At 45.6% G+C, this 71799-nt stretch overlaps 2 protein-coding genes across 2 annotated transcripts in view; both read right to left on the reverse strand.

Moving 5' to 3' along the window:
- Positions 1–1538: 1538 nt before the first annotated feature.
- Positions 1539–31635, reverse strand: MTURN (maturin, neural progenitor differentiation regulator homolog). Its single transcript, XM_069088629.1, has 3 exons — positions 30918–31635; positions 12593–12715; positions 1539–4309 (listed from the first exon to the last, which is right to left on the reverse strand). Exons 1-3 carry the CDS (start codon positions 31077–31079, stop codon positions 4199–4201), a joined length of 396 nt encoding a protein of 131 aa, XP_068944730.1. The 5' UTR covers positions 31080–31635; the 3' UTR covers positions 1539–4198.
- Positions 31636–59585: 27950 nt separating this feature from the next.
- Positions 59586–71799, reverse strand: part of PLEKHA8 (pleckstrin homology domain containing A8) — a 45678-nt gene continuing 33464 nt past the window's right edge. Inside the window, exons 12-14 of the mRNA XM_069088630.1 lie at positions 71303–71373; positions 67763–67824; positions 59586–65064 (exon numbers count right to left, since the gene is read on the reverse strand). Coding sequence (XP_068944731.1) covers positions 64867–65064; positions 67763–67824; positions 71303–71373 — 331 coding nt within the window. The 3' untranslated portion in view covers positions 59586–64866. The remainder of the gene's footprint in view (positions 65065–67762; positions 67825–71302; positions 71374–71799) is intronic.

A 71799-nucleotide genomic window follows, 5' to 3' on the forward strand; every position in this document is an offset into this window, starting at 1 on the left:
GCCCCTTATAGTCTTGTAGAGTTGCTTAAAAAACCAAAAGGTCAAGTGACTTGCCCAGGGTCACACAGCTAGTATGTGGCAGATGCATGATTCAGCTCAATTCTCCTTGGCTCCAAAGTGAGCTCTGATCCATTATATCATACCACACACACACACACACACACACACACACACACATCAGGGATGTATAATTTCAACAGGGACAAAGAGCACAGGACTTGACATTGAGATGGTCTTTGAGAATGGCTGTGACCTTTTCTAGGCCAGTGCCTGGAGAACAGACACATGGTTCCTCCCAAGGTCCAAGCTTGAAGCTGGTCCAGCCCGGCAGGTCCTGCCAGGACTCATGATCTGCCGGCATGGTTTCCCCAAAAGCCAGGCTCCCCCCACGCCATGATGGAGCATCAGAGGGAGATCCCAATAACCAATAACAAAATAAATGACAGAGAGCAAGGAAGAAGAGCCAAAGTATTTTTCTTGAATTAGTTTCCCTCAACTCTAATGGGGCAGCTAGATGGTGCAGTGCAGAGAGCGCTGGCCTTGGAACCGTATTCATCCTTTTGTGTTCAAATCCGGTCTCAGACACTTACTAGCTGTGTGACTCTGGGCAAGTCACTTCACCCTGTTTACCTCAGTTTCCTCATCTGTAAAATGAACCAGAGAAAAAAATGGCAAACCACTCCAGTGTCTTTGCCAAGAAAATCCCAAATGGGGCCATGAAGAGTCAGACGCGACTGAACAGCAACAGCTCAACTCTAAGCCCTTCTAATTCTCCACCCCAGGTACATAAATAAACGACTCTAGGGCCAGCACCTTCTGTATGCCTTGTAGGCAAAGATGCCTATCTTCATGTGCAGCAGCTGTGAAGATGGAGCTGTTTGCTTTGATTGAGTACATGAGGACATTGCTGGGGAACCTTGTGCAAACAGGACAGAATCCAGCACATGGCAGGTGTCTCATGAACCAAGGGCTGGGGCAGTTACTGATTGATGTACAAGGACATCTCATACCTGGGCCCCAGGACAGCAGGACGGTCATGCTCCTGTATCCTTCCATCATATTCCTCTTAGTGTCCTTGGGCCTGATACACACAGTCCACAAGGCAGAAAGTCTGTTTGAATGTTCATCAGAGGCCCAGCGACTACTTTCCCAGTCATGTCTCCATTTCCACAACCATTTCAACAGCCTCAGGTAAAGCTTTATGCTCCAAAAAGTCCTCCAACACCAACTCAGCTCATGGGGGCACCTATAATACAAGAACTAAAAGGTCTTGGGGAACACCTTGATCATGCATACATTTTGTATATACTTATGTATGTACATGTCTCTTCTGTTAGAATGTAAACTCCTTGAAGGCAAGGACTGTTCATTTTTGGTCTTTGCATCCCCACTATCTAACACAGTGTCTGACACATATTAGGCACTGATAAATGTCTGCTAACTAACCAATTGACTAACATCTTTTGGGGTGAGGACATGGCATACAACATGAAGCAATTTCAATCCATACCCCTGAAGCAAGACACAGAGAATGGAAGCCTGGGTAATAGAGGCTAGAGAGCTCTTTCTCTCAATTCATTTTATAAACAGAGAGTACGAACATAATAATACAGAAATGTATTTGGCCAAAGTCGACCCCACTTTTTGATAAAATCCATTCTATATTAATGTCCATTCCATGTTAATACACATGTAAATTTGTGGTTTAATCTTCAACAGATAAAATTCCAGTTTACCTTGAAATGGAGTGAGCAATGGCGGGTCATCATGTTTCGAGTGCGTAAGCTTCAGAAGCTTCATGGAAAGAACTCATTCTCATGACCTACTGTGTGTAAATGAATCATGGCAGGACAGGAAATGATATCTACACAATTTACAGCTCTGAGTGGCTTTTTAGCCATACCCATGCTCCCCAGCTCATCTTTGGAGAAAGCAGCAAAGGGCAGCATATATCATAACTCCACTGGATGTGACTGGAATAGAATAAGTCGTTTATTTCTTTAAATAAGTTACTAGGAAGAAAAATTGGCTTTTCTTAGGACTATAATCTATTGTTTTAATAGAGAGAAAATAAAAACTTGGGTACCAAAGTAGGGATGGAAACCACAAAAACTGCATTTGATTTGAGAAAAGAAACTACCTGTGACTCTTGGAAAGTGTTATGTGGTGAGCAGTCTTCCACCATTAATCCTTCTTCCTACACTCTCACCTGAAAACACGGGAGCTCTCAGGTTTATGCCTACATCCTAGATTATGCAAAACCCAATAAGCACTGAAGCTTATGCATATACACATGTATATGTGTATATTTGTACATTTATATATATTTTCTAATTCAAGATTTTGGTCACATGGCAAACATACTTTGGAGGCCTTCAGAATGCAAAATGTGCAGCCATCCTGACCAAGCCATGAGTGCTCAAGCATTCCCCACCCCTGAAAGTGACCACTGAACCCCATATTGGGCTACAGAAGCATTCCCCATCCCAAGTCATCTAAAGTGCCAATCGAGGGAAGGGGTTAAGAAAGCACACCCTGAACGGATCCTGCTGCCCAAAATGTTCTCTGCAAATATCTGCAGAATGAATGACAATGGAGGCAGTGGGCATTTCTGGGAGTTATCTATGTGATTCTGATGCCTTAACTGCCAAATTTTAGTGAGCCTAATCTCGTATGAAAGGACTGAGACTTTTCAAATCATGTAAAAAATTGGCAAAAATCAAACACTTGGAAGCATTTGATCCTTTAAAAGTGTAGTGGATCATAGAATGGAATCCTTCCTCCTTATTTTCTTTAAAGACTAAAAGGCAGATAGGGAAAGTGATGAAGGATTCTGTCATATGTGTCTTTAAATTCTGACCATGAGTTGACTCCCCTTACAAATGTATGTATGGCTTCAAGGTTGGTTGACATGGCACTTGAATTCTGAATGGTATCAAGATATTAACAAGCTGTCAACTCGCCAGAAAAGCATGAAGTTGAAAGTGCCATCTCTTACATGACATTGTAGAGATGTGTTTACAAAATCACCCAATGTCGCTCATTGATTTTTTTCGCCTCTCTTACAAAGTGGCTTTGGACTTGAGAGTCAGCGTGGTAGGGAAGTCACCAAGTCCTAGACCAGAGCAGCCCAACGCAGCAGAAAGAACAAGGGACTTGGAGGCAGAAGCTTCAGATTCCAGTTCTGCTACTTACCTTGGGTAAGTCACAATGCTGCTCTATCCCTCGGTTTCCTCATCTGCAAAATGAGGGGTTTGGACTAAGGTTCCTTTTAGATTCATGTTCCTTGAATCAAGAAGACCCAGGTTCAAATCTGGCCTCTAATAGTTACTATCTGTGTGACCTTGGTTTGGTCACTGCAAACAACTCTCTGTAGTTCATCTTCTAAGTTCTAGATGGTGGCATGATCCTCATTTAGACTTGGGAAATTTTCTGAGTCACCTAATATGCTTGCAATGATTTGCCTAGGTTAAGAATGTCTAGCAATCTCCTAATAGAAAGTGAGCTCCCTGAGGGCAGGGATGGTGTCATTTAAAAATATTTGGATAATAGACTCACATACAGCAGGCGCTTAATAAATGTTGAAGGGAGATTTTAAAAAACCTTTATCAGAGGTTTCTATTTATCTCCTACTCCTCCTAAACCAATCTGAGGAATTCCTGTTCCCCCCCTTTTTTTAACCTGCTCTTCTCCATTTAATAAAACTATGCAAAGATATCAAAACACCTGCTTTAGAAGCAGGATCTCTAACTAGTAGTTAAAAGGTCATAAAATCAATGAACAAATGTAGCTGACTTCTACCTCCCACGTGGCTCTCCCTTGGCCAGATCCAGACCTGATACGTTCCTCAAACTGGATGTTCAAGTCAGCGGATGGGAACCCTTTACCGTGAACAAAAGAGAAAATGAAGCTGGCTACAGAAACAGATTCTAGATTCCAAATGGCACAAGGCAACCAAGACGACCCCCCAGACAGCTACTGGGAGCAGAAGGGGCAGGGGCTGGGGGGAGTCAGACCACCCCATAGCAAAGCTTATCACAGATATTTCTTGGTGGTTAAAATTCTATTTCATTTTAATTCGGATGCCGGGAGTCAGACCTCCTGTGGTGATGAGCGAATGCAAAAGGCAAACACAGGACCCATGACCCCACCTGGCACCAAGAAGTTAACATCTGTCCTGCTCACAACCCTCCAAAGTTTACTGCTGACTGACACCCATCTGTTGGTGGTCGGCTTCGGGCTCCTCCTCTTCCACGTCGGCACTGTATTCTTCAAATGCATCATCGTCTACCTCTGGGAGCCCCAGCAACTGTTTGGAAAGGGCAGAAGAAACTTGAGTGGGTGAGATGCCAGGGGGACTTCAGGAAGGAAGCCTGTGAAAAGGCAACTGATCCTAATCAAACAACAGGGTACAGAATTCATTCAAATGGTCCTGGGTCAGGGAAAGCTAGGTGACAGAGTGGAGAGAGCACCAGTCCTGGAGTCAGGAGGACCTGAGTTCAAATCCGGCCTCAGACACTTGATACTTACTAGCTACGTGACCCTGGACAAGCCACCTAATCCTGATTGGCTTGCCAAAAAACAAAAAGCCTTTGATAAAAGCTCATTGGCATTTTCCATTGGAGTTCACAAGCCCCCCTGGGTGCAAATCTAGTCACTGACATCCTAACTATATGATCATGGACAATTGATGGAAGTCCTCTGACCCTCAGTGTCTTCCTCTGCAAATTGGGGGCTATATGGCCTCTCCAGCTTTGTATCTATGACTTGATGCTCCTGTTTTCTAATGTATTTGGCATGTCAGTCTTTCTAGGGGTGGGTGGCCAGAAGACAGAAGCCTTCACTCTGAGGCTGATAAATTATGTAGTTTTTAAATGTTAAAATGTGATGTAGTACCACAGAGACTGTACTCAAGACATTTAACTGATTCCATGTAAAGTCTAAAAAAGTGATGGATGGTATTCATTGGCTGTTCATAGAGAGAAGGGGCCATGCTGCCTAACATCCGCCAGCTCCACTGGAAATATGCTATTCTGTTTCTTTGCACCTGTGCTCAATTTACCATAGCATCTTGATGCTATCTTTGCATTCAGGGTAAGCAGCCTAAAATCCTCAGTTGACCAGCATGGGATGAAGGGAGGGGGAGAGGGTAGGACATTGCCATGGATGGAGGACCCTGGGACACCAGCAGGAAGTCACTATTAAGGGAGGCTGGGGAGGGGGAGGAATAAAGGACCTTACCTGCCTCCTGATAGCTTCTTATCTTTTTAACGAATATTTGATTTTTTCCAATTACATGTAAAATTTTTCAACATTTAAAAAAAAATTTGAATTCCAAATCCTCTCCTTCCCCTCCCTTGTCCCTGAGACAGTAATTTGATATTGATTATACATGTATAATCATGTAAAACATATTTCCATCTTAGTCATGTTGTGAAATAGCTTCCTATTCTAATTTATCCTGCATGCTAAGTGTGATGCTCTGTTGTTTCTAGTTGCTAAAGGACTACAAGTACAGTCAGTACCCTGTAAATTTGATATCCTGGGGAAAAACCCCATTTACTCCACCCTAGTTACAGCTAGCTCTGACTTGAGCCTAGCACAGTGCCCTGCTAGAAGCAGCTTAATAAAAACCTGCTGAATTATATTAGTAAACACAGCTGTCTTCAAGGCCAGATTTGTTTTGTCTCCTTTCATCTTGAAGTGAAAGGAGGGCTATTGGGAGGGGAATGGAACAAACGAGTTAGGAAGATTCTTAGCCCATGGGTGTGGTGAGTGAATGGTAGCAGTCCCAAGCTTCTGATTTACAAAGAACTCAGGGCCCCCAAGGCTGGAGAAAGTCAAAGCCAAGCAGCTCTTTGTGGAGTCAGATGCGGGCAAAAACACTTTCTCGAGGCATTCAGGGAAAAATAGCATCCTTGGTGTTATCTCCTCTTTCTCCTCCTACAGAGGAGCCAGTAGACTCCATGCTCAAGAAAATAAGAGAGATGTACTCTAAGAGAGCTCATTTACTCTGCAGCTCTGATCTGGCTTGCCTTGGTAGCTATTAGGATAAAGCCAGGACAGAATAATCCACTAGGCATCACTGATGGTCCTGGGTATTGAGATTGCCAAGGCCACGAGAGCAGGGGCAACTCTGTATGGCATAGATGGAGAGAGAGAGAGCCAAAGGGTGTTAATTCATTAACACTAGAGTATGTCTGGGGGAGGGGACCCCAACACAAGGGTTTTGTCTACTCATGAACATTCCTGTCTTCTGTGGGAGGTTTGGAAATTCCATCCATGGGCATCTAGGGATTAAGGGTGTTTCAGTCGGAGAGGGGTTTTCCCTTTAAGTAAGAGGGAATGAATAACATAAATACCTCATCTTTGGGTTACTCACTGAGTCTCTGTGAACTGCTGCCTAGTTACCCAGCATGACTGAGACAAAAGTCTACTGATCAGAATTAAGCTGCTTGTGAAATAAAAGGGCTGACCTCCCCACCAAAACAAAGCCCCAAAACCCAGAGATGAGACGCATTAACTCATGCAATTGACATACGCTGTCATCGACATAACTCAGTACATTTGCTGTGCCACCTCCCCCCCAAAAAAAACCGAAGAGAGGATTCAACTTTCCCTTCCTTCTGATCTAACTCTTGTCGAGTAGGAACGACGGAGGACGGGCTGGCTGGCGCGAATGGGCTGCGATCTGCATCACTGCTCACGTCAGTGAGATCACAGCCCTTGGTGATTTGGAAGAAGGGAAGATCACAGACTCCTAGAAAACTGAAAAGCATCAGGTCCTGTTGGTGTGACTTCAAGTGTCTTAGAAAACCGACTTCTGCCAAAAATACCTCCTCTGACTCTTCTCTTTCTTATCCGTCTAATCAGGAGCTAAAGTCTTGTCAAAAAAGTCTCCACCACTTCTTCCATATCTATTCCCCTTTTCCATTTACAAAGGTGCCTCCCTAGCGCAGGCCCCCAACATTACTCACTTAGACCATGACAACAGCCTCCCACTGGCTTCCCTACCTCTAGCCTCTGCTCTCTCTTAACTTGTCTTTATAGGCTGATTATACATATTCTACATTCCTTTCAACCGGCCACCTTGCTATTTCCCACAGGTGACTATCCCCCACCCCCATCCTTTCTCCTATACCCCCCCCCTCCCCCTATCCAATCTCCTGTTCTCATCTCCCATCCTTTCTCCCACCCTCATCCTCCATCTTTTCTCCCACCTCCCATCCACCATTCTATCTCCCACCCCCAATTGCCATACTTTCTCCCACCTCCTATGCCCCATTTTTCTCCTACTTCCCTTCTCCTAGTCTATCTCCCACCCCCATCCTCATTCTATTTCCCACATACTTTTGTATAGATTGTTCCTCATTTGGCAGGTAAGGAAACTGACATTCAAAGAAATAAAATGACAGATAGGAAAGATCCCAGATCAAGAGTTGGAAGGAGCCTTGGAGGCCATCCCTGATGGAAGCCATCCTGATGACAGATGAGGAAACTGAGGATGATTTGCTCAAGGTCCCTCAGGTAATAATTTGCACTAAGATTCTGCATTCTTTCCATCTGACCTGATAGAGGAAAGTGTTTCAGAAACACTAAAAACACAGAAAGAGAGTTGGTATCATTAGGACATGCAGAGGTCATGTCTCCAGCACCAGGACCACTCCCTCCAGGTCAGAGCCCCATCTGGAAGTGGAGGAGCTCCCAGGCAGGCTCTTTAACTTGCCATGTGAGCGTTAGCAAGCTACTTTCCCTCTTCAGGCCTCAGTTTCCCCATCCATCAAGTGGGATAATAATAACTCAACAAACCTACTTTGTAGAGTTTCTGTGAGGTGTTTCCTCACCTGTAAAACAAGGAGATTTGTCCACACTGAAGAAGGAGTCTAGGAGAGTAGGGAAGTTCCATAGAATCACACTGGCACCAGAAAAAACTGTGACTATGATGAACGCAAAGAAATAGCAGCAGAGTCACATGGAGTAACTCGGAGCAAAGAAAACAGAAGCCAAGCACACTGTACCCTGACTGGGAGCAGAAAGTCACACTCCCATAGCACTCACAGCACCAGGCACTGTGCTCAGCATTTACAATTATTATCTCATTTGATCCTCAGCAACCCTGTGACGTAGGTGCTATTATTATCTCCATTTTACAGATGAGAACACTGAGGCAGACAGAGGTTAAGTGACTTGCCCAGGATCACACATAAGCGTCTGAGACTGGATTTGAACTCTTAGACTCAACGCTGTTCCCTGTGCCCCCTAAGAGGATATAAATGATGTTAAGGGTAACAGTGAGGAAACTGTGCAGAGCCCCAGGCCCCCACACACAGAACAGGGGCCAAGGCACAGTCTAAAATGTCAAAGAAATTACTCCACCAGCAACAAGCAGCCAGCATGCATATGGCACTTTAAATAACATTCTTTAAATGATGCTCTGTGTCACATTTCTAAAGTAGTATTTGATTAACTTTAAAGTTTTTAGTTTCCTTGATGAATAAAAATCATAATTCCAACAATAGATGCCTTTAAAAAAAACTGAATCCCATTCCCAGGGTGTGCACACAAGCACAGAATGGACTGCACTCACCTTTGTGCAGAAGAAAACAAGTCAAGAAGCTTGTGGAAGCAAAACCGTTACTTTGTATCTACTCTGTCTATACATTGTGTCCATGTTGTCTTCCCCCAGCAGAATATAAGCTCCCTGAGGGCAGGGATTGTTCCATTTTGGAGGTTTTGTTGTGATAACAACACCACGAGTATAGTAATAATAATAATAACAACAACAGCCTGGCACTTAGTCGCTGCTCAGTAGATGTTTCTCAAATTGAGCTGTGTGTTCTTGGATAAGTCATTTTATTTCTCTAGGCCCCAGTTTCTGTCTTGAACAAGAATCTCATTTCTCTACAACATATCCAACAAATAGTCATGGAGACCTACAATGAGGGGACCCCACCACCTCCCCGAGCAGCCCGTCCAGCTTCGGGACGGGTCTAAGTGTCAGAACTAAACTCTCCTCCTGGCTGCCCCTCAATCCCTCTTCCACAGGACGGCCCTTAGAATTCTTCAAGCTGTGTTTCTCTCCCCCTGTTCCACACCCTTGCCTTCTCCCTTCTCTAGGCTAAATATCTGCAGCTCCTTCAAGGCCTCTGGGTAATCTCTAGTCCCCTCCTTTGGATGTGGGCCAACCTATCAATGTCTTCCAAAAATGCAGTGCCTGGAACTGAAGGCAACATTGTAGCTATGGAGGAAGAGCCCCTGACAGGATCCCCTCCCTTGTTCTGGAGACCATGCCTCTCACAGTCTGGCCTAAATCATGGGAGCATTTCAGCTGACTCATATTGACCTTGTGGTCCACTGAAACCTCCACGTCTTTTTCTAGGCACATCTGTACTCAGACCACTCATCATTTAACCCAATATAGGACGGCACATCTTATTCAGCTCAGTCCATTGTTCCAGATAGTTAAGATCTTCTCGCTTCTTGCCTCTCTTAAGGGCAGTTATCTATGGCATTCCACTTGAGATACCCTCTCTATTCTTAAATTATAGGGTCACAGAATCAGGGATCTGGAGCTGGAACACAGACCACCCCTGTAGTCAGCCATACAAAGTTCCTGTTAGACAGATGCCCATGAGAAAACCTCACTGGGCAGGGGGGCTTCCTGGGGCGGAGCTCTGTTCAGCACCTAAGGTGGTGTGCCCCACCCATGGACAAGAAGCCTTTAAAGGCAGCCTTTCAGATAATGGTCTGCAGAATAGAAGACAAGGAGTTGGTCTCACTGGGGAGGGCAGTCTCTGACTACTTGAGGCAAGCTTTCCCCCTTGCCTGGCCTCACTCCTACAGCAGCAGAGGCTGTGGCCTTATCCCAGAGGCGACTTCCTTCCCCTTCAGCAGCTTACTCATGGTATCCCAGTATGCCTTGCATTACCACCCACCCACTAGCAGTCACACCCCAGGTGAGCCCATCACCCATTTGGGTCCCATCCATTCTGCCAGGCCACTCATAACTGGTCTAGGTCTAGGAAGAATAAAGATTGGATCCAGAAAATCAAGAAGTTAAGTTTATTTTCCCTTTCCATCAAAGTCCCAGACAACTTTCTTTTCAGTTCTGGGCACTCTGTAATTTTCTCCAGCATCAATCTTTCCTATTTGGCTGGAGCAGAAGAAGACAGGAAAGAAAGGAAGAGAAAGAAAAACTTTGGGTTGGAAAGTTTCTATTCAAAGGGACACACACACACACTCTCTCACACACAAATAGTCACACATATAGTCACACACAGACACACACATGCACACACACACTCACACATATACATACACAAACACAATACACACTTTCACACTTACACATATATACACACTCACAAAGGCACACACTCAGATATACTCACACAGACACTTACACGTGCACACACACATACACACATACACGCACATGCACACACTCTCACACAAATGCACAGATACACATAGTCACACAGAGATACTCACACATTCATACACACTCACACATACATGCACACACAACACGAACATACACACATGAACACAGACATAAACACACACATACACAGTCACACAAATACACACGCTCACATGTGCACACACACATACAAACACTCACACACACACTCACACAAATGCACACACACATACGCAGAGTATGTGTCTGACTGATGAAGCCCAAGTCCAGTTCAGCATTCCTTTTTTGACAATAAGTTTCTTTTCAGGACGGAAACATGCAAATCCAATCTAATTCCCAGGAGGGAACCATGGGGAGGAAGGAGCACAGGGAGGCAGGGCAGGGAGCAGACCCTTTCAGGTTTATGCTGAGCATGGTTCTGGAATGCACCAAGTCACTTTTCACTTTTCTCACAGCCCCTCCCTCAAACAGCTGCCTGAATTGATCAGATCTCCCCAAATGTGAAGGCACAGGCTGCCACGTTTTACTCTCCTGGCGACCCTGTGGGGTTTGTCCATGTCTCTCTTAAACAATACGTGTTATTGGAATATAAACTGGTGAATGGACTGAGCTCCTGGGGATCAGGGGTTGGGTCACACTTTGTTTCTGTCTCCCCAGGCCTTGAAAAGTGCCAGTGCCCAGTGCCCAGCACAGAAGGGGTGAAGCTGTACCCATGCTAGGCCCTGAATGACCTTGAGTGAAGTAAGCAGAATCAGGACAAAAAGAGATATATGGCTACGACAAGAGAGAATAAAAGAATACTTAAAGAAAGGGAAACTTGGAAGAAGTGTAAAGTACTTGGCACCAGGGAAGCGAGAATGCAACATTCTTTCCTAGCAGAGGGCTGGGGGTCTACAGGAACAGAGGGCTGCCTACTGCTGTCAGACACAATGGCTCAACTAATTGTTTTTATTCACTTGTTTCAATTCTGGTATGTGTATCAGGCAGGGGAGAGGATGGTATGGACAGATATTATCACGATATAAAAACAAAAGGCATTGATAGGTATTGTTTTTTAAAATGAGAATATATCTAGCTTGCCACTTTGTTACATCAAAAACTATCCCAGAGAAAAAGGAAAGAAAGGGAGAGAAAGGAGAAAAGGGAGGGAGGAGTGAAGAAAGGACAGAGTGAGGGAAGGAAGGAATGAGAAGGGAAGGAGGAAAGGAAGCAGAGAAGCAGGAAAGGAATGAAAGCTAGAAAGATCATAATTTGGAAGAGGGACAATGTTTCAGATGGAAAGGCTGAAAGCTTCACCCACAGAACTCACACAATCCTTCTTTATTCACGTTTATAACACTTCTAGTCATTCAATCTGGGGCACGTCCTTACTCTCAGAGGCTCAGAGCCCTTTAAACACATCATGTGCACTAACCCTTTGGCCATTCCTGCCACCAGAATAGGACTGAGGCGTGGGTGGAGGGGAGCTCATCTGAGGATTGGGGAAGTCCTACAGTGACAGCCATCATACTAGACACCAGACAATTCCATGAAGCAAGGAATGAGAGCCATTAATATTTCCACATCACAGACAGACCCATGAAACTTGAAGAAGTTACACCAAGTCTGTGTGTCTGGGACATAAAACATCGAAACAACAATGGTGGTGATAGTGGGAGGGAGGGGGGATCAACTTTCAGAGTCTTGTTGGGTTTCGGGAAACATCTGGATTGAGAAAAGAAGGGTGTAAGGAATAGACTGTAAGTGGAAGGAAATCTCTCTCCTATAAATGTAAAAGGCTAACTTTTATTCGGACTTCAGGAAGAAGTCGGTCCCAAATCCTGGGAACAACAAAGTACCAGAGCTCAGGAAATATTAAGGTCTTGGAAAAATTGAGTCCAAAAAGTATTTGGCAATCATCCACCAAAGGATCCATTTCCCTCCACCCCATAACTGGGATTCCTGACTCAACGAACATAGTGCTTGAAATAATCACCCTCATTTCAACACCCAGCTGTTTCAGAAGAATTCTTTTCCACCCCCAATAAACTCCCAGTCTCCCATAACACCCAGTGCTATCTTTAAGCCAGGGAGCCGACCAAACAATAACAATAAGTCAGCCTGGTTTTCGCCTGCTCTCCCCACACCCTCCCTGGATTCCCTTCTTTGAGAGGCCAAGGGGGCACCTACAGGTCTGAAAGATTTGAAGACTTTTTCCAACACTTCATGGAGGGTCTTCTTGCCGCACGAGGAGATGTAGTCCTGCGCCAGCTGCAGGAAAGGCAAGCAGTCTTCACTCTCACTCCAGACGTGCTGAGCCCCCACCGGAGGAAGAAAGAAAACAGAGAAACAAAGACACACACACTCGTCATTAGACCTACTGGAACATGGAGAAAGTTACTCGCTTTTCTTTCTTCTTTACAAATTCTCATAGCTCACAGCAGAATAGAGGATGCAAGGGAACCGATATTGAACAGAGGAAACATCTTTCGGAAGATCACCCTGAGATGATCCTCAAACCCCATTTTAACCAATAGGCCCACTCTTTTCTTCCACCATATGGGCTGGATCAGATCAGCTAACAGGCAGCAGGCTCAGAGGTGTAAGCACCTGTCTTCAGCTATGTTACACTGTTCAGCCTTGTGGTCCTGGTGTCAGAAAGAGTGGGCAGAGAAGTCGGGGGTCTAGATACATCAGCTCCTGGATAACTGGAGAGCCTCTAGTCCCTAACCCGGCCTGTCCTCGCGGACCCTTCCCATAATAGTTCCATGGAGCTAACGGGCAAGGTGGGGGGAGGGGAAAGATCGACTTACATAAAAATGATCTTATCCTGTTATTAAAGGCAAAGATGATGGTTAGGGACTTCCCTAACCAGAAGCTCTTGGGAAACAGGGACCATCTCCATTTTCAATGTGCATCTTGAGCATTTCAGTTCAGACTAAACATTGAATCAATGCTTTTCTATTCCTAAGCAAAGGCATTCAGGCTGGTTGGGCTTTACTTAAAAAAAAAAATGCTTGGGAGAAAGGGGGAGGAGGAGGAAGATAGGTCACTTTTCCCAGCTCACACCACAGCACCGTGGAAAGAATGCTCACTGGGGGTCAGAGGACCTGAGCATGAACTCCTAAGAAGCCACCTACTACTTCAGCTCCCTAGACCTCAGTTTTCTCATCTGTGACATGAGGGGTAGGTTGGATGGCCTCCAGGCTCCCTTCCAGCTTCAGTTTATATCCTGTCCCAAACATCCGCATTTTACAGAAAGGGAAACTGAGGCCCAGGGAGCTACAGTGACTTGCCTAAATTGACAAGATCAGAGGCAGGATATTAATCTGGAATTCATAAAACAGTAATATTCTCCTCCTCATCATCATCTACATTATTGGAGCTTTTAAAGTTTTATAAAGAGCTCTTCTCACAGCAACCCTGGGATGCTGATGGTGAAATGATCTTCTCTATTCTCACACAGGTAAAGACAAGGGCTCAGTGGGTTTGTCACGGCTATACTTGTCTGAGTCAGGATTGGAAGCTTGGAATTGCTTCCCACCCCATACACCCCATTCTTCCCCACCTATGGCCCCACACGTCCAGTTTCGTATCTTTCCCACTAGCACCAAGTAACATGTGCTAAGGCTATCAGTATTAGCATATTTTTTAAGGTCTTTTCCATATGAGGCTATCCATTTCAGCACATTTTTCAAGTACAAGGCAAGCCTTCCCCTATGTGTTCAAACATCCAGAGTATGCCCCTGGAAGGGGCTGGACTTTTCTAAATTCAGAAACCTTGCTCTTCATATCTGCACCAGGGAGGGTGTGCATGGGCAGGACATTGGGTCAGGGCCAAGCACTGCTTTTGGGAAAGGTCTGAGGAAACCGATCAGCCGGGGGTGGGGGTGGGAGGAAGGGTGTGTGTGTGTGTGTGTGTGTGTGTGTGTGTGTGTGTGTGTATGTCTATGTGTGTGTGTGTCTCTGTGTATCTGTGTGTCTTTGTCTGTCGGTAAGAGTCTAAGGCACCTAATGCAAGCAGAGAATGCAAGGAAGGAAAGCGGAATGGTGCCTGAGGAAAATCTGCTTCCCAAGCACCAAGCACCCTTTCCTTCTGTTATTAAGATAGGATGCAGCATCATAAAGCCAGCTCTTGGCAAGAGCTCTGGGCTTGGAGTTGGAGCAGAACAGACCCTCAGAGGTGGAAGGGACCTCAGAAACTGTCTCACCCAGGCCATTCCCAAAAAGAACCCCCTCCCCCTCCTGGAGGCCCAAATTAGCTTCAAGGAAGGGAAGCCAACACCACCCCAAGGAGCTACCCATCCCCTCTGGGAGGGCTCTGACAGCCACAAAGGTCTTAGAGCCATCAAGCCTCAATTTGCTTCCTTGTAGCCTCCTCCCCTTCCTGCTGGTTCTGCTTCACTGAGACCTCTGGGCCCAAACAGAGCAAGCTGCATCCCTCTCATACAAGACATCCCTGAGCTTTCTCTTTGCTAGGCCAGGAGAGACTCAGGTTCCAATGCCAGGGTGTCCTTGGTGCCAGCAGGAAAGGGGAGTTCCAGACTCTTTTTCCTCTTGGATATTATAAAGAATGCCTAGGAATTTTGTACTGTATTGTGAAGAAGACTGGGGCGGGACTCCAGAGTGTTGGATTTGGAGTCAGAAAGACCTAAGTTCAAGTCCCACCCTGCATAATAGTTACCTGTTCACCCTTGGGCAACATACTTCATCTCAGGTTCTCCTCCTGTGCACAATGAGGGTAAGAATACTCTCACTCACTACCCCAAGCAAGGGTATTATCAGGGAAGGGATTTCTGAACTCTAAAGCCTTTAGAAAGGCCATGTCCTAGGGCTCTTGATTTTCCTGCCATTTCTCTCTTAGATATTCACTGAAGGAGTTCTCAGGGCTAGAGCTGCTCCCAGACACAGGCCAAGAGAGCTCAACGCTGGGCACCAACAAGCACACCAATATGTTTAGGAAGCAATGAGTAAGCACCTCAGTGCCTACTGTCTGCGTGGTCTGAGGGGAGAAGCACAGTAGCTACCACTGTTGGCACCAGATCCAGGTTCCAGCATCTAAGAGACTTTGGAAGACCCCAGCCATGACAGCTGTTATAGAGAACATTATGGGAAGAATGGTTTTACAGGCCAAAAAGTAAAAAATCTTGGGAGATTCAAAAGAGATGGCCTGAACTGACCAGAGGTGTCAGGAAGCTTTCCTCTTACACAGAATTTTTAAAAATCCCCCTTTATAGGCACAATAAAAGCAGGAACACGCTTAAGCTCCTGCTCCAACCACCTCCAATACCTGTAAAATATGACTCTAAGGTGTGGCTAGGTGGCACAGTGAATAGAGTCCTGGAGTCAGGAGGACCCGACTTCAAATCCGGCCTCAGACACTTAACACTTACTAGCCGTGTGACCTTGGGCAAGTCACTTAACCCCAATTGCCCCTCCAAAAAGCAAAAAAAAAATTTTAGAGCTACAGAACCCACAAAGTGACAGAGAGAAACAAATCTCTCACTGAAGGCAGCCTGGCAGGCTGACAAGAAGGGTCTATCACACTAGACTGGGAGTCAAGCACAGTCCCCTGTGAGCCACGGGGTCTGAGACCCAGGGTGGGCATGACCAGCAGCACAGACTGACCAGAACAGACTTCAGGGGAGTGAATCACTAGCAGCTGTGGTGGTTTCCAGACTTCTCAACCCATAAACACCAAAGAGAAAGTAAAAGGTCAGTGGGCAACTCTGTTGGAGCTGGGTGATTAGAAGACCATGGTCCAGCCCCTGCCCTCGGGGCGAGGTGCAGCAGCTGCAGCGTGGCTGCCTCTGGAGCTCCTGGCCTGCAGATCATAGGGGTGACCAAGTGACCATTCAGAGGGTAATGGCTCTTGCTTTGACCTGCTTGGATCTGGATTGCAGTATTGGGCAGTGGTCCTGGGGTGAGAAATGCCAGTATGCCAGAGCTCATGGTGGCTGTAGAGAGGGTACCCTCCAAATAGCTCTGGCAACTGTGAAAAGCCCGGCAATTTGGGACACAGCTCTCCCCACTCTGGAAGCAGAGTTCTACCATGGCAAAGAGCTCAAGTCAAAAGCCTGGCAAAATGAGTGAGCAGAGGAAGCCCAATCAGACCATAGAATCCTTTTTTAGGGACAAAAAGGATCAAAACATGGAAACAGATGAAGACAACAAAGTCAAACCTCCTGCATCAAAAGCTTCCAAGAAGAATGTGAACTCGTTACAGGACATGGAGGAGCTCCAGCAGCATTTTGAAAATCAAGTAAGAGAAGTGGAGAAAAAATTGGGAAGAGAAATGAGAATGATACAAGACAATCATGAAAAGCGAGGCAACAGCCTGCTACAGGAGACCCAAAAAATACTGAAGAAAATCCATCTTTCCCTACTAGAAAGTTAGAGGGGGGATGGGGGAAGATATAAGAGAGAACAGATTAGGGGAAGGGGTGGGGATTCAGTAGGCTTGCTATCTTGGGGTGGGGGAGAGACGGGGAGAAAATTTGTAACTCAAAATCTTGTGGAAATGAATGTTGAAAACTAAAATTAAGTAAAAGATTAAAAAAAATTCCCCTTTATGGGAAGTTGAAAAACACCAATAATGAAGCCTTCCTCCCACAGGTGAGTCCCTTCCAGGAGAGTGTCTATTTTCGCGGGGGGGGGGGGGGGGGGGGGGGGGCGCCTCTGGTAAGTCATGCTCTGTTCCCTCCCGGCTCTGCTGATGACTCTCTCCAGCCTTTCACTCCCATGCCCCTTCCCCTTCTTAGCCCCCTTTTAGATGGGGTCTCCCCCCATTAGAATAGAAGCTGCAGGAGGGCAACGAATGTCTGCCTTTCTACTTCTATTTGTGTCCCTAGCACTTTTAGCACAGGGCCTGGAAAACAGAAGGAGCTTAATAAATGCTCATTGCTGTTGCCTGCTTTCCATTTCCCTATACAAAGAGAAAAAGAGGACTATGTGTGAAACCATATATTTCCATTACATATGGCTTTTACAAGTATATTTAAATGTTAACATGCCAGTTCCAAAATAGCCCTGCCTCTATTCTCTTCTGTGTATTTTATTTTAAATGACTGATTGAAGATCTTTCCTTCATTTTTTTTTATATCACTATAACCATCTCCAGGAACTTGCCTCCCCTTGCCCCCAAAGGCCTTTCTTTGTAATAAATAAGTATAGTCATGAAAAATCAATCCCCACATTGACTGAAAATACATGTCTAATTCCACTTCTCTACTGAAACTATTCATACAAAGCAACATAGGAGAAAGGGCAGCCAAGTGGTACAGCTGGAGAGAGCACCGGGTCTGGAGTTAGGAAGACTCATCTTCCTGAGTTCAAATCTGGCCTCAGACACTTAATAGCTGTGTGACCCTGGGCAAGTCCTTGCACCCTTTTTGCCTCAGTTTACTCATCTGTGAAATGAACTGGAGAAGAAGATGGCAAACCACTCCAGTATCTTTGCCCAGAAAACCCCAAATGGGGTCAGGAAGAGTTGGTTGCGACTGAAAACAACTGAACAAAAACATCCAGTAATGGCTGGAGCACTGAGCCTGGAGCCAGGAGGGCCTGCCTTTCCATCTGGTATGAGATGCCATCTGTGGGAGCCTGGTAAAGTCCCTTAACCTCACTGGGTCTCAGTTTCCCCATCTTGCAGATGGGAATAAAAGCACTTCCCTGGCAGGGTTATTGAGAAGACCAGCTGGGACAAAATATGGGACATTCTTTGCAAACCTTTTACATGTGTTCTTCTTGTGGTTATTATTTTTATCAGCATTACTACTACTAGGCTTCATCAGTGTGAAAGTAGTAATTGCTCAATCAATCAACAAGCATTTATTAAGAACTTACTATATGGGGGCAGCTAGATGGTGCAGTGAATAGAGCACCAGCTCTGAAGTCAGAAGGACCTGAGTTCAAACCCAGCCTCAGACACTTGACATTTAACTAGCGGTGTGACCTTGGGCAAGTCACTTAACCCCAATTATCTCCCCCCCCAAAAAAAAAATTAGGAAAAAAACCCAACTTCCTACAAGTTAGGCACTGGGTTAGGTGTTGGGAATACAAAGAAAGATAAAAACAGTCCCTGCCCTCAAGAAGCTTACATTCTATCAGGAGAGACAACGTGAATATGTAAGTATATGCAAATTGAATACAAGGTAACGGAGGGGGGCTGGAAAGGCTATTAGTCCGGAAAGGTTTCATGTAGAACGTGGCCCCTGAGCTGAATGATCAAGAAAACAAAGTATTCTAAGAGGCAGAAGTGAGGAGGGAGGGCGTTCCAGGTGTAGGGCACAGCCCATGCAAAGGCACAAAAACTAGATAGTTTTGTCAGTCACACAGCAAAAGGCTCTGGATGCATCACCGAATGTAGGAAGGGAAGGTACAGAGAACAAGGCTGGAAAGGTCGAGGCCAGGCTGTGAAGGACCAGGAGGCCTTGCTGTTTGTTATAGCTCAGTTGTTTTTCAAATCTAGGTTCGTTGTAATTCTCCTTCTGGCTCTGTGACCCTGGGTGAGTCACCTAACTTACTGAACCTTTAAGACTTTAAGTTTCAATGGCTGCTAATTTGTATCCATGGAAAGCATTTCTTCACTGGGACTTTCTTACAAGCACAAAACCCTGGATCCAATTTTGAAAGCGTTTCCCTCTTTCCTTCAGGTCGCTATTTTGCTAGACCAAAACAGTAGTTACCTTAGAATTAAAAGTTCTAATTAAAGGTAACTTGTAACATTTTAAAAAATTGGGAATGGGGAAAATATTCTTGGAAATGATTGCTTCTTGAGACAAAAGGGATCATCCTCATTTCAGAGATAAGATAATGAACCTCCTTAATTTTAAGAGCTGAGGATGCCATGAGCCAGAGGTGAAAAGATCCAGGCCAACATCACCCAGGTAGGAAGCTGGACCTGAGATTCAAGATGTTGGAGGTAGGAACAATGCCCTTCTTTTGACAGATAAGGAAACTGAGGCCAGGAAGGGAAGGAACTTGCTGAGGGCACACGGGGAGCATGGCAGAGAAAGGGCTTGAAGCTAAGTTCTATACAAATCCTCTTTGCACTGATGAGGAAACCAGGCAGTAACTGACTCAAGGTCACACAGGTAGCAAAAAAGCTAGGATTTGAACTCAATTCTTTTTGATTCTTCATCCAGGGTTCTTCCCACTGAAACACAATTCTCTCATTCCAGTGCTGTTTCATAAGCAGCACGGTGTCATTTGGCTCAGTAGATAGAGCATTGGCCTTGGAATCAGGAAGACTCATTTTCCTGAGTTCAAATCCAGCCTCAGATACTCAGATACTTTCTATCTATGTGACCCTGGACAAGTCACCTAACCCTGTTTGCCTCAGTTTCCTCATCTGCAAAACGAGCTGGAGAAGGAAATGGCAAACCATTTGGAGTGTCTCAGCCGAGAAAACTCCAAATGGAGTTGCAAAGAGCCAGATATAGCTGAAGTGACTGAACAACAATAAATAGTCTCTGTGTTAGCCCATTTTGAAATCTATCCCAGGGAGGGAATTCATTCTTGTACATTTCAAAGAATGAACCCGCTCTGCCCAGGTGTTCAGCAGCTGGACGACTCCTGACAGCCACATTCTTCTCCAATGAGACTCTGGCAAGGCTGAAATTCTGCTGTAATCCAGGCCTGCCCGGCACCAACTCCCTCCATTGCCCACTTTCAAAAGCTCAAGTATCTACTTCTCAGATCTGTCTCAAATGTATTTTTCTTTGCTGATGAGCATTTTATAACCCAGAAGCCCTAAATCTTGCATTAATTATCCCTGGCTCCTCTCTGGCACATGAGAAAAAAAAAAGTCTGTAAATTACTCGTGGGTAACAAATGAAAATAAGTAGCAGAAGGCAATAAACAGGTATCTTAAGCAGTGTGTAGCGAGGCCTATCAGGTTGTCTAGGAATGGATGGGGAGATTGACTGAGGTTCCTAGGACCACAGACCCTGCACTGGAAGGGGCTTGGGAGGCTAGACCTAGTCCAACTCCCTCATTTTGCAGACAAACCGAAGCACAGGAAATTCAGTGACCTGCCCACAGAGGAGCGCCATTTTCTGCATGAAGTATCTCGGTAGCTCCACAAATGTGGACATCCTCCCTCCCAAATTACCTCGCTTTTAGCTCCTTTGTAAATATTTTTCCAATTCACTTTTTGTATTGATTTTGTGTATAATTATATACCAGCTTGTTGTCTTTCTTCTTCCACTAGAACATACACTTCTCATGTTGTACTCTGGTGCCAGGCACATGAAAATGCTTGTGGAGGGGCTGCCTGATTTCCTAAGGTCCCATCGCAGTTAGTGGCAGGGATGGGACTCATTCTCTTACTCCAGACCTCACCCCTTGCTGAAGTCTGATTGGGGCTCAAACCTGCCCCTGCCAGGTTGGAAAGAAAATAAAACCACCTGCCACCTGACGCCAAGAATGCTGACTAAGGATTCCAGGCCTCTCCACAAACAGTGGAAATTAAATAAATGAATAGCCCTGCTCACAGACTTCCCGAAGAACATGGGGGCAATGTGCTGTCTTTAAACAGCAGGGACAGCCTTCCCCAGCTCTGGGCTGGGGTACCACAGCTTCACGCCTAGTCTATGCAATGGAAAGTCGATGCAACAGAACCCACTCCCACGCAAACAACCAGATGGGAATTTCCCAGGGGCAGAAAGCTCAGGAAAACAACATTCTCTGCTAGACCAGCTCAAGCAATATTTTTAGTCATGAGACTTTGGGATTTCTTTTCTTCCCGCCCCCTCCCCAAGGGATCCTAGGATCCTAGTCAATCAGCAAACATTTATTAATGCACCTACTGTGTGTCAGGCCCTGGCGGTAGGGATTCAAAGACAGCAATGAGAGAGCTAACTTTGGAGCCATCTGGTCCAATCTCCTCATTGAACAGGAGGGGAAAAGATGCAAAACACCATGCTCAGGGTCTAAGGTAATCAATGACAGGCTGGAGATTCAAACCCCAAGCCCTCAGACTTCTGTACCATGCTCTTTCCTTGACTTAGAGCTGAAAGTGACCTCAGCCAATCCAAGAAGCATTTATTAAGCACCTTCTGTTGTGAAGAACAGAGAATTTCTAGGTGGCTGAATGGATAAAGTGCTGGGCCTGGAGTCAGGAAGATTCATTTTTGTGAGTCCAAATCCAGCCTCAGACACTTCCTAGCTGTGTGACCCTAAGCAAGTCACTTCACCCTTTTGGCCTCAGTTTCCTCATCTGTAAAATGAGCTGGAGAAGGAAATGGCAAACCACTCCAGTTTCTCTGCCAACAAAACCCCATATAGGGCTATAAAGAGTCAGAATGATGGAAAAATGACTGAACAACAAAAAGCTGCAAGGAACACAGCTGGGAGGTCCTGGTGTTTAAACCTTCCAAAGCCAGGCTATGTTTTGGAGGCCTTAATGAGCCATAAAGGCAACTGTGTTATTTTAACCAATGGGTATTTATTCTATACCTACTAGATGCTACTATATTCTGTAAGATAAGGAAACCCAGACCCAGAAGTAAAATGATTTATCCAGGATCACAGAGGAAGGATCTGAACCTGGAGCCTGTGACTCTAAACTCAGTGTTCTTTCAAGGGCCCTGCAGCCACATGCTGTTTGCCTGAACTTTCTGAAAGGCCAGAGCCAGGGTCCCATCTTTATTGATTTTTTTATTCAAGTTAATTTTTTTTCAGTTCCATCTTCCTTCCCCCTTCCCCATCACCTGTTTGGATCTGGAAGGGCCTCCATCAACCTCCTGTCCAAGTCCCTCACTTGACAACTAAGGCCAAGAGAGGTTAAGAGACACATAGGTAGTAAGGGAGGGAGGCAGGATTTGAACCCAGCTCCCTGGACAGTGGTCATTCCCTCCTTCTATTGCCAGGGATTCTTATATTTTTTTTTGTCATGGAGGCCTTCTCCAGGCTGATGAGACCTGGGAAGCTCCTCTCACAATAAAATTTTAAAGTACATCAAATAAAATCCACAGGATTTCAAAGGAAAACAATTATACTAAGATGTAGTTATCAAAATATTTTTTAAAATAAAATTTGGGGGGAGTTGTAACAGGATTGTTAACAGAATTTAGCAGAACTGGTCTAACTAACATTCTCTATTTACAACAAATAAACAGTACCCCCAAATCAATCTCTCTCTCTCTCTTTATATATGTGTATATATATCTATGTATATATATATATATATATATATACATATATATATATCACACAGTCATTCTAGTCATTCTCTTTCTCCCTTGACCCCAACTCCCCTCACTCATCAACTCATGATGGCTGCAGAGTCAAGGTTAGTGGCACTTAGTATGGTTATGGAAATTCAGTGTTGGTGGGACTTGAGCCAGACCATTTCATCCCTTGCTGGCCACTGTGAGTAACACTGTCTATTTACAGGGACCTCCCACCTCTCCCATGGCACAGAGAGAAGGGTTACCAGGTCTCTTCTGCCCTTGGGATAGAATCTTTGGTGCAGGCAAATGGCCAGAGATCCAGAGGGCAGAGCCTTTGTGTTCTGGGACCAGATCCAACTTTTGGTGAGTATGAAAGAGAAATCTATCACCACTTCCATTCTGTGAGGGACTGACCATGAAGACCCTGTCACTGGGTGACAGAATCTCAGGTTAAGAACTTTGTTGCTTCTCTCCCACTAACAACCCTGACCTTGTTAACCACAAAGCCAAAGGGCCTCTTGCCACAGATTTGTCTCAGAATCACAAAACAACTCCTGGCATATAGTACTTAATACATAGAGATAACCACTGGAACTGGACGGGTCTTTAGAGAGCCATCCTGCTCATTTTACCCATGAAGAAACTCAGCCCAGTGTGTCAGTCCAAACAATTATGTATGTCCAATTGAAGAGTAAATAGCTTAACTCCACCTTACTTCTCAGCAACTGTAAAATTTTAGGTCTCATGGGAGGCCAGGTGGCACAGTGAGTAAGAGCACCAGCCCCAGTATCAGGATGACCTGGGGATCAAATCTGGCCTCTGATACTTAGCACCACACCCAGAAATAACTGGCCGTGTAACCTTGAGCAAGTTACTTAACCCTGATTGCTTTAAAAAAAAAAATTTAGGTCTCCCCTTCTGGGGTTGAATTCAAATATATCAGTAGTACTTGCCCTCAGCCCACATCACTGAAAGCATCCCGTAACTATGGTAAATGCAGAGAATCTTGACTGGATATAGGAAGGGACCCCTCAAGCCCAACTCAGGCTTGAACATTTAAGAATCTCCTTTACCTCATGCCCACCAAGAAGCCTTGGCTTGAAGACGTCCAGTGAAAGGCATCTCATGATCTCCTAAGACTGCTCCACTCTCAGAGACCTTTGACTGGAGAAGTATTTCCTGACATCACGGGTCTAGCTGCATTTCTGCCCCTTCTCTACATTCCCTACACACTTTTAGTGTGCTCTTTGGGGCTAAATAAAACATATTTATTTCTATTTCTTCCTTTCCCTAATTTCTTTTTTAGCAACAGGACAGCTAGCAGTATCCTCAAGGTTAAATGCCATTTGAATAGATTACTCTCCACCACTAATCTAAAGAGTAGGCAAATGCCTTGGATCATATTTAAATGAGTATCATCTCATCAGTTCAAGGATTTTCCCTCCAGAGATGAAGATTGCAATTCTTCTATGCCTGCCTATTCTGCACAACTCTCACCCATAGCCTCCCCAAAATCCGTGTGTTGGTCTATCCAATGAGTTGGACATGTTTGTCATGTTCTCCTGATATCTCAAGGGTGCTGGTGGATCTATTTGGAGGTCTTCCCATCACCCCTCACTCCTGCCATGGAACCAGCCTGTCTTGTCTTTCTGTCTCCACTAATATCCATTACTCCTAGAACACAAACGATAAAATGGTAAAAGCCATGGGTCCCTCTGTTCCCAACATTTTTCCTTAAATGGAATGAAAATTGTAGCAATTCTTTCTATATTTCAGTGTTCCTTAAGGGTGAAATGAGACAAGCATCTTCGTTCTTACACATTCTGGGATGGCTATAGACCTCCTTTTCCTCTCCTATACTGTCCCAGGACAGAGATCAAGGCTCAAGTCAAGCAGTGCTCCAGGGTTAAAGAAGTCATGTCTACTGGTCTCAATCTATACATATATACACATCTGCCTGCCCATCTGGCACATCAGCTGTTACCAATAACATACTCCTGGAGCCTAATAGAATCCTCAGTAGCTCAGGGTTGGCAGGAAAGGGAAATTGGCTGACACACCAGTGCCTACCAGCCACCCTCTTGCTGGTTCCTGTAGTAAACTCATCTCTCCTCGCACTAGAAGGATGTCTCCAGAGGGGAAGGTGGGCCAGCCGCGATCACTGGAACCCTGTACCAACTAGATGCCAAAGGATGAATTCTGGAAGGGCTCAGGCCAAAGTAGGGGCAGAAGCCAAGAGCTAACCTGTATTCATCTACTTATTCAGAATCAAGGACTCAGAGCTGGAAGGGAGAGAATCCCTCCCACAACACATTTCACAAGGAGTTATCACCAAGGAGGTCACTCCCCCAAGGAGCAGTCCTTGCCCTCCAGGCAGCCCAATCCACTCTGGAATTGGTCGAAAGCTCTTCCCGATATCAAGCCTAGATTTTGTTTCTCTGCATCTTCCACTCAGCTCCTATTTCTACCTTCCACAGCCAAACACAGTAAGTCTAGTCTGTATTCTGGGAGACTGCTTCAGAAAGACAGCTATCAAGTCCGTTCTGCTCTCCAGGCTAAATGCCCCAGGTCCTTCGACTGATCCTCATATGGCTATGATATTCAGGCCATTTATCTCCTATGGAGGCCCTCCAGTGTACCAATGTCCTTTGTTAACATCACCCAGAACTGAACACAGCACTCCAGGTGTGCTTGGACCAGGGGAAGCTAGAGTAGACCTATCACCTGCCCAATCCTAGATGCCACTCTTCCTAATAAGTCTAAGGTTACATTAACTTTCTGGGCTGCCATATTTGGCAGATCTTTTTCATGGGAACTGCTGTCTAACTATCTTGCACTTATAAAGTATATTTTTTGAGCCCAGACATAAGACTTTGCATTTATTCTCATTCAATTTCATGTAGTAAGTACATTTTTATTAACATAGAGGAGAGGATGGGCTTAAATAGATAAAAGGGATGGATGAGTGGATAGATGGACAAATATAATAGATAATAGATGGATGAATGGATGGATGGATATGGGTAGCTAGGGGGTGCAGAGCGCTGGGCCTGGAGTCAGGAAGATTCATCTTCCCAAGTTCAAATCTGACCTCAGATACTTCCTAGCTGTGTGACCCTGGGCAAGTCACTTATCCCTGCTTGCATCAGTTTCCTCATCTGTAAAATAAGCTGGAGGAGAAAATGACAAACCACTTCAGTTTCTAGGTCAAAAAAACCGCAAATGGGGTCACAAAGAGTTAGACATGACTGAAAAATGCCTGACCAGCAAAAGGATGGATAGATGGAGCATCTGAGTGTTTACTATGTGCCAAGCACTGTGCCATGCATTGGGTATACACATACAAGCAAAAAGAAAGACAATCTCTATCTTTCACAAGTTTATAGTCTAAGATGGAAGGAAGCCAATCCTTAAATGAGAGCTGGAAAGTTTGGGGGAGGGAATGAGGATTGGAGGAGGTCAGATTAGCCTGACAGAAGAACTTACATAGTTCAACTAAAAAGAAACCAGGAGGAAATCCCCATACATTTGGCTCTTGCTTAGTCTTGGGGCAGTTTCTACTGAATACGCAGAGACACTTCTGTCAGTCAGTCAAAAAGCATTTATTAAGGGCTTGCTGTATGCCAGGTCAGGTCACAGCACAGGGCTGAGAATACAGAGAAACACAAAATAGTCCAGTCCCTGCCTTCAAGGACCTTTCATTCCACTGTCCCATCAATTCTAGCTATTCCAAGAGATGGTTACATTTCCCCCCCATTTTTGAAACAGATTTCACGGAAACAAGCATTCTCAAGATTTTTCTTCATCTTCTCAATTTAAGCCCTTGTACTACAGACAGAAGAGTATAGGGACAACTTGACAGGAGTTACAAGAAAACCCAGTGAAGAAAACAGTAATTTTTTTGTTAATGTAACCTGCAGAAGCAACTCTGAGAACACTCTAGCCTACCGAAGACAACCTTTTCCACCTTCTTTCAGTATTTGAATAGTTAAATTGTCAGGGCAGAAACAAAAAATTTTACAGCTTAGTCTATAGGAAGTGACATTCAAAACTAGTCCTACAAAATGCTATTTTTATTTATTATTACAAATTATGGTAATTTAGTCAGTCAATTAAAAGGTGCCTATTATGAAGTGAATTTGCTAAGTGCATATCTTCAGCATATAGCAATATATGATATTCACAGTAGTAACAATTACATAGAACTTTAAGGCTGGCCAAGTACTTTACAAATATTATCTAATTTTATTCTCAAAACAACCTTGAGAGATAGGTTTCATTATTATCCTCATTTTACAAAGGAGAAAACTATAAGGCAAACAGAGGTTAAGTGACTTGCCCAGTGTCACACAGCTAGTAAATGTCTGAGGCAGGATTTGAACTTAGGTCTTCCTAACTCCAGGTCCTAGCTAATTTATATATAAATACATGCATATGAAATTATTATGCATGAATATACATTATGATTGTTATATATTTATGTATATATATATATCAGTCAGAGAGAGAAAAGGGTGAGAGAGAGAAAGAGACAGACAGGCTAAGCAAGCATAAAATATCCTGGAAATTATTAACTTTGGGGACTATCCTAGAAAGGTAATATGACAGGAGTAGGGTCCTTAGAGGTAATACGATATCATAGAATAATAAATGAATTTGGGGTCAGAGTATATGAGTTCAAATCATGAGAGTGTTACTTATTATCTAGCTGAACTTGACCAAGTTACTTTCCCTCTCTGGTTTCCTCTGTAAATGAGGTGGGGTAGGATGGTTCATGCGGTCCTTTCCAACTTTAAATCTGGGATCCTATGTGCTAAGAAGAAGACAATGGCTAGCTTTAAGGAGATGTGGGTTCCAGCCTACCCAGCAGGAAATTCAAGCCTAGCAAGGAATCTTGCTACCATCTGCTACCATCCATGATGACTCCCTTCATCAACCCTAACATTTCAAATGTCTTGCTCAGGAATAGTAATCAACTTTATGTTACCATTGCCTCTGGAAAGGGTATGAAGATTAACTGCTCTTTGGCTCCACATATCCTATGACTCTTAAGACCAAAACTCCCTTCCTATCAACTCCACATAAGCTCTTTCAAGGGCAGTTTTTCATTTTGTAGAAAGTGCCTGGTATACAGCAGATGCTTAATAAATGTTTGGTGAATTGAGTAAGTGGTCACTTCCAGAAAGCTATCCCTAATTACCTGTCATCAATGATCTTCCTAGGGTGCTGAGAGAGCATTCTGGAAACACGAACTATGATCAAATCAGCTCTGCCACTGTCCCTGGATAGGATGTGTCAATCTTTTCCCTCAAGGTCCCACTAAACATTCCAAAAAATTTCCTTCAAACAAAGGACCTCTCGCTGACCACCACTCCCTCAGATGCATGGCTTCCCTCATTGGAACGTAAACTTTCAGAAATCAGAGACTCTCTTTGATTTTGTATTTGTATCCTCAGAACTCGGCATAGCACAGAGTAAGCCTTAATAGATGCTTTTCTTAATTTCATTTGAGTGGGTGTACTTCCTCTCCCCAAACAGAGATTATAGCATGGCCTGAGGCAAGAGTACTGGAGGCACCTAAGTGTGGCATAAAGTAACTTAACTAAGGTTAAGTCCAGGGTCATGTAGTCAGTAGGTATCAGATGTGCCTCCATTTTATAGATGAGGAAAAGGAAAACCAAAGAGGTGAAACCTGGCCATGAACACATAGATAGTATCAGAGCAGAACTTGAACCCAGTTCTTTCTGACTCCACGTCCAGCACTTCATGGATTTCCAGTGGAGTTTTCTTTCCAAAAATACTACTAGATTCCTGAGCATTCTTTACAATAACCAAAGAAATGGTAAAATGAAATGGTAAAAAAGAAAATGTAAAGCAGATTGTTTCCCATGCCTATGTGGTGTAGTAGATTGGGGGGTGTGTGTGGAAGGGGACTTGGGGTCAGAAGATCCAACACTGAATCCTGCCTCAGACCCTTATGTCCATGTGACTCTGGGGAAGTCATTTCATCTCCTCTGGGCCTCAGTTTCCCCATCTGTAAAATGAAGGGGTTGGAATGGATGGTGTCTGAGGTCCTTTTCCTCTTTATTATATAGACTGAAAAGAAGAGAGGGGAGGTGACTTTGTCCAGGATCACTCCATTTGCATGTGTCAAAGACTCAGTCCTATTCACCATGCTGCTCCTCAGAGAACGCTTCACTCTCCTCAGAAGAGAAGGCAGTTCTCATTTCTTATCACCTATGTGCATTTAATTCACCAGTACAAATGCGGTGTAAGGTTCTTGCTGTTCAGTCTGTGGGACTGTCCATGACCCCATTTGGAGCTTTCTTGGCAAAAATCCTGGAGCGGTTTGCCATTTCCTTCTCCAACTCATTTTACAGATGAGGAAACTAAGGCAGACAGGGCTAAGTGACTTGATGAGGGTCACATGGCTAGTGAGTACCTGAAGTCACATATGAACTTAGGAAGATGAGTCTTCCTGACTCCATGCCCAGGACTCTGCATCACATAACTGACCCTAGGTTTAAGGTACTGAGTTTAGTAAGGCAGAGAACCTTGCTCATTAAGGCTTACTCTAGTGGAAGTAATACACAACGGTGATACGGGGAAGGTCATAGTAAATGCATAGGAATCACGCAAGAAAAGTGTTGGGAGAAACCTAGAGGGAAAGGTCAATTTTAGTAAGGAGTCAGGAAGGCTTCCTGGAGGTGGTGTTGTCTAAGCTGGGCCTGGAAAGATGGGAGGGCCTTGAACAGATTGTGGCCAGAGTGTGGAGGAAGATAGTCAAAGGGGAAAGGGGATCAGTCCGGCTGACTTTGTGAGGTGTCTGAGGTCACTGTTGGGAATGGGGAGAAGAGAGTATAGGGTCTGAAGCCCAGGTCCTGGAGAGCTTTGTCCCAGACACAGCAGAGGGCCTAAGGATGGGCTGAACCTGGACTTGGGCTCCTCCAACACCTTCCCCCCCCCCCCAGTTTGGAGTGTCCTCCCTAGGAAGGTAGCATGCCCCAAACTCTGCAGCTCTATGTTTCTAGGACTAAAGAACAGCCCAAGCTGCTGCCTTTTGACACGGGGGTATTTAGGCTTCTCTTGTTCAGGAGCCATTGCCTGAAGGGGATCCTCTCTTTGCTTCCACTGGGCCGGCCGGGCACCGTGGGGGCATCCCCTCCCTCTAGGATGACCCCCTCCAATCTGATTCTCCTAACCCCCTTCCCCATTCCGAGTGGGAGGGAAGGAAGAAGGGCTTTGGGGGTAGGGGGCTCCTGCAGCTCCAGGCCCTAGTCCATCTGAACGCAGGGGGTGCTGAGATCTCCCAGGACTCCTCCCCAGCAGGGGAGGGGCAAGAGAGTGGGTTCCGGGCCCGGTAACTGGAGACTTCCCAAGGATTCTGTGGCTAGGGAGCGCGTTTCCAATACCCTCCTCCAGCCCCAAAGGCTGTGGCCGAAAAGGCTGCAGACCCCACCCTCCCAGGCAGTTATCCATCCACACATCCACACTCACACAAACACACACAATCCGCTAGCAGCTAATAACACGGAAGCGAGGCGGGTGCTTTAGGCGCGCCCAAGCTCTGCTTCGAGCTTGTGTCTATGTTCTGTGTGTGTGTGTGGTGTGGGTCTGTGTGTGTGTGTGGTGTGGGTCTGTGTGAGCGCGTTTTTAGGATCAGGGCGGAGATTCCGCAGAAGGTCCAGGAGCCCAGGCACGGCCCTGGGAAACGCGGCTTTGTGCCCATTTCCAGGAGCAGGGAATCACCACGGGGGATTGGAGGGTGTTTCTACCGGGTTTGGGAAAGCCGAGGAGTTGTGCAGTGTGCGAGAGGGGAGGGGACGGAGAGGGAGCCTACTGCCAGCCGGAGCAGCGGGCTGTAGAGAGGGGATCCAGTCAAGGGGCGGGGAGTGACAGAGGGCTGCAAGCCTAGGACCCCGCACCCGCCTGGGCGGGGCCTCGGGACAGAGATGGCCCCAGGAGATGCTCTCACCCCAGCCCCCGGGCTGGCTCTCTCGGGCTCCTACGCAACTCTCCCCGAATCGCGGCTGGGCCAGCCCGCAGGGTCTGAGCCGAAGCGCGGCGCCACCCAGGATCCTCCCCAAGTGCGCTCAGGCCGCTGGGTCCGCCCCCCTGGAAGTCCGCAGCCCACCCCGAGGGCGGCATCCCCTAGCCTCTAAGCCCGGGGAGGCCAGCCCAGCCCCGACCCCTCTCCACCAAGCCCCTCCAGGCGGGCTCAGGCGCAGGGGAAAGGGGAAGTCCACCTTCACCCCACCCACCCACACCTTCCGCCCGTCCATCCTACCGCTCCTAGCCCACAGTCCGGGCCAGAGGCACCTCCCTCCCCAGGCACTTACAAAATTGTCCCCGCAGCCGTTGTCCGGACACAGCACATAGAAGGAGACCCCCGGGTCAGCGTAGAAATCCATCCTCCTCTCTGTCTCCTCCGTGGCGATGAGGTCGAAGGGGGTGTTGGAGCACCATTTGTCCGCAACGTCAGCCAGCTGCTGGAAATCCATGCCGTCGGTCGCCCCCGCCTAGCTTCCCTCTCCACTGCCCGGCTCGCTCGCTCCTCCTCTCTCTGGGGCTCCCTCGCTCTGGCTGTCCGGCCCTCTGGGCGCTGCTCAGCCTCTCCCCTCCCCGAGCGCTGCGCTCCACTCGGCTAGGCTCAGCCCGGGCTTCCTCTGCTCTCTGCCTCCCAGTCCGTCGGCGATCCCGCCCGGGGAATCCGCGGGACCAGGGGGCTCCTCGCGGACCTGCTTCCAGGACCAGCTCTCCCGCTCCGGCTCCCTGGAGAACTCTTCGCGGGGACTGTTTACATGTTGTGGGTAAAAAGCAGGCGGCGGGCGGGCTGGGGGCGGGCTGCGGCTACGGGCTCGGTCCCTCCTCCTCTTCCTCCTCCTCCTTCCCCTCCTCTTCCTTCTCCCTCCCGCTCCGCGGACAGTTGGGCTGAGCGGGCAGCGTGGCCAGCGGCTGGCTGGAGTGGGGGCGGACGCTACACGAGCTCCACGGAGAGGACGGGACGCGATCGCCTCCCTCGGCTCCTCCTAGTCACCGAACAAAACCTTCCTGCCGCGCCTCCGGAGAGCGGAGCCTGCTCGGCCCGTGACGTCATAATGCTGGGGAGCCAATAGGCTCGGCTAGGAACGCTCGGAAAGGGCTACTTGGGTCCGGATACTCGAACCCGGTGATGTCACAATGGGAGCCCTTTTGGAGGGAGCCACGCTCTTCTCGCCTCTGCGAAGTGAGCCTGCCCGACTGCCTTGGCTTTGCAGGCAGGGGTAAAGTTTCCGTGAACCTAGCCAGAGAGATCACAGGATTTCAGATACGGGCATTTTTTTTTAAAACCTTAAGAGAATAGTACTTAGAAATGCATCTTGGGCTGCTAATTTGTGTTGTGATTTAGTTGTTTTTCCGCAGTGTCCGACTCTTCGTGACCCCTTTTGGGGTTTTCTTGGCAAAGATACTGGGCAGGCAAGAGGTAGAGAAGTGCTCGCTCTCTCTCTTTGTCTCTCTCTGTCTCTGTGTCTCTGTCTCTGTCTCCCCCTCTCCTCTTTCTCTCTCCTATGTCTGTCTTTCTCTGCCCCTCTCTCTTTGTCTCTCTGGCTCTGTTTCTCCCTCCCCCTCTCCTTCCCCCCTTCAATTCAGTTAAACAATTCAACGTTTTTAAAGCACTAACTTTTTGCAAACCTCTGTGGTAGCTTTTTTTAATCTTAGGATCAAATCTGGAAGGAGCCCTATTAGAGGCCAGAGTCCAACTGCCTCATTTTACAGATGAGGAAACTGAGACCTAGAGAAGTTATGACTTACCCAAGGCCCTACAGGTAGTAAGTAGTAGAGTCAAGATTGGAACCCAGGTCCTTTGATTTCAAATCCAGTGTTTTTCCATTGTAATACATTACCTCTTTCCTCTCTCCCTTCCTCCCTTTTTTTTTCTTTCTTTCCTTCAATTCTCAATCCTTCCTTTAATTTTTTTTCTCCATAATAAAGCTCTGTCCACGAGGAAGTGAATATCAGATTCATTTAAAACAATTCTCTTATACCAGTACCCTTTCCCAGTATGGTGGGGAAAACACTGGAAGAAGATTCAGTATATCAGGGTCTAAGCTTTCCCTCTAACTGTGAAATAGAATGAAGTTCTTTCCCTCTCTAGCCTTCACTTTCCTCATCACTGGGCTACAGTTGCTAAGGCCCCTTTTGGCTTGGAAGTTCCAGGATCCTTTCAGGAGATGAAGTGCCATAGAATAAATATTTCACTTGAAGAAATAGAAGTGAATCCTTCTTAGGAAGAGCATGTAAACAGCAAGTGCTTCCTATTGCCCAGGTATAGCTTAGGAGTGGCTGGACTGGAATGATTACCTTATAGCATTGTAAACCAAAGAATACAATTGAGAATGAGAATGAAATTCCAAGGGGTTTGTTGAAAGCCCACTCAGAACATGCATTGCCCTCGGTATCATAACCTTGCAGAGAAGAATGAAGTTCTTGCCTTCAAGAAATCTGTCCACTTGGGGCGGCTAGTTGTTGCAGTGAATAGAGCACCTGCCCTGGAGTCAGGAGGACCTGAGTTCAGATCTGGCCTCAGACACAACACAAAAATTAGCCATGTGACTTTGGGCAAGTCACTTAACCCCAATTGCCCTGCAAAAAGCAAAAACAAACACATAAACAAAAAAGAAATCTGTCCACTGTGTGGGAAAACTCTACCTGAATATTCTCTAAAGGTCTCAAACAGAGCTCATCTTTTCCTCCAGCTTGTCCTACCTTTTCCTGCTTCTGTTGAGGGGATCATGGTCCTTCTGGTCAGCCAGGTTTGTAACTTTGGCATTCTGCTTGACCCCTCACTTTCCCCCACATATCCAATAAGTTGCCAAGTCATGTTAATTTGATCTTCACTGAATTCCCCATCAATTAATTGCTCAGCACAGCCTCAAGCTCTCATTTCCACAACCTCCTCATTGATGTCTCTGCTACAAGTCTCTCTCCTCTCCCATCTCTCCTCTGTAGAGCCACCAAAGTGACTTTCCTAAGGCATAGTTTTGATTGTGTCACTTCCCTGTTCAGAAAACTTCTGGGGCTCTCTCTGCTCCAGGATAAAGTTGAAACTCTTCAGTTTGGTATTAGAGCCTTCACAGCTTGGCTCCAGCCCATCTTTCCCCATTTATCGCAAATTACACCTCCTCATTGGAGCCTTCTGTATCCCAGCCAACTTGGCCCACTTTGCTACTTCTACAATGCAGAACTACCTCTCTGAGCCTGCACAGGCTACCCTCCAGTACTTAGAAAACTCCCCCTTCCTAGGTGGTGCAGTGGGTAGAGAGAGTACAAGGCTTGGAATCAGAAAGATCTGAGTTCATATCTTGCCTTATTGACTATGTCACTCTGTCCTAGTCACACTCAGCCTTAGTTCCTTTACTGTAACATGAGGTTGGGCTTCATGGCCCCTAAGTTCCTTTTCAGCTCAAAATCTGTGATCTTATGATATCTACCTTTTGGAATCCCCAACCCCCTCTTCTTTGCACATCCTCCACCCCAACCCCATTGCTCTCCATCACTCCTACTGCCTTTAGAAGTATATTTTCTATTGACCTGGGAACCTGTCATAGCTGCCTAGTGGAATAGTAAATTCCCTGAGGAGAGAAACTGTGGTTTTTTTCTTCACCATTCCCAGTGCCTAGGACAATATCTTGCACATAGTTGGTGTTTAATAAATGCTTCTCGAATTAAACTGAATTAGCAGATCAGTAATCTACAGGAAAACTTTTAAATATCTCCTGCTTTTTAAAATAGATAGGGTTCAGTCAAGTTGACTACAAAGCAAATTTTAGTAAAGCAAATTAAAATTTTGTGTTGACTTTCAAGCTGAATTCCAAATGGGGAAAACCCTGAGTTGAGAGTTTTGAGTGAGGAAGGAACTGGGCTTGTGACTGGTCCTGGCACCTGCTGACCTGCATTAAAGCACATCTGCATTTTCCTCCTGCCTGGAGTGGAAGGGCCTTTTTCATCTTTGTCTCTACCACACTCTCCTGTTTCCCATTAACTGCTGGTCATCACTTCTTTCATTGTTCCTCCAGTCCTTCACCCCCACCTTGCTTCAGGTTTTCCCTCTGATATACATATTGGTCATGTGACAAGCAACTTCTCAGCAACCCCAGGCAGCTGTCTTGCAGAGTTGTGGGATGAGGGTTCCCATTGGTAGAAGGAACTTTCCCTACACTAATGAAGTCATAGGTCTGGACCAAAAGATTGATTTCATAAACAGATTGTGTGCTAAGGTCCTATTCTGATGCCTTCTAGAGATATTGAGGGGATGCTGGGATTGCCAAGGCAATAATAGTAAAAACTGACATTCAAATAGGGCTTTCAAGTCTACAGTGCTCTTTAATTCATTATCTCATTTCAATTAATCAGCAAGCCTTTATTAAATGCTACTTTGTACCCAGAACTGGACTAGGTGTTATGTGGGGATATAAAAACAAAAGGGAAACAATCCCTGCCCTCAAGCTGCTTACATTCTGTTGAGGGTGATATGTACATCCAGGTACATGGAAAACAGGGAGTGTAGGACACTAGTAGGTGGGCATCAGGAAAACCTCCATGAAGAAGGTGGAACTTGAAGAAACCAGGGATTCCAAGAGGCAGACGTATATTCCAGGTACAGGGAAAAGTCAGTGCAAGGCAATAGTTGTAAAATTAATCTCAAGATAACCAATGGAATGAGTGGATGAGAACATTTTGTTCCAGTGGTCATGAAGGTGACTTTAGCAGGTGCTGTGGAGAGCTTAGAGCTTGGTCAGACATCTAAGATGCCGAGGTCATCCACTGCACCCTGGGCCACCACCACTCAGCTTGACTTTAGTCCTGCCACTGGACTTCAGTCACTCAGAAGAGTGACTGTCAGAAGCTGACAACTTTGTGAAGCTCTGCCTCACTTAAGTCCAATTCACTGGCAAGTCAAGACATCAGTGGGTGATGTCATTGGTTCTCTTTGAAAATATAACAACATCATCCCCATTTTACAGATGAGGTTTAGGGATATGTCCATATCCATATTAGAGTGATATGTCCAGAGTCACATAGATATTAAGTGTCAGAGGTGGGATTCAAAGCAAGATCTTTTGGACTCTGGTTTTCAACCCCTCTATTGCCTATGTCTGTGGAAATCCTGTCACCATTGAAGGACCTCGGGCATCTACTACCTACGTCTGTTTTGGGGGAGCCAGTCTTGCTACATGCCCCTCACCAGACATCCTCAGAGATGGGAACATTTTTTAGGCATAGCAATTCATGAAGACCAGCCATTAAGGTCCCCTCGTGAGGAAATCACAAATCCTAGATATATTAAGGTATGAATATAAATGTTTGTTAGAAGAGAGTGGTCTCTAACTAAAAGGAATCATTAAGCATCAAAAATAGGAATCTGGCTACAAAAACATTGCTCCCTGTCTTAGAAGAATCATTCTTTGGGCTGCCTAGATTTTGTTCCACTTGCTAGGGCAGGAAGTCAGCAGATATAGACTGGAGGTAAGGCACCCACTTGTGACACGGGGGCAATGGATAAATGCCTCACTGAGTACTAATTTCATAGTTTCCCAGTTATAGCACAGTGTCCTGAAAAAGAGCAGGGCATTTTGGAAGCAGAATACCTGAGTCTGAATCCCATCTTTGCCACTGTGGGACCTTTAACAAATGATGAACCTCAGTTTCCTCATTGATAAAATGGACTGTTTGGATTGGATGATGTCTGTGATTTCTTCTAGCTAGAAAAGATCTGGGATTTTTAGAGGACCAGTCTGGGACAGTAATTTTAGAGCAGGCTTTTAAACTTTTCCCCCAACTTTCTCCAATCATGACCCCTTCTCAGGAACCTTTTACTGTTGCCAAGTTTTTGGCACAGTTTAAGCTCACGGTTTAAAAAGCTCTGTTTTAGAGGACCAGTGTAATAATGCTTCATGGTGGTGCTTTCCCACCCCCACCCCCCAAAAAGTAATCTAGGCTACATTTACCTATCCTTTTCAGTGCCTCAAGTTGATAAACCTTTTCCATTAGCCTTGACTTCTCAGTCTCCCTTATTCCAACAGAGCCATTCAGTGACCAGATGTTGCCATTTCTGCTCTTCCAATATCTGGAGCATGTGAGCCCTCCTCTCTAAACACTCAACCAACACCTGAGTTCAGGTCCTCATCATCTCTTACCCAGGTGATTGAAAACGCCTCCCAATTTGCCTACCTGCCTCAAGTAACTCTTTCCATTCTATTCCATTTTACAAATTGCTGTCAAAGTAATTTTCCTTAACTATAGATCTGAACATGTAATTCTACTACCCAGCCAACACTAGTGACTTTTTATTTCCTTTAGAATAAAACACAAGCTCCTCTGCCTTGCTTGTAAAGCCTGATACATCCTGAACCCAACCATCTTTCCAGAATCACTGGACATAACTTTCTGCACTCTGCAATGCAGACAACCTGGCCTACTGTCTGTTCCTCTCTCAAAACACTTCATTGTCCATCACTACATCTTTACATTGGCCATCTCCTATTCTTAGAATTCACTCTCTTTATCTCAACCTCTTACCCTCTCTTCCTTTAAGATGCCACTTGAACACCCTCTTCTGTGGGGAACTTTTCCTGATCCTTTTGCTTGCTAGTATCCTTCCTCCCATAGAACCATATTCTCTCTCTCTCTCTCTCTCACTTCTTTCTCCCTTCCTTCCCTTTTTTCTTTCTCTTTGTTTCCTTTCTCCCTTCCTCACCCCTCCCTTCCCTCCTTCCTTTGTTCATTACTTCCTCCTTCCTTTCCTCCCTCCTTCCCTTTCCCCATCCTTTCCTCACCCCCTTCCCACCTTCCTTTGTTTATTTCTTTCACCTTCCCTTTCCTTCCTTCCTTTCCTCCCTCTCCTTTTTCTCATTCCTTGACTTATTTCTTTCTCCCTCTCTTCCTTTTTTCTTTCTTTCTTCCCTTTCTTCTTTTATCTTTTCTATTAACTTTATGTTTATATATGTATATATTATATATCTACATATAATAAGAACTTGTCTCATCATTAGACTATAAACTTACTGTAAATAAGGATTGCTTTATTCTTTGCACCTATATCCCCAGTGCTTAGTACAGTGCCTGGCACAGAGCAGGGCCTGATTGGTTTAATCAATCAATCAACAAGCATTCCTTATGCCTACTACTATATGCCAGGGCCTGGAGAATCAAAAATCAGGGTGAAACAGTCCTCCTCTCATAGAGCTTACATTTGATTGGAGTGGGAGAGGGGGATGATGGCAACATGTAGAGATTTAGAGAATCATAGCATCCAGAATGAGAGAGAAGACAGTCCTGAGGTCCTTTGTTCTGGGCAGATTACATTGAGAGCCTTTTTCTGGACATCACAGTTTTGCAAGGATGTTGATGGGAGCAAACTTGCCCATTGGGGCTTACTAAGAGGGTGATAAGGTAAATGTCTTGTGATGAAGGTCAGGAGGACATGGACAAGAGTCTGGCTGGATAGGCTATAATCTGCAGACTTCAGAACTCTAGAATTAATGAGATCACAGCCCATTGAATATATGGGGAAAATTCTTAGTTAGAACTTTCCCAAAGCACAACAGTCTGTCTCAGGAGGAAGCAGGTTCCCTAGCACCAGCCAGCCTCGAGGAGGGGCTGGATGCCCAGTTTGGGGGGCATTGTAGAGGGGACTCTTTGTACAAGCTACTGTAGCTGGTTGCCGAGGTCTTGTCAAGTCAGTGATTCTGTAAAATCCTAGGATCCAGGAAAACTTTTTCACTATGTTTCAGCCCTTCTTGTTGACTAATAGGAATGGCATGCATGTAAAATGACCTTGGACTTGGCCTCAGGAGCCTCTAACAAAAATACTTTGAAAGCCTGCATGTTAGAGCCCAGTTTCCTTAATGGAAAAGTGTTCATTTTATCACAGAGAAAATTTGAATGGGGAAAGGAAATTGGGAGTTCATCGAAAAGAGAAGAAGAAACAGACTTGGGGCTGACCCAGATTCTCCAAGCAAAGGAAGGAGGCTGGTAGCCACATCCTATGTGATGCTTCCTTCAGGAAGGCCTGGAATCTTCTGACTTTCCTGAAGCCTCCGGAGCTGAGTCTCCATCCTGGGAAAGCCCTTTTCCCTTTCCAATCTCCCTCTAATGGCTTCTCCTTCCCCAGTCAGTTAAAAACAGGTCTGCCTCTTCCTCCAAAGAGCATTTTCCTCTGGGTTTTCTTTTCATTTTATAATTACAAGAAATTAATCAATTAACCAGACGTCACTGAGGAAGCATGTGCTAAGTCCAACCTGGCTTAAGTCTGCCATTTGCAATAGACTTTCCTCAGAGAGCCTGGACCTGTGATGGCTCTGGGCGTACACAAATGAAAATGATCCAGAAGCAGACAGAACAAGGATCTGGAGAAGCACTGGCCTGGGTGAGGAACTTCTGTGTGAGGCAAGTCCCTCCATCTGCACAGGTTGGCACCTTCTCTGTAACTTAGTCTTAGAAAATCGCTGGAAGCAGTGAGAGTTGAAAGAACTTACCCAGGGTCTCACAGCCAGCAGGCGTCTGAAGCAGAGCTTGAACCCAGGTATTTCTGGCTCTAAGTCTGGCTTTCCATCTATTATCCTGCACTTCAAGTTTACAAAATAGAGACAAGGTAATTGAGAGAGGAAGAAGGAATCATTAGCAGCTGGAAGGATCAGGAAAGGTTTCATGTAGAAGGCAGCACTTTAGCTGAAGGAATCAGCCTCTAAGAGGCAGGGCAACCCAGGCATTGGGAAGAGCCTGTGCAGAAACCCAGCAATGGGATGGAGAATGTCCTGTGTAGTGCAGAGCAAACAGGCCAGTTTGGCTGGGCCACTGAGTGTATGAAGGGGAGTCATGTACAATAGGACTAGAAATATAGCTGTAAAGGGCCCTAAATATCCAACAGAGAAATTCTAATTGGATCCCATGAGGTTAGAGGGAACCAATGGAGTTTATAAAGCAGCAGAATGACATGGTCAGATGCAGGCTTAGAGGAAAATGACTTTGGCAGCTATGTGGTGGATGGATCAGGTGGAGAGAGAAATAAAACGGAACATCTACTTGGAGTCGGGGAGGAGAGGTTTGGTGCTGTTTCCACTTAAACATTTTAACCAGGATCATTGCTCAACTGAACCCCTCTTGTCCTGCTTTCCAAGTTAAAGGAGCTTTCTACATCACCTGTATCCAAGTGCATTCTAGTCACTACTTTCCTTTATTAGAGAACACCAGCAGTGGTGAGGAGGGAATCCCATATGCAGAATTCATGGTGAATTGTCATTTTAACCTTTTTCCTCTTCTTTTTAAAAAGAAATTGCTCCTATTTTGTTTCTTTTGGTGGGGGGGAGGGATGCGGTACAGGGGAAGGTGTTGCAGCAACCAGTGATGTTAGGTCCTTCTCTAGAGAGGTTTCCCAAGAGAACTATTCCATTATCCCTGGAGGATTTGGGATTTCCTCTAGGGAAAACATCCATCTAGAAAGAGAAACAATAGTATAAACCTTCCTTAAGATCACCGATTTAGAACTTGAATGAACTTCTAGCACATCTATTCTGACCCCTTCATTTTACAGATGAGGAAACTGAGGCCCAGAGAGATTAGATGACTTACCTATATTATGTTTATTTGATCAATTCCTTCCAGAGTCTGGACAGATAATGGGCAGTGACCTCAGAGAGATGAGCCTGAGAAGGTGGAACAGAACTCTTCAGTAGGGATACCAGTACTGATGGGGAGGAGGCCCCAGGAGACTTCTCTGTGCCTCTCTATAAACCAAGGTTTGAGAGCTGAGCAGCTAGCTAACTGCATCCCAGCTGTCATTCATTGGGTTGGGTGAATCCTTCCCCTTTCTGGTCTCAGTTTTCTTATTTGTAAAACATGGGGGGGGGGGGGGGTTGGACTAGATGACCCCTATGGTCCCTTCCAGATTTAGACTGTGATGCAGTGATCCAGATAAATGTGAAATCTGCATCATCAGTCAAGCCTCTTCTCAAACCCTCTCCTCCTGGAGAGCTTTCTTTTCTTTTCTTTCTTTCTTTCTTTCTTTTTTTGTTTCTTTAACCTGAAGAATTCAGGTCATTTCCTCAAATGTCCTCCTCTTTTTGTCTGAGTAGACAGATTCTGTGTGTGAGTGAGTGACCGAGTGTAATGGGAATGTAAATTTATGTAGCTGCCATCTTTCTAAGATTGTTTTATGTAAGATCTTCCCTGCCCCTAGGCCCTTTGGTTGGCTTAAGTGTACCTGGAGCCTGTGGCAGGCTTGTTTTTCAGGAGATACTTTGTGATTGGGCAGTGGATCAAGAGGGTTGTTACATTCTCTGACCCAGGAGAAGGCTACATAAATCCCGATGTGAGGCTTTGCTTTGGGGCTCACTTTGAGAAGTGTTGTATGATTTGACCAGACCCATTGAGAGCCCCCAGGCTTTGAAAAACCCAGATGTTGATGCTTCCCTCTCTGGTAACTGACTAGGTATGGATGTAATGGTTGGACAGTTGGAGGCCTGTCTGCTCGACCTGTTTGTTTCTCTGTCTTCTTATAATTTCTGCTTGTAACCTCTGTATACTCTGAAGTTTGGGGTGCTGATTTTTCCCCCTGAACTAGGTAAATGAAATGTTTGATTGACTAAAGCAAGATTGTTAATTTTCCTTTAGAAAAGCAGATCTAAGAACCTGTGTTGGCAGCCACCCTGGGGATGCTGGGGTGCGTGCTGCTACACCAGGCCAGAATGAGAAGCTCTCAGGGGGGAGTCTTAAAGAGAAGCTCCGGTCCTTAGCCATCAGGCCTCTGACTCAGCCCCCCCATCTCTCATGTGTCACCATCAATTATCAAAGAAATCCTGTAGGAGATGTTGAGTCATTCTCACCTGACCCCTGCCATTGGGCATGATCTTCCCTACCAGACGTCACCTCAATCCTTGGTCTGCCTCTCCCGGCATACTTGTCAGGTGCCAAGATCATCAGTCAATTAATTCCCAATGAATCAGCCAGGACATATTAAGTAGTCATGATGTGTCGGGCATTGGGCCAGGCTGGAGTTTATGAAGACAGAAAATGAAGTAATTCCTGCTCTCAAAGCTCTTCTTATATTTGAGGGGTAGGGGGATGACATGTATATATAATAAGTACAAGATAAATACAATCAACAAATTAACAAGAATTAAGTGCCTACTGTGTACCAGGGGCTCTCCTAGGTGCTAAGCATTCAAAGACCAAAAAAAAAAAAAAAAAAGCAGGGCTTTTGCTCCTCTGAGGGACTTGGGATTTAAATTCTGTATGGGGAGGCATACAGCCTAATTATTTATCCATTGATTCAACATTCAGTTAGCATCTATTATGCACCCCAAAGAATGCCATTGTGATTAAGCACCTACTATATGTAAAGCAATGTATTGAGCCCTGTGGATACCAAGACAAAAATGAAACAACTCCTGCCCTCAACAAGTTTTCATCTGTGATGTCTCTGCTGTGGGCTCCACCTGTAAAAGTACAGACCATTCTCATCCTGGATGACTCTTCTCCACTCAGTATAACAGGACTCCCTCTAGACCTTGTTTTCAAGATACTAGTGGCCCCTGGGAGTTGTCCTGGATAGCCCCCATTGACCAGCTTTCCTCTCTCCCTCACCATCTTTCCTGGCCGTCCATCTCTCTGATGGCATCCTTTCTGATACTTGGTTGTTGTTCAGTTGTTTTCAGTCATGCCAGACTCCATGACCCCATTTGGGGTTTTCTCGGCAGAGATACTGGAGTGATTTGCCATTTCCTTCTCCATCTCATTTTAAAGATGAGGAAACTGAGGCAATCAGCGTTAGGTGACTAGCCCAGGGTCACACAGCTAATAAGTGGCTGAAGCCAGATTTGAACTCAGGAAGATAAATTTTAGTTACTCCAGGATCAGCACTCAATCTGCTGAGCCACCTAGCCACTGCCTTGTGATATTTAGAGGCAACAAAACATGAGTACGAGAGCTGGGGTCTGGATACCTGGGTTTAAATTCTGCTTCAGATACTTACTGCCAAGCGTTAGCTTGGCAAATCTCTGTCAGCTTCACTTTCTTCTTCTGTAAAAGGGGGATAATAACTGTGCCCACCTCCCAGGGCTGTCAAAAGAATCAAATGAGATTATATATATATATATAATGCTTTAAAAACTGTAACACAGCAGTGGCTAGGTGGTGCAGTGAACAGAGCACTGGCCACGGAGTCAGGAGGACCTGAGTTCAAATCTACCCTCAAGACACTTAACACTTACTAGCTATGTGACCTTGGGCAAGTCACTTAACCCCAATTGCCCTGCCTTCCCCTCTCCAAAAAGCAAAAAAAAAAAAAAACCCAAAAAACTTTAACACACTAAATAAAGGCTGATTCTTACTTCCTTTGTGTCCTTCTTCATTAGTGATGTGCTGCTTCAGCTCTACATGCCCACCCATTGAAAAGGCAAGCATTAAGATGCCCATTATACATGTGAAGACATGCAAAACATGTTTCTGTGTTAGCCATGTTACAGAAAAAGTGAGAAAAATAAAATGAAAAAAGTCTGTTTCAGCCAGAACTTAGAATTCGTCAGTTCTCTCTCTGGAAGCAGACTTTTCATCATGAGCCCCTTGGAATTGCTGTGGATTGTTTCATTGATCAGTGTAGCCAAGTCATTCACAGGTGATCATCATTATAATGTAGCTGTTATCGTGTACAATGTTCTCCCAGCTCTGCTCACTTCACTTTGCATCAGTTTGTATAAGTCTTCTCAGGTTTTCCTGAAACCATCCGCTTTGTCATTTCTTATATTGCTAACATTTTAACATACTTTACCAACTTCTTGCAATAACCCTGGGAGGAAGGTACTGTTATTATCCTCATTTGACAGCTGAGGAAACTGAGACAAACAGATTGAATGACTAGCTCGTAAATGTCTAAGGCAGAATTGGAACCCAGGTCTTCCTGAATCCAGGTCTAGAGCCATAGTCACTGTGGTAGTTAACTGCCTGGGGATCCAGAAAGGCTTTCATTTTGTTTTTTGTTTTTGCCTACAGTAATTTCAATATTAGTTGGCTAATGTCCAAACATGCATCATATCTTTACCCTCCCATTGTTCTGATTTCTCTGCTGCAAAGACAAAGCCAAAGAAACAGACAATGTATGAAGATGTCATTACTAAAGCAAGAGAATGAGGCCCTTCTTTTTAGCTCTGGGTTTTGGAGAGGCTAGCTGTCGGGGTGGGCTTGGATGTCAACCTCTCTAGAAAATTTTGTTGGACAGGGCCACGGTTCTCACTGGAGCCAGAAACTTGGTCTGGCTCCTGAGTCCTCCTCCCACCAAGTCACTCAGAGTGGGGAGGGTGCTGGAACTGAAGCACATTTGCCCTCTTTTCACTCTTTTAAGTCTTTTTCTCCTTGATCCAGGCATCTTCCTTTGTTTTATCTCCATAATATTTTTTTCCTCCTTTTTTTCCCCTTGAACATATTCTTTCATGCATCCTTCCTCATCATCTTCATCATCCCAGACACCTTGTGGGTGCCTAGAGCTCTGGGTCTAGAGTCACAAAGATGTGGGTTCAAATCCAATCTCAGACACTTCTTAGCTATGTGACCCTGGACAAGTCACAACGTCTTTCTGGGTTTCCTCATCTGTAAAATGGCATCTATCTCCCTGAATAGTTGTGAGGATCAAATGAGATAATACTTATAAAGAGCTTAGCACAGTACCTGGCATAGAGTAAGCGCTATATAAATGTTAGCTGCTATTATCATTGCTATCACCACCACCACCATCACCACCACCACCACCACCACCACCACCATCATCACCATCACCATCATCATCACCATCATCATCATCATCACCACCATCATCATCATCACCATCATCATCATCATCACCATCATCACCACCATCGTTATCACCATCACCATCATCATCATCATAACCACATCATCATTATCATCATTATCACCACCATCTTCCCTGAAATAGACAAATTCCAGGGACCCTTCCAGCTCGAATGCCTATGATTTTGTGAGCCCATCTTCCCTCATAGGCTCCTATAACGGACCTCAGAGGTTCTTTAGTCCAATCTCCTCATTTTACAAATAGGGAAACTGAGGGAAGCCCAGAGACTTCCAGTGCCCAACATGTAGGACCAGGATTCAAATTCAAGTCCTGTGCCTCCAATTTCATTGCTATTTCCCCCCATTGCATTTTCCTTCAACCTCTCCTATTATTATCAACAGGAAAATGGTGGTGTTTAACTTCTGCCTTTCAGAATTTCCCCTGTCATTAATGGTATTAAGCATTTCAAACCTGTCTTCTCAGTTGGTCAGCCTTGTCTCCACAAGGATTCCAGATGTCCAAGGTCCCTTCTATGGAGCCCTGCAGGTCTGCCATGCTTCACAGCACTCCAGTCTTTGCTAGTTGCATTCCTCTTCCCTCCTCCTATCAGGTATTAATTAACATCTATACATTGTCTTCATTTTTGACTTTATATTACACATTCCTTTGGAGTCCCTCTAGACGTAGGGCTTCCCCTGCTCTCAATGCAGCTTCCAGACTGGTGTCCAAGAGGATGAACATGTTCTCCTTCCAGATGGGGCCCTTCATGTTTATGATGGTGGATCTGCTCATGTCTTCCATGAACTCTATGTACAACAGGGAACTGGTCCTGCCCAGCACCTTAGTGACCTGGGCCAGCTTGATGGGATACATAACATAGCTGGTGTCCACGATGGCTGTGGTTATTGCTTGAGGAAGAGATCAAAGGACCCACCTCTACATTTTCTTTTTTTTTGCTTTTTGGAGGGCAATTGGGGTTAAGTAACTTGCCCAAGGTTACACGGGCACCTATACATTTTCAATGTATGTTAGTAAATGCTTAAATGAAAAGACAACATAATTTGTTGGAATAAGACTGTACTGAGTATCAGGAGATAGGAATTCCAGTCCTGGCTTTATGATTAAATAACTATTTGATCTTGGGCTGATCATTTCTTAACTTTTTGGGGTGTTGGATTCTTTATGAATAAAATGAAGTTACATCATGTCCAATACTTCCCTCTGAAAATTCCACGAATAAACACTATTAATTCAGAACAAAGGGCAAGTCCTCTGTAGCCAGCAACAACTCCAAGAAGTAGTTAGTGGATAAGTAGCTCTCTATTCTGATAAATGTAGGTCAGTACTTGAAGAAAGGACAACAGACCAAAGCACTATGGCACTTAAAAGGAAGTGAAGAAAGAAAGGAAGGAAGAAGAAAAGGAAGGAAAGAAGGAAGGAAACCTTTATAACAAATAAGCAGAGTCAAACTGAACAAATTTGTATCTTGGCCATGCCCCAAAATGTGTCTCCCTCTGATTATTAGCTCCCCTCATCTCTCCGGGAGGGGTGGGCAGCCTTCTTCATTATTGCTTCTCTGGAATCATAGTTGGTCATTGACTTCTTATGTCTTTTTTTCTTTTTTTAAGCAATCAGGGTTAAGCAACTTGCTCAAGGTTACACAGCCAGGTGTTTCTGGGTGGGTGCTAAGTGTCCGAGCCCGGGATTCGATCTCCAGGTCTTCTCAACACTGGAGCTGGTGCTCTTACTCTCTGTGCTACCTGGCCGCCCCAGTTCTTATGTCTTTCAAAGTTCAGTTTTACAGAGCTGTTAAAGTATCAGTTGTCCTGGTCCTGTTTATTTCATTCCTCATCAGTTTATAAAAATCTGCAAAATTGTTCATTTTTTAATATTGATTTTCTGGTACAAATAGTTCCCATGGTTCTGCTCACTTCATTCTGTGTCATTTCATTCAAGTCTTCCCAGGTTTCCCTGAAGCCACTCCCTTTCCTTTCTTACAGCATGAGAGTATTCCATTACATTCATACACCATAATTGTTGAGCCATTCCCCGGTTGAGAGACACCCCTCTCATTTCTAGTTCTTTGCCACCACAGAAAGAGCCACTATAAAGGTTTTATCCATATAGGACCTTTTCCTCTTTCCTTGGGGCATAGCCCTAGGAAGACAATAGACATGACAAACAGCAAAGAGATTTCTGTTGTGTCCCACAAATTATCCTAATGCTGGCTTTTGCTTTCAAAGCAATGTGTTTGTGTATAGGGAGGGTAGTATGAGGTGTATCACAGACAATAGCTTTTGTGTGTCACGGTGGGGCCCAAAGACATTGGGAGGCCTGAGGTGCCTGGGCAACCCAGTCTATACTCCTTTTCTGAACCCAATTCAAGGTTTCTTTCATGTAGCAGCTTCTCTGACATTTCTGGGCTCTGACTTTGGAATTCCACATCTGTCCAAATAAGGATCTCTGTAGGGTGATAGCTTTCAGAATTCTCCTTTGCATTTCTAGAGCTCTTTCCTCACTTGAGTTTGTGAGTAGTAAAACGTCGCTTAGCCCAGAACTTTTTGTAAAGGGTCTCCAAGGAACCTTCTCTGGTTTCCCTTGAATTCTTCATCAGATATTTGGATAACTACATGTGTGTGTATACATGCACACACATATAAATGGTATACATATATGTATAGATATGGATATATGCACCTATAGACATAGATGATAAAAAGATAGAGATAACTAAAGTATATATATGTATATGCAGATATAGGTTATATAGATATTATGCTAGAGATATGAAGAGAAATGGATATATTACAAAACTATCCAAAGACCCCTTTTCTCATTTATACAGTAAAAAAGCTGGATTGCTAAGGGCTCTTCTAGCTCTGACATTCTATTATTCTAGAAAATTAAATAATTAATAATAAAAGCCAGCATAAAATAAATACCCAGTGTATGGCATGTCCCCAAAGTCTTAGTCCCTTGATAAAGATTTCAGTGGCCACTGCGTGTGCCAGGCATTGGCACACAATGATTCTTCTCTAAAGGCTCTTTGGTGACATCACTGATAGCCAGATTCCCCACAGCAGGACCCAGCGTATCTCCATGGTCCAGGCAGGAGAAGCTTGGAGACTCTGGGACTTGGCAGGGGCCAAATCATAATATCAAGGCCAACACCTTTTCCTGGAAATGGAAACTGGCTTTGTTACAAAACTGACCTTGCTTTTCATATCGATTGGGGTTCTTAACAGTACCCATTTTGAAATGTATCTCTGGGCAAAGGTACAGAAACTAAAAAGTTGCAGACTAATGCAGCCAACTCTTTATTGTTGTTTTTTAAAATGTGCTGGAAGGGGCAGTCACTCTGATCTATGGGCCTCTCCATCCCTCAGTGGCCTGGAAAATGCAGTCCTTCCCCTGCCCCTCCCTCCCTTCATTCCTGTACACTGTGGCTCCTGACATACCATCTGCTTCATTACCTTCACCCCCTCTCACCAGCTCTATAGAATCAGTCACAAGTCATTAACCAGGCAAAAGCCAGGTGGGTGGGGGAGAGAACAAGAAATGCTCAGAGGTGTGGCTCTGTCCTTTACTCAGCTCGCTGGCAAAGTGGATAAAATGCTGGGCCTAGAATCAGGGTGACCTGAGTTCAAATCTGGCCTCAGACACTGTGAGACCCTGGGCAAGACTTTTAACCTTTGCTTGCCTCAGTTTCCTCATTTGCAAAAGAAGGACAATAACAGCATCTGCTTCCATGGGTGGTTGTGAGGATCAAATGAAATATTTGTAAAGTGCTTAGCATGGTGCCTTGCACACAGTAGGTGCTTAATAAATGCGCGTTCCCTTCTCCCCCTTCCCTCTTACTGTCTCTGTTTTGTCTTTTACAGACTGTCACTGACGATCTGCAAATTGTCTAATTGGAGATTGGAAAGCAGGTTGGCATTAGGTAAAGGATAAGACAGGAAGTCAGAAATGCCACTTCCCAGGAGACCAAATGGAATGTAGATGTTTTACTGTAGGGCCTGAAACTCAACAAACTAAACCATCTTAGGAACAGGCAAGAAGTGCTGGGGAGAGGGACTATTTCTTTGTCTTTTTTTCCCCAATTTTAAAATTTATTTTTAGTTTTCAACCTTCATTTCCACAAGATCTTGAGTTAAAAATTTTCTCCCCGTCTTCCCCCTAACCCCACCCCAAGATAGTAAGCCCTCTGAATACCCCTTCCCCCAATCTGCTGTCTATCCTCCCCCCGCCCCTGCCACAATTTTCTAGTAGGGCAAGATGTACTTCTATACTCGTGCCTGTATATCTTATTTCCCAGTTGCATGTTAAAAAAAAAAAACAATTTTTTTAAACACTTGTTTTTAAAACTTTGAGTTCCAGATTTTTTCCCTTCTTCCCTCCTCACCCTCCCCCACTGGGAAGACAAGAAATTCAATACACGTTTTACATATGTAGTTACACAAAACGTTTCCATAAGTGTTATATTGTGAAAGACTATATTTCCCTCCATTCTATCCTGCCCCCCACTTACTCTACTTTGACCCTGTCCTTTTCAAAAGTGTTTGCTTCTAACTTCCCTCTCCCCCCATCTGCCCTCCCTTCTATCATCCCCCCTCTTATCCCCTTCCCCCTACTTTCCTGTAGGGTAAGATACCCAATTGAATGTGTATGTTATTCCCTCATTAAGCCAAATTTAATGAGAGTAAGGTTGGCCCATTCCCTTTCTCCTTCCTGCTCTTCCCCTCCATTGTAACAGTTTTCTCTTGCCTCTTTTATATGAGAAAATTTACCCTATTCTATCTCTCCCTTTTTCCTTCTGAGAAGGACTATTTCTTGTGAGAGGTCTTTCCACTGAGAGTGTTGGAGGAGCAGGCAAGCCCCAAAGAGTGCTGTACACTTGGACTTCAGCTCACCCCATATTCTCTTAGGAACACAGTCTGTGCCTCGTCCTGTCCGGGAGTCTTGTTGCCAAGTCAGCAAGCTCTCCAGGGAGCTCCTCCTTACTCCTCAGACTGCCTGCAGCCCCAGTGCTTGTATCTGAGGTAGGTCAGAAGCTGTCATTCGGGCCACTGGAAGTCCCGTGTCTGTACTTGGCCAAACTGCCTTTCATTAGTTAAAACACTCTGGATGGCTGTACACAAATGAAATTTTCCCAGGAGTCCAGAGAGTCAACGAGGGACGATAGAATGAGCGTTAAGCTTAGAATTCAGAGATCCGGGTTCGAATCTTGGCTCAGGCACATCTAGCTATGTGGAGAGTCACTTAAAACTCCCCGAGCCTCAGTTTCTTCATCTGAGAAGGGGCATAATAATTGTAAGGTTGTTGTGAGGAAAGTTTTTGAAAACTGTAGCGTCATGTCTAGGTGCGCTTTGCCTCTCCCACAGGTGCTAGGTGTAACTCTGATGGTTTTTACTACTGTCACTCATGAGCCCTTACTGGTTATTCACCCCATCAACGATCAACTAGTTGACACTTAGATTTTAGAAAAGATATTTACTAAGAGCAATTGCTACAAAGCATACCTTCCAAATACACTCGGAGTACTCAGGGAGACTTGAGTCCTACCTCACTCCTTGCCCGCGAAGTGTTCTTCTCCCTTTGTGGAATCCTCCCCAGTTATCTGTGAGTAGTGATGGGCGGCTTACTCCGCTGCTCAGCCGACTCCTCACCAAGTATGTCTGTCTCTCCTGGATGGGCAAGTCAGCGGGGCTGGCTTTTTGCAAGACAGAGTATTTCGGCTGGAAGGCTCAGTTCCAAATCGGTCTCTTGGCTGCTATGCTGACTCATGACTGGCCTCATCTGCAGCCACTCATGGCAACCTCTCCAGATCGGGAAAGGCTTACAAGTCACTGCCTGTGCACATCAAGCTCAGGGATTCTGTTCAGTTACCTATTGATTCATGTTGTGGTTGCTATTGGTTACTCTGAATTCTGCTACTGACTCCACCAGTCACCCGGACATCTCTAGATCTGACAGACTCACAAAGGTCACTGCCTGGGTACATCCATTTAGGAATACTCATTTCCTTAGAATCAGAAAAGAACAAACATCAGAGAAAGAGGTGACCCTGTGCTCACAGTCACCGCGGTCAGGTATGATTTAGGAGAGGTGCCCTTCCCTCCCTCATAGCAGCTCAAAGCTGGCCTACTTCCTTACAGCTACAAAGGAAAGAGACTGACAGATGTGTGGACCACCATTCTGTATGTATGTTCACCTCTGGCTCAGTAACTCTTGGGCCACTAACCCTTCCTGCTCCACACTAGATGAAAAGACTTTTGGTCATCAGTCATGCCCAGTTAAAAACCAGCTTCCCCCAAGGTTCCACACAGTGGCTTGAACTAAAATGAGGGGTGGGGCCAGATCTCCATTACAGAACTGTAAGAAGCCATAGAAATGGGAGTTATTACCTTAGGAGTTGTTGCCTATGGTTTTGATGGTGCTCCAAAGACTGTTAGTTCCTTAAAATTAGGAACTGTTTCAAATTTCATCATCAAGTATTGTTATTACATAAATAATGCACATAATAAAAATAATCATAGTAATAGCTTGCATTTCTATGGTGCCTTCAGGCATTTTACATATATTATCTCATATGTGGTCCTCACAACAACTCCGTGAATTAAGTGATATTATTACCCCCATTTTATAGCTGAGGAAATTGAGCCTCAGAGAAGTTAAGTGACTTGCCCAGCTGGTATTACTATCCCACACCCCCCCACTCACCCTACAACACACTCCTCTGGGCTATAAGATATAGCCATATGACAAAAATGCTATGGACTATTCATTTAGCTTGTACCTACCATGGGGATGGATAACAAAGAGGCTGTTGAGCTTCTAGAGGTCTGGAACTTAAAGAAGGAGCCTGAGTCTAAAGAAATGAGGATCATGGGTTGCTATGGACCTGCCTCTACATGAACCAAGGAAGGAAATGTGAGAAATTACACATTCTGCATTCAGCAACCAGGCAAAATTAGAGACTAGTCTTAACAATCAAGTGGAGTTGGGAGTGGGGGCTATTTCCCTTCCTCTCTCCCACTCTTGATTCATTTTTATTTATTTTTTATTTTCCATGGAATTAAAGATTTTTATTTTATGTCATTTCGGCCAGGTAACCTGGCTGACACCCCCCTCATGGAAAAGCGTAACCTAACAAGTGCAGGCACCTCTCCATTTTTTTTTCTTTTTGGAGGGCAATTGGGGTTAAGTGACTTGCCCAAGGTCACATGGCTAGTTTTTGTGTTAAGTGTCTGAGGCCAGATTTGAATTCAGGTTCTCCTAACTCCAGGGCCAGTGCTCTATTCACTTGCACCACCTAGCTGCCCCTCCATTCATTTTTTTTTTAAGCAATTGGCATTAACTGCTCAAAGTTACACGGCCAGTTGTTTCTGGGTGTGGTGCTAAGTATTTGAGCCCAGATTTGATCCCAGATCATCCCAACTCTGGGGCTGGTGCTCTTACTCACTGTGCCACCTGGCCGCCCCTCCTCCATTCATTTTTAATAAAAATGTTGCCTAGTAAATTCTTTGGAAAGCAATGGATAGGTACTTAATAATAAGACTTAAAAGCAACCCCTACTTCTTAAGGGAGTTCTGGGATTTAGAAATTTTAATGGATATATTTCCTCGTTGACATGGGAACTCCCCTGGACGATGCAGATTGCAGTCCCTCTATACCTGCTTATCAGTCAATGGACAAACATTTAAGAAGTGTCTACTCTGATCTGGGCACTGAGGATTCAAAGACAAAGTCCTTGCTCCCAGGGAGCTTGCATTCTGATGGTAAAGCCAACATGCCCCTTGTAAATAGATATGGAATAAACAGAAAGTAAATGTAAGGCTAGTTGGGGGGTGCACTTGCAATTAGGGTGGGGGGGGTCAGAAAAGGTTTCTTGTAGGTCATCCTTAAACTGCACCATGAGGTAAGAGAGGGATTCTGTGTGATTCTTTCCCATGTCCTCTCATAAATCCTTGATGGGGGTCCACCCACTATGCTGGGGGTTTTCCTTGTATGTTGTAACACCATGCATGAGTAGCTTTCCAGAGGACTGCTGCTCTGAACAGCTTTCAAAGTTCTGATTACATATTATAGTGAACACTCTATTCAACAACAAATCAGAGCAAAACCACAGAAAATCAAGGTACAGCACTCACAATGTTACAACTTATCACAGAAAATCACAATATAGTATTCACAACAGCTTATCATTAAAATGGCCACATAGTTTTCACCAAAGTGGTCACAATATTTAGAACAAAGAACAATCATCTCAAAGGACAATAGTCAAAGTCTTCCACTCTTGGGGCAACTAAATCAACTCGATCAGTCACTTATTCAGCAATCAGTTACTAAGTATCATTAATCACTAAGTACAGTCATTAGAAAATACACAAACCCTCCACCCCACAGGTTACTAGTAAACTACAATTCCATAATGACTTAGTACCCAAGGAGAGGTCTTTTCATCTTGACTTGGGGCCGGTTTTCAGATTCCCTGGACCCCCTTCCATGGTCCCAGATTCTACCCGGAGTCATCAGCCTGTCACCTGGGTTCACTGACAGACAGTTCCCAGTTCCCTGTCCAGCTCTCTGGGTAGGTCCTGCTCCACACTGAAGTTCACAGGGTCCAGTCCATCTCCAATCCTTCACAATTTCTGCTGTCGGGAATTCAAAGCTTAACCAAGCCACAAACAGACAAAGTCCCTGTGTCCCGGTCATGCTTCCATTACATTAACATTACATATATGTATGCCAGTGGAGCACTCGGGGTTCCTAGTAGGAACCATCAGTTCTGCACTCTTCATACCTGACCTAAATGTTAAACTTACAACTGACCCATGCCAACTACATGCCTCCCCATTGCTCTCAGCGATTGATTCATGTGAGAAAAATATTCTGGAATGATAAGACATTGGGTATTGTTGAAAGGCAAAGTAATATTTATTAATTCTATCAAAAATACTTTCCTAATCGTCACATATGTAATCTACAGCTTACAGACATTGACCCTATCTTCATAACATCCTTTTGAGGGAGGCAGATGACAAATATTATTTTCCCAACTTAATAGTGAGACAAACTGAAATGACAGTCACACAGTTGAGTCAAGGGATGGGGCCCATGTCTACTGACTCAGAAACGTGATATATACAGTCATCAACACTGCCTTTCTCTGTCCACTTTCGGGTTAATTCCCTTTTGTCCAGTTCTCAATTTGCCATTCCAGTTTCTTTTGCCAAGTAGGGCATGGATGCTGGAGGGCAGGTGGACAGCCTGAACCAATTTAATCTTCCCCTTACAAGATCAAATGAAAGGCAGTAGCTCATCCTGCTATCCCAGCCTGTGCCACTAGAGAAGAGAAAGGACAATGTGATTCTGCCGATCAAGCTTGTCATTCCCCAAGCTGTTTCAGATCATCTCAGAGCTCTGTCCCCTGGGAAAGGCTGTAATTAAATTCTGCTCTTCTCTTCACAGGCCTTCTATAGCAGCTCTGTTGGGGATCTGCCTTTGACATGTCTGACTGGGCGGAGAGGCCAATTTTCAACAAGATTTCTAGAATGTGGAATTGCTAGGAGGAGGTATGGTAATAAAATCCAGTTACTCAGCAGAGTCAATGCATGTCAGCTTCCTGGCATGGATACTGTTGTGTTCTGCTGATCACTTAATGAATTAGGTCCATGGGGCTTTGAAAGCAGACAAGTCTTTTGTGCTCATACTCCCCAGGTCCTGGGTCTAAACACAATGACCCATCATTTCACTGGCTTGGATGCAAATGACAGACACTCCATGACTCAGCAGAGAATGGTGATGGCCACAAAATTCTTTGAGAGTACCATGACCAAGAAGAAAGCAAAACCCACCCGCCTCCTCAACCCCATGTTCAAGTAGGTGATGAGCCTTTGTGAGCTTAGTTAGCGAGGCTGGTCCTCAGATGATGGAAACATGGTCTTTCACAAGTTTTCATCTGAAGGTTCTCCAGCTTGGTAGGAACTACCAGTTCTTGGCTCCACTAGGATGTTCTTGGAGAAGTCAGAATCACATCCACAGGCTGCGGCATCAAAGGAGGATATTAGTAGAAGCCCAAAGATACTGTGAGGGCTCAGTCAGATCCAAGTGTGACAGACCCTCCTCTCTGCCTCAGTGAAAGCCCAACAAAGAAAAGTAGAAAGATTTCAGGTAGGAACAAGTAGAACCGGACCTGGCTCATTCTTTTGGGGTCACCTCAAGCTTCTCTAGCATCTAGTTCCCTCCATTCCAAAACCTCACTGGGGTTCCTTTGGCTGAAATGGACTCCTTTGGCTGAAATATCTTTTTTTTAAAGATATAAAACAGTTTTAATTCTTGAGTAATAAATCCTACATTGAAAATCTTACATTGAAAATGGTAAAAGAGGGGTGGCCAGGTGGCTCAGCGAGTAAGAGCACCGGCTCCAGTGTCGGGATGACCTGGGGATCAAATCCGGGCTCAGATACTTAGCACCACACCCAGAAATAACTGGCTGTGTAACCTTGAGCAAGTTACTTAACCCTGATTGCTTAAAAAAAAAAAAAGAAAATGGTAAAAGACTATTTCTCCTTGAGATATATGGTTATCTCTTCCACATTTGTGACTTTCTCCATTGCTGTTTTTGATATAGCACAGGTTTGCATAAGAAATTAAATAAAAATTTGGGGGGAGTTTTGCAGAAGCTGCAGACAATACACAAAGGCCAGCAGATGACACAGAAGTTTAGAAAATCAGAAATGCATAAAATATATACATATTGTACAATGTCAACATATTTTGCCATTTAATACCATAATTCAGAGTTCTCTGGCATCGAGGAAGGGTCAAAAATTTTTATGCAGGGTTTCCAGATCACAGGGGCACTGCATCCATAACCCCTGTGATGGGGAAGGGATAATTGTATGTGGTTGGTTTCCAATTATTTAATGGACTCCTATCTTTGCTGACAAATTCCCAGGGTTATCACATGCTCAGAAGCCATAGGAGCACAGATCTAAAGTTGAAAGGGACCTTTCAGAGGTCATCTGGTTCAACTCCCTCTTTTTACAGATCAGAAAACTGAGACCCAGGTAGGTGAAGAGAAGTGCTCAGTATCACACCTATGGTCACAGATCTAAAGCTGGGAGGGTTTCATAGAGGGTACCCAGTCCAATCCCTTCTTTTTACAGACAGGAAAACTGAGGTACTAGGGAGGTAAAGAGCTGTCCAAAGCCACACAGGCTGCGTTGGGAATTGAATTCAGACCTTGGGACTCCAAGCTCAGTATTTCTTCCTTTGTGATACTGTGTCTTTCCTAGAAGGAAAAGACATTAGAAAGGGACACTCAGTAAGGGAGTGAGTGAGGGACAACTTAGAAGTGGCACCAGATGTAGACAAGAGATGCATAGGGCAGGAGGTCACTGCCAATCACTCTTCATCAGGCCATCTGTCCATTCCTCATTTCCCTCCTACCTTCCAGTCTACAAGTCTCTCCTTTCTCTTTTTCTGGCCTCAGTCCTCTGACATTCAGTGAATCCATCTCAGCTGATTCTCTCTTCCATTTTTCCTGGCCCCATCTCTCCCTACACCATATACTATATACAGCTTTTCCAAGGGAGAGTTCTGTTCTTATTCTCTCTCCTTCTGAAGGGCAGAGCAGTGGGGCCCATTGAAGCACTTCATCTTCTCTACTGTGTGGAGGTGGAGAGAGCTCACCTCATCCAGAGTCCACTCCCCACCCCGCCTTTTTTCCTATTTCTTTCTCTTACCAGTTAGGCAGTTCATGTGATCTTTTGTGAAGGCAGGTCCTTCTCCTGTAGGAGACACACGTCACTGTCACACTTTTTTTTCAGAAATATGCCTTACATTTTAAGGATTATTATTAAGGACCCCATTTTCATTATGCATGATAGATTTTTATGTTTGTGCTAAGCTGGGAATTTCCCCGGGGCAGTCCATGTACTTGACCTCTAACCTTATATTAGATTTGTCCATTCCTTATTGGGCTAATCATTTCCCTCAGTGATCCATGTACATTGTAGGTCCCATTAAATATTTCTCTCCCTTGAGGAAAATTATGACTTTGTTTTGTGTAGTCTAACTGCCAGATGTTCTCATATCCAATATTTGAAACATCCTCAAAGTACCATTGCCCAACAGACATGGGGAACAACAGGCTTGATAAGACCAGTGGAAGACTGAAGGCAATGTCTTCTCTGAAATCTCTTCTTCCAGCAGGTTCACTAACAAAACTTCCAAGCTGTCATCAACCTATTGATAAGGACTTGGTCATCTTCTGTAACTAAAATATGATCCAAGCTCTCTCCATCTTGTCCACAAGAATAGACAGTTTCCCTTTATAGACGTTCACCAGTCACCCCTTTAATAATGCATTCTAGAATTTTACCAGGAAAAGAAATCGAATGTTGTCTGAATTCTTGCTCTGAATCCTGAGAGCCCTTTATAAGCAGCCAACATGCATTTCTACTAACTGGTCTTGGATTAAATTCCCAAGAAAGTAGGGGCATTTAAGGGGGGAGAGCTCATGTCTTTGGTGGGTGACTTTTTCTAATTTTCTGAATTTCAACATTTAAAAAGTATTTTGTTGTTTTTATTTTTTTAAATATATTTTAGAAGCCGCACTCTGATGGACAAACTTGTGGATGTCCAAGAGGGAGATCAGGCTGGTGAGAGAGATCCAGTCGGGGTATTGGGGCCGGTCAGTCTAGACTAGGAATCTGTTTGGTCAGAGCGCACGTGCGCGGGGCACAGAAGTTCCTCCTCCGATGTGGCGTAGCTTAGGCCCTCCAGCGATGTCACCGCACTGCTTTCCGCTCCCTCCGAGCCTCCGCTGGTTTCATGCGGTCAAGTCGCTCTTTAATACCACACTCTGGGCTTCGCTGTCCAGTCTCTCTCGGTCAGCTACTGCTCTCTACTGCCATCTGCTGGGTTTACGGTGACTAGAAAGGGAAAACTACAGTTCTTTTAATGAACAGTACTTCAAATCCTGCGTTAGATACGGACCTTCGGCACCTCACTGAACCTGTTTGCTTGTTTCCCCATCTGCAAAATGGGGATTATAACAGCGCCTGAATCCAGGAATTGTCGTGAGGATAAAATGAACTGATAATTGTAAAGCACTCTGCAAAACTTAAAGCACTAAATAAGTTCTCATTTAGGGCATCACCAGCACCAGCACCAGTTCTAAGCCACCACACCCAGTCAGACAGCAGCCAACAAGTCGGCAGAATGTCTCAGGTTAAGATTATCCATTTTCAGTGAATTACTTGTCTGTGTCTGGGGTTGATTCAAAGTCAGAAAACATCTGACCTTTATCAAAGTTGGGTAACTAATTCAGAATTAGGAGCTCCTATTACCCTCTTTGCAGGCAAAGACAACACTGCTTTTGCTTTCCTGATGTAAATGACTCCATCTTTAAGCCAGCCCCCATTCTACTGGAAGGTGAGTATCACACTGTTGGTCACAGATAATGACGGCTCAAAGCCACCTGCCTAGGGGGGGATCAGCTGTAGTCTTCCCATTTTGGAAAGCTCCAAAGAGAGCTGAGCCTAGATCAGAGACTTGTGAGCTGTCTTTGAACTTCAGGGATGGATCCTTCCCCTCCCCCATCCTCCCAAACTCAGCCCCAGGAATGGCAGTTATGGAGTGGCAAAAAGGCATTGTCAGCCCCCAAAGCGGCAACAGCCACAGGCAGTCACAGGGCAGCAAGATTTCCTGGACCTTGGCATGAAAAAAATAGCAGAGCCTGCTGTACTTACAAATATTCTAAATCAGTGGTGTCAAAATAAAACAGAAACCAGAATCCCTGCAGTGGCATATTGACTTAGAAAACCACAAATCAATAGTATCTGTTGCATTGTGTTTTTGCTTATTTTGTTAAATATTTCCCAATTATATTTTCATCTGGTTTTACACTGGAAAATTTTGCAGCCACGATGGTTAGATACCTTTGCAAAACTAGGTGCTGCTGGACAGAATGGAGCCCCATACTTGGTCTCTTGGATGGAGAAGAGGTAGTTTCTTGGACAAATTCTTATCTCCTCAATACTTCAGGGACCCAGTTGTTTTAGAGAGAAAAAGGAAGAGTTGCTAGGTAGTGCCACACTCTTGGAGAGAAAGCCCTAGTCCTGATGGAACAGCAAGGGAGTAAGTCATGACACTGTAGCAGCAAGCACACCGGCATCCCTAGGACGGCTGCTAGCACAGCTTAGATCTGCTTTACTAGGAAAGATAGATATTCAAGGGGTCAGCAATCTTTTAAAATTACATTCATTAGTTCAGGGGAAAAGAAAGCACCCTGAACTTCTGAGAAAATCCAAACAAAGAAAACAGAGAGGATACAAGAAGAAAAATAAAAACTAACAGACAAGGCTTCTGTCTGAGAAATTCTTTAAAGGGGAGGGGTGCTCCTTAATGGCTACTCAGAGTCTTATCTGGTCAAATCAGAAGAACACTCTTCCAATGAGTGAGTCCCAAAGCAAAAGTGTACATGTATACACACACACACACACACACACACACACACACTTTTTTTTAGAGCCAGAGGGCATCACAACCCTCCTCAGTGCCACTTAGAAATTAGTGAAAGGTGTAAAAGCCTTCTTACAAGCAAGCTTCCCTTAATGAGGCCTATTAATGGGAAGGGAAAATCTTATATCCCATTAACATTACAGATATGGAGGGGAAAAATTGACTTCACCCTCTGAGGGTTGTCATGGGTTATATGGATGGTGTGGGTCCACTGGGAAATATGGTGAAGCGCTCCAACTTTGAAATGAGGACTTTTCCCAAGGCTGTGACTCACCTGCAAAATGAAGGAGTTGTACTAAATGTGCTCTAATGACCTTGCTAGCTCTGGATTGATGTGGTCCCATCTAAACCCCCTCCCCCCAGACAGGTACCTGTCTAGCACCTTGTGCAGTCTGCAGTCGTATTAATGTGGTTTAAAGCCCTGGACTAGGTTCTCCACTCCCCTGACCCACTCATCATATGTCCTTGCCATCAACACCAGTTCAACTGACACAGGGGCTTGGGAATTCATCCAGCTTTGTCCTCCCATTCTATAGATGGGGAAACTAAGTCGCACAGAGGGGAGGGGACCTGAGTTAGGTAGTGAATTTTCACTGAACTCACAGAGGGAAATACACTAGAGAGGTTGCATAATTGGACAGAAACACTTAAATACTTTAAAAATAAGTTTATTGTAATTAAACAATATAAAATCTGACAGATGTTTTCAAACATTCTTGCAAAAGAAGTAAACCCGTGTCCCCCACCCCAACCCATCTTGTCTCAGCTGATATACAGGATGGATGAACTTGTTCAGAGCCATGACGACAACAACAACGAAAAATAAAATAATCAGCTTTTATTTGGTCGAACTCAGAGTACTCCAAAACTTTTATGTTCTAGGCAAAGTTCAGTAAAAGAGACTAATGGAGAGAAATTAACACACTACTTTATGTTACATCTTTTAAGTTTATCCTCTGTTCTACTTGACATTCTGAAAGGCAGGACTGCCTCCAAATGGGAGACCGCTTGGGATGCTAAAAAGTTCAACTATGAAACCGCAGAAGCCGAGGAGAAATACAAGACATGAAGCTGAACAGTTATTTAAAAAACGAATGCAGGGAAATATCACTATGTACACTTTAGCCTTTGGCATATATTCTACCGAGTCCTCCCTCCCTCCCCTTTATATACACCACTCCACCCATTTGCTCGTTTACCTTTACTTTAGCACTATATTTTTCTCCCGACACATATTGTCTGTGGCCAATTTCAAAATGAGGTAGATGGGCTGTCTGATGACACCTGCTGAAATTCCCACGTGGGCTACAGGAAACATGCATCAAACTGGCCTGGAAACTGGCACATCAGCGTTCTAGGAGCCAAGGAAGTTTCTGACACCATCTTGTGCCTCATCAACCCCTGGGAGACATGAGTCAGAACACGTGTATACACAGAGGTCTGTGTGGATTTGTACGCGTGGTAGAACTTGTCGTTGTGAAGTGCAACAAATACTGAGCAAAGTCTGTAGAAGCATGAAATGTGCTTAGACTAGGGAGGCAAGTCTTCAACTCAATCCCTGGGCATTTGCCAACAGCTCTAGGGATGGCATTCAAAGAGAAAGGCAACTGCCCTGGTTTGGAAACTTGACTCTCCCATTTCGGGGTGGGGCACCTGGCTTCTTTTTAAACCAAGGGTCTGGATGAGAAGCGTATGGAGAAAGGAAATTAATGCATGCTTCAAAATGTAGCAGATTGGTCTATCAAATGCGCCAGAGTGTCTTACGAGGTCAACGCAGAACTGTTACCATTAAAACATGCAAAAGGACACACTATGCAGGCACAGCGGGCTGAACATCTGAGAGGATGGTCATCAGCACCTTGGGAGAAGGGGATGCTATGGACTAGCAAAGGGCCCCAACATACTGGAAGGAACATTGAAATGCCATGAAGTGACTGGGTCAGGGGAAATGATGCACTGAGACTACTAGCAGGTAAAAACCCTGAGTGAACAATTAGTGGGTTACAGAGGGATCTCAACGGCGCTCAGCACAGACACAACACATAGATGGGCTGGCTGCAAGCTGAGGGCACCACGTTGTCTACCTAGAGCAAGGGTTCTTAACCTGGGGGCATGAATTTGTTTTTTAACACCTAGATGTACCATTTTTATTTTTACGTAACTGGCTTTCTTGGAAATCCTATATATTTTATTTGATGCATTTAGAAAGATTACTCTGAGAAGCGGTCTATAAGCTTTAGCCAGACTGCCAAAGGGGTCTATGACACACACAAAAATTGAGAACCCAAGGTTTCCAGTGCCACAGTTAATGTCAGTTAACTATGACCAATTCTGTGTCTCTAAAAAGTCTAAATTTTAAATAGTAATCCAATCAATAATGGTTCCTAATCTCCTTATTTGTGAAAGGAGGGAGTTGGACAAGATAACCTCTGAAGTTTCCTTGCAGCTCATACTTGGGCTTAAATTTTTAAATTAAGTAATAATATTGGAGAGAAACACCCCCCCCCCAACAACTCTAAGTGGCTTTAAGAACTTAGGAATAATATTTAAAGGGACTACTTTTGATATCTTTCAGAAAGATATTGAAATCCAGGTAACTGACTTGTATGATGATGCTGTAATTCAGCTCTGTTGCTTAGGAAAGCCCATGCTTATCGAAGCTGCTGGCTTCTCTCCATGAGCCCCCAGTGGTGGGAGTCACTATAAGGTGTATGTACATTCTCAGGAGCTGAAGGTTCCCAAATGCTTTAGGCAATTCTCTTCATTGCTTGTGATCTTGTGAAAACCTGCTGTCTCCCGGCCATTCAGCTTTGGTCTAATCTTTCCCTCACCAGGAAGCTCTGACTAAAGCTGCTTTTCACTTCCATTAACATAGGTAAACCTCATTCCGGGTCTTTGCCCTTTGTGCTAAGTTTTTCCCCTTTACCACTGAAGATATTGCATTGAATGCTGGTAGTTGAGAACATTCTCTTGGGCTAATGCATTCCATTAATGGGAGTGAAGGCTAATAATCTTTCCAGGAGCTCCCACTTAATAGGAATGTGACCATGACCATATTCACAGGATTCTGTCATGCGCACACCCTTCAGAGTTACATCTATGGACCAGGGGAGGTCGCAAGCGGTTCCTTTGATTTTTGGAAATCCCTTGGGAGAGAGCTGGCAAATGATGTGAGAAAAAGAGTTTTAATTTTCTCATCATCCCTTGAATCTTACTACCAATGGTATTTACCCAGGAAATCTAACTTATTTACCAAATATAGCTCTGAATGACTCCTGGCTATTTCCAATAATAAATTCCATCCTTCAAGGACTACTGAGAACATAAGAATTGGATGCAGGTGCTAAAGACTTTGAATATTTCTTGAAATGTTTTGAGGAACAGTAGTTCTGATGAAACAAAGGTATCCCTGCCCCAAAATGGTGGAGAGCCAGGTCCCATGATTGTCAAGATGGTGGAATGATAGTCATTGGTCATTGCTCTCTTAAACTGACACTCTTAAAATAAGAAAATATAAGCCAGGTCCAAGAAGATGGCTACACTAACCTGAATGCATCTACTGAATGTTTGTGAAAAAATGAATCACAGGACTTAATGAATCATGTAAACTAGTGCAAGGCAGTCTGGGAAGCTGAGGCTTGGTCAGAGGCCCAACAAGTCTGGTGGTACAAGGAGAGGGAGAATCAGCAGATTTAGCTCCTCTCCTCTGGTTAGTGACTTTTCTCTCTCACTCTCTAAGGTAGCCATGATAAGCAATTATAGAAAGTCAATTCTCCTCAACTAAAACTGAGAATTCAATAATGAAATTTAAGGACTCCTATATATATATGTATGTATGTATGTATACACACATACATATATATATATATTAATATAGAAGAGAGTCAGGCCTTTCTTCAGCTGAAGTTAGACAGAATTTGGGGTGTTTGTGAAGATGATTTCTGTCCAGGGAGTCCTGAGCCTCAGTCAACTCTCCTTCATGCTGGTGAGGAAAACAGATCACAGGTTTGGAGCCCTCTCCCTTTACATATAAGCAAACTGGGATACTCAGTGGTGAAGTGACTGGCTCAGGGTCACACAGCCGGTGAGTGGCAGAGCCAAGGCCTTTGGAGCCCTGAACATCTCTGCACACGTACCATGCCATGTTGCCTCTGTGGGGAGGGGAGGGGGGCACATCTCCCCCATTATATAGAGAATACAAATGAGACCCAGCAAGGGAACAGGACTATACTCACACCCTGGTAGGCTCAACTCATGGTCCCCAGTGCTTACCTCAAAGCCCTCCACTCAGAGAATGGTCAGGTGCTCGAAGGCAGCTTGCACAAAGTGTCCACAAAGAGCCCATCCCCAGGCTCAGCCCCCCTTGCACCAGCAGAGTGGGAACAGACAGTCTCATTTGGGAATGAGAATGGGCTGACATCAGGATGTCTGCAGAAAATGGCCCCGTCTCCTTCAGCTTTTCCTATTGCACAAAACAAGCCTCCAGATTCAGAAAAGGAGAAGCCCCAATTCTTGCCTCTGCCAGCCCTTCTGGCCTATCTGCCTCCCACCAGGCAGGGCTGCTCTCGGGTCCGCAGCTGATGAACCAGATCCCTCCAACACAAAACAAGGAGCGTTCTGGTGACTGTTGTCTCTGTTACCCTTAAAGTCTGCGGCTTCTCTTAGTGTTTACCAGGAACAGGACCCAAGGTCCTTTCAACTAAACTCATGCTTGTTTGTTTAGGAAACCTCACCCACCAGCCCTGAAGGGAATACTATCCTTCTGCAGGAAGCGTTCGGAGAAAAGGAGGGCGCTGCCTGTGTCTCAGGGGAGGCTTGTGTTTCCCGGGGAGGTCTGTCCTGCTAGCTGCGAGGTCACTGTCCCCAAGCTGCCTCTGCATGGACTGGGGGGCACATCTGCTCGGTAATTACCCTGGGACAGAGGGAAGGCCTCAGCTTGCTGACCCTTGGGATGCCCTTCTGACGCTGCACAGAGGCAGGCCCCGTGTTCTTCTGGGCCGACGGTCACGTGAAGAGGTGCTTCCCCCAATGGAGGCTACTCTTGGAAGGGGTTAGGCTGCCCACTGGAACAAGCTCCTGGGCCAACTCTCTTTCCCACTGGGGTGAAAGCAAAGGCTTCCAGGTTCTCAAGGAGGCTAGCACCCTAGTCTGGGAGTCTGGCAGACCGCATTCCAAGCATTGCCTCCCTCCCTCTGCCTCAGTCTCTCCCACTGTAAATGGATATGGCACCTACATTACTCCAGGACAGAATGCTGGGGAAGCCCTGTGTCATGAGAGAGTGCTACAGAAAGGTGAGCTGTGACGACCACAGAGGTTACTCCTGTGTCCTTCTGACCATCCCTTGGCCAGGACCATTTGGTTTGGTGATCTTGGGAGGAAGGGGCTGTCTTCCAGGGGTCGCAGCCCCCAGACACGTGGAGAATGTTCTGGGCAGCAGCCAAGGGAGTGTCCACAGAAAAGGTCAAATAGGAGAAATGAACAAAGGGGGCTAGCGCCTCAGTTAGCATCTGTTTCCAAGCATCCCAAAAGCATTGTCGGCTGAAGTCTGGGAGAGGTGCAAACGTCCCCAAAAGACACTAATCCTTGTCAAAGAACTCAGTCCAGTTTGGCCTCTGAGAGGACAGCGAGGCCAACCCCCTGGACTTGTGTGGGTCAGTCAGAGCATACACAGGGGTCCCCTGGACAACCTGGTGCCTGACGGGCCCCCAGAACCAGGACATAGCATCTGGGTCCTTACACACACACAGACGCGTGGGCACCAGGAGCTGTGACATAGAAGGGTGGGGGCTCTGCCTGCCCCCCACTGTCCCAGGATTAGGCAGCGGGGAGGGAGGGGGAAGGAAGGAGGAGGCTGATGGAAACGAGCCTTGGAAAGCCAAGATCGGATCCTGCATCATTCCCTGAAGTTGTGAGGAGGCACTGGTCCATGGCAGTCAGACCACTTCATCGGACTCCAGACCGTGGGCTTCGTACAGGCTGTCCAGGACGTCCAGCTGCTTCTCCATAGCCGGCAGGTAGAGGTTCAGGTCCCTCTGCATCCCAAGGCTGAAGGCCTCTTTGTGATGGTCCCCTTCCCTAATGGTCAGCGCTGCCACGAAATCTTCATAGGAGGGAGCTGCCCTTAGCGCTAGCTGGAAGATAAAGGAACATGAACACGTGTACTCCCTTAGAAACACACAGACACATACTGTGCTGGACAATTATTTCCTCTCCTCTTTTCTGATGCATAAAACCATATTCTGAGTTTAGGAAGGGAAAATCAGGGATCTGAGAATTCACATGGGGCAGAAAGCCAGGATGAGAGACTCTACACCCCTCCTCCAGGCCCCTTTATCCTCTTTGCTCTCACTTTGCATTCTGGGGAAGAAGACTTGAGAATCCCATGAAAACCAAGAGTTCTCAGCTTTTTTTGGTGCCACCGGGTGAGTCTGGGGAAGCCCAGGGGCCTCTCCTCACAATTAGGCTTTTAAATACACAAAATAAAATACATCAGATTACAAAGGAAACCAGTTATATTGAAATACAGTTATCAGAAGATAGAGGAAAAAACCCCAGGTTAAGACTCCTGGATTTCACCATTTTTCTGGCATCTAAAGACTGGACTGGCAGCTGCTGGGGGCCCTTCTAGCTTTCAATTTATGTGATTCTGAGATCTCTAAAGTCCTGCCCCCTCACCACGACGTGGCTGGGAATACTGGGATTGGGAGGTCCCTTCCCCGTAGGGACGGTCACCAGTGATGGCACAGATTAGGACTGCAAAGAACTGTAGCTGTTACACAGTCCAGCCCTCTCCTTTCACACATGAGTAAACTGAGGCCCAGAACAGGAAGGAGGCTTATCCAGGGTCACATAGTCAGGAAGCTGCCAAACACCACTGTCCTCTCACTGTGCCACGGCACGGGCCTTCCCACCTGTGTGGCCATTCTGCCTTTAACAGCTCTGGGCCTGCTTTCTTTTCTGCAGCATGGGAATGATAAGAATTCCGGCAGTACCTGCAGCCCAGGCATTTGGAGCCAGAAGGCCCTGGCCCCCAAGGGGCAGGTGTATCAATTTTAGGGGAGTCTGTGAAATTGGCCCGGAAAGATTATACCTTGATTTCCATGGACTTGGTTTCCTATGTAATCCTGTGTATTTTATGCTTTTAGAAACATGATTCTGAGATGGGGTCCATAGGTTCCAGCAGATGACCACCTAAGGGGTCCAGGACACACAGGACCTTGGGTCTAGTCCATTCAAAGAGGAGGAACTTGAAGGCAGAGGTGAGTGTGTTCATCCAACATCACACAGGTAATGTCCAAGACAGGATTCGAACACAGGTCCTGACTCTAAACCAGAGCTCTTGCCATGCAGCCAGGGTGCCTTCAGGGCTATTTGTGGGCTTCAAATGACATAACCCTCAGAGGGCCAGAGATTTAAAGTGGAAAGGGACCCAGGAAACCACTGAGTCCAGCTCACAGAGAGGCCTAGGCAGGAATCGAATTCAGGTCTTCTGAATTCCAAGCATGGAGCTCAATCCCCTGGCTGTCTCACATCTTACAAAGTCCTTAATTAGAACTGAACCAGTAATTTAAGAATACAAGGTGATGTTAAAGTGTTCTATGTATCGGCGATAATCACCAGAGATAATTACAAAAGTGGTTTTCTTAGCATTCATAGGATTGTAGACTTAGGCTGGACAGCCCATCAAGACCATGGAGTCCAGGGCCTTCATTTTAAAGATTAGGAACCCAGGCAGGTGAAGGTCACACAGCCATTAAGTGTCAAAGGCAGGATTTGAACGCAGGTCTTTCTGGCCCCAAGTCCATTGCCCTGGGGCCCTCATGCCTTTGGCTTCCCCGTGGCCTCTTCTCCACTAAGGCTGCTTACAGTGCTTGAATGATTCACCCGTTAGTAACGAAAGCTTACACGCTAAAGGAGCCATGAGGTCACCACCCGCCAGGCAGGAGATGGAGTCGCCAGGAAGCGGCCGCCATCTTTGGCTCCAGTGAATGGTCCTGTCTCAGCTCTCTATCAGCATGGTGGCCGCTGGGAAAAGTCCAGGAAGATGGCCAGCCGCCTCGGGGCTCCTCCCTCCCCTGCCCCTTCTTTTCAACCGAGATGGGCCAGCCAGCCAAAGAGGAGGCAGAAGGCAAGGCTGGAGCCCAGAGGAAAGGCCTCCAGGCCACAGGGTGTCAAGGGTTGGGCATTCTTAAAGAGGGCTCAGGACAGTGTGGACATGGACCGGCCATCTTACAGAGGAGGAGCCTGAGGCCAGGGAGGCTGAGTGGCGTCAGGAGAGGACCACTCTTCTGGAGCTAAAAGGGACTTCAGAGGCCATTGTACAGATGGGGAGACTGAGGCCCAGAGTGATGCTGAGTGTGGCAGATACCAGTACAGTGATGGGGATGTGAGGGGAGCTCCCATGTGACCAGCCACAGGATCTGGCCCATACCTAGGGGAAATGGAGACACCCAGGGCCCCCCACCAAAAAAAAAGTTGCCTGGAGGTTAAATGACTTGTCCAAAGTCACACAGATTTGAGCTGAGATTTTGACCTGGGTCTTCTGACTCCCCCTTTCCACTGCAATTTGGGGAAATGACCAGATCGTAGGATTTTAGAGTTAGGTGAACATTTAGAGACCTGATCTGGGCACTGTGTTTCCCCTCCCCAGGGCTCAGTTTCCTCATCTGAAAAACGAGAGGTTTGGGCCTGATGGTCTCAGTCTAGGACCCCCGACTGAGACACAGAGGGGGTGTGGTCAGGGGCAACCAGCCAGACCTCTGACGGATCCTGCCTGGCGAGCCTGGTGCTTTCAGGGCGCTCACTGCAGACACTGAAATGACCACTTACCGCAAAGACACCCCGAACCACCCATCCATGGTGCTGCCGCAACGTCTTGCCGTAGGCATTGTCTTCAAAAAAGAAACACAAAGATCTCTGTGAGAAACTCTCCCCTGAGGAATGACTGTTCTACACGCATGTGTGTGCACATGGGAGCATAGAAACAAAACCAGTGTTTTCTTATATGTGAAGAATCAAAAGCCCACAGGGAAAAGCGATGCCTGCTGCGTCTGGGGACGTCCACACCAAAGGATGAGTGCCAGGAGGGCCCACAGAGCGGGACAAAGACCTGGCTAAACAAACCACAGCAGATCAGAGCAGAAAAACAAGGAAAGCAGATGCGGTGGGTGCAGGGGACGAGGTCTCAAGAAAAACCCAAATTCTATGAAATACAAAAATCGATTGATTGATTGATGGTACATATGGCAGCAAGCTCGAATATGCCTGAAGTTGTTTCCAGGAATCCAGAAAGGGCCTTCCGGACTGAGGTAGGATGAGAGCCCCTCGGGCCATCAGCCTCCCCATGCTGTGGTTCATGCTGGGCATCCCAAGGCCGCCCCCCTCACGTTTTCAGATCTGGGCCTGCCTTTCACAGTCTGCAAACCACACTGCAAACAGATAACAACAAAAGTCACCAATATTTATGCCCATGACTTATTTCTCAAGGTAAAAATGATGACAGACAGCAGGGCTCTGATGAGTAACTTCATAGGCCTGACCGTGAAACAGGCCTTGCTCCTCTCCACTGACAGGCGGTGGGCTCCTGGTACAGAGTGAGGCATACGCTGTCAGCCACAGCCAAGGCGTTCACTTTCCCCGAAGGACCGAACTTTTCTTTTTTAAACATGGATTAGTTCTCCTGGAGGACGGGGTCTGCCTTCTCCTTATTTTTGGCTCCCTAGTATGATGCCCAGCGCCTGGCACACAGTGAGGGAATAAGGGGAGGGAAGATGCATTTATTAGGCACCTCTAAGCACTTTACAAAGAGCACTGCCAGTGTCTGACAGACAAGAATGAGGGAGGGTAGAAATGTTTAGACTGTGAAAGGCAGGCCCAGATCTGAAAACGTGAGGGGGGCGGCCTTGCGATGCCCAGCATGAACCACAGCAGCTGGCCAGGCGTGGCCAGGGGCTCTCATCTTTCCTCAGTCCGGAAGGCCCTTTCTGGATTCCTGGAAACGACTTCTGGCATATTCAAGCTTGCTGCCATATGTACCATCAATCAATCAATCGATCACTGGGCATTTCTTTAGCTGCTTACTCTGTATCTCCCAAACCATCCTTGATTTCAGGGACCTCACAGTTGAATGGGGGCGACGACATCAAACGACAAATACCCTGTATTTGTGACCGGATGCGTGTCTGTAAGCAGAAGTGTGTCTGGCCTGAGACACATGAGTCAAGGTGGGGGTTCTTCACCTGGGGACCGTGGGCTTGTTTTTACCACATTCTGAGAGCTGTATTTCCTGCACAAGCCTCTGTACTCAGAAGCACCCTTCCGAGAGGGGGCCCTGGCCTTCACTTGACGTTGCCAGATTCATGACCCTCCAAAAGGATTAAAAATCCCAGCAAGAGGACGGTTCCTTTCTGATTCTTGCAGGGTTTCTGCCCTCTAACAAACTCAGTGTGAAGGCTGAAAGAGACCAGGAGACCCTGCGGTTTCCCCTCATTTTCCCTGCAAAGTTGACGAGGCCCCAAGAGGGGGCTCACTCAGGGTCAGGCAGACCCCAGCTAAAAGCCAGGTCTGACCCCCAGCCTGGTGCAGGGAATGATCTCCCCACAAAGAGGGAGGGATGCGAGCCTGGGCTTTCCAGACGATTGGGCAAGGTTCAAAAGTAGGTGACGTTTAGGAGACTTATGCAGGAAAATGCCAACGGATCTCATCTCTCCTCTCACTTGGCATGATTTTTAAAAAATGTATATTTTGAACCTAACACCAAATAAAATCATTATTTCCATATATATTGTAGAATTAAAAGATAGTTTTATACATAGAACTGTGAATCTTCTTCTGAAGATCTTGCTTTTCATGCGCAGAACAAATTCAACGTGGAACTTTCAAAGCTGTCCTGACCGTCTGTGTCTCCTTCTGACCTGCCTTCTGCTCCCTCCACTACAACATGCTGCTGTTCACTAATTTCTATCTGGGCCAAAAAATGTGGTCTCCTTAATGGCAAGCAGGGGGCATTGGTGAGGCCTCTTCACAGCAGGGGATGTGCCTTGAGCCCCAGAATTGTGGGTGGTCACTCTCTGGACACAAAGACTTCAATTCTGATCTCTGCAGACTGAATGGAAGGAGGTGGTGTTTCCAGGACTAAGGAAGTGACAGCCCCTGGTCAGGGTGCATCTGGAGGGTTGGAGCCCCTGCCAGCTTCACATTTCAGCAAAAACATCAATAAGCTGGAGAACAGTCGAAGAAGGGCGATCAGCATGGTAAAGGGGTTCAAGCATTAGTCATGGCTGAAGGAACTGGGGACACGTGACCTGAAGAGAAAGGAGACTGTGCAGGACTTTTCTAGGGCATCCCACCACCTGGATCAGAAAAGCAGAAATTGGGGCGGCTAGGTGGCACAGTGAATAGAGCATTAGCCCTGGAGTCAGGAGGACCTGAATTCAAATCTGGCCTCAGACACTTAACACTTACTAGCCTTGTGACCTTGGATAAGTCACTTAACCCCAATTGCCCTGCCATCCCTCCTCCAAAAAGAAAAAAAAAAACAACAAAAAAGAAAAGCAGAAATGAGCTCTTTTGCTCCTCAAAACAAGACAAAAACATGACCTGCCCCCAAATCCAGGGTCGTCCTCAGGCAGTTCTTGGCCTAGGCTCTTTGAAGGCCCCAGTCTCCTTGATTCTCTCTGTGAAGCCCAGAGTGGAACAGCACCAGAGAGATTCATTCACCATCCCGGACAAAAGCCCCCAAAGGTGACAGGGCCATCTCTCATTGGCTTCTTGATCCCTGCCCTTCCATCCCCCAGAACCTCCTGGAGGTGAGGGCCTCGGAGGCCGGCTAGTGCAGGGGAGGGAAGCAAGGCCAGCGCACTCTCCCCCACCATCCTTCCCATCTCCGTGGCCACAAAAAGGCAGCTAGTTATCAGCTCTTTTAATCTGCCTTCCTGATTGTACTGTATCATGCAGATATGGGGACCTGTGGTCATTAAACAAATGTCCCTAACAACGATGAGAAGCCAGGGATGCGAGATAGCCAATGTAAAAGCTAACTGATGGCAGGCCATTTCAGCACGGGCTGGGGGCGAGGGCTTTTAGAGGTCCAGCCTCAGAATTAAGTTAAAAATACGAATGTGGCTGCCTCCTGAGAAGTCACACAAACAAAGTGAGGAAGGAGGAAGGAAGGGTCCCCCAAACTGCAAGGGAGGGGAAAGCTCCAGATGACCCCTACCTAAGACCATGGATCTAATGATTCTTATCTTGTGAAAGCCAATGAATGACAGACAACCCGGTCTGGAAACACAGACTCCCTTCCACCAACTATCATCTTGTGATTAATGATAATGATTAAAAAGAAATAAAAACAAAGCAGTGCCGACTTACTCAGGGCTGTCTGGATGTCCTTTTCTCCATTCTTCACTTCTGTCAAGAAACCCTTCAGAAACTTCAGGCCTCTGTGGTAGAAATAAAACATGAGAACAGAGCATTCGATGGTCAAAGGCTGTGAGGGTGAGGAGGGGCCTTTGGGATTCTCTGGTCCTGTCTGGCTCCAGGAAAGGAATCAAACTGAGGCTTGCTGGGAGGAAATGTCTCCCAGCAAGTGATCCCAGAGAGGGATGGGTGGCCTTGGGAGTGCCAGCCTAGGCTGGATGACCATTGGCTGGGGAGCTCATCCTCAGGTATGGGGTACACTCAGAGGTCCCTTCCAACTCTGGGGTTCTGGGATGAGCCCAACCCCCTGATTTCACAGATAAAGGATGCTGTGTCCCAAAGGGTCCTATGGCCTTCGCAAGGCCTTGAAGGCGAAGCACCCTATCTGCTTCTTCCTGGGGCAGTTCAAGGGCAGAGCAGGGCAGGGCTGTCCAGAGGCCTCTCCTTAC

The sequence above is a fragment of the Petaurus breviceps genome, unplaced genomic scaffold (genome assembly GCF_028583685.1).
Source record: "Petaurus breviceps papuanus isolate PSGF00001 unplaced genomic scaffold, PetGlider_PUasm1.0 185, whole genome shotgun sequence".
Taxonomy (NCBI): Eukaryota; Metazoa; Chordata; class Mammalia; order Diprotodontia; family Petauridae; genus Petaurus; species Petaurus breviceps.

Bases quoted from the DNA above. Each gene is read 5' to 3' on its own strand.
- MTURN (XM_069088629.1), bottom strand. From the start codon at position 31,079: ATGGATTTCCAGCAGCTGGCTGACGTTGCGGACAAATGGTGCTCCAAC. The intron at 12,716-30,917 runs GTAAGTGCCTGG...GTGGGGGCTCAG, and splicing joins ACGGCTGCGGGGACAATTTT to CACGTCTGGAGTGAGAGTGA. The intron at 4,310-12,592 runs GTAGGTGCCCCC...CTTTCCAAACAG, and splicing joins TCTTCAAATCTTTCAGACCT to TTGCTGGGGCTCCCAGAGGT.